Source organism: Trifolium pratense, linkage group LG2, assembly GCF_020283565.1.
Source record: "Trifolium pratense cultivar HEN17-A07 linkage group LG2, ARS_RC_1.1, whole genome shotgun sequence".
Taxonomy (NCBI): domain Eukaryota; kingdom Viridiplantae; phylum Streptophyta; class Magnoliopsida; order Fabales; family Fabaceae; genus Trifolium; species Trifolium pratense.
In genome coordinates this window covers 61,752,549-61,816,616 of record NC_060060.1, presented here as the reverse complement: position 1 = coordinate 61,816,616, position 64,068 = coordinate 61,752,549, and the positions used below count along the sequence as shown (strand labels likewise).

The window sequence follows — 64,068 nt, the reverse complement described above, 5'->3', positions numbered from 1 at the left end:
TCTTGAAATCTGCAGGGTTATTGAGAAACAAAAGGTAACCATCAATGAGTTAAAAGCAGAAAAATTTGAGAATATCTCAAAGATGGAGGAACTTCAAAAGAAGGTAAATTATCTATCCTCTGATCTTGAAGAAGCTAAGGAAGTCATTGAAAAATTAAATGCTGACATTTGGCGGCTGAGAAAATTCTCTGACATGTTGTATAAAGATGATGAGCATCTTGACAAACTTCATAAGGCTGATGGACAACTGGAGGAAATCTTAGAGAAAAATGTTCGAAAGCCTAGGAATATTGGGCTTAGCTATGAGAATGTCAACAAATTCAAAAAACACAGTCCTGACCTCATGTACATGGAGCCTAGAGAAACTCAAAAGCAAAGGATGCCTTATCAGAAGCCGCAGCATCATCAGCAGCATCCCATGTCAAGAAATAGAAGAAAGCACCATGCTTGGAGATGTCATTACTGTGGTAGAAAAGGGCACATAAGGCCTTACTGCTACAAACTATATGGGTACCCTAACAGACGTCCTCAGCACAAACCTGTTTCCACAACTGCCCCTACTCAACAAGAATGGAAACCTAAAGGTGAAAATGAGAAGAAAAGTGATACAACTCAACCTGAAGAAGAGATTACTGCTCTGATTGCTCACACCTCACTTAGAGCTTCATCAAGGGAAGACTGGTACTTCGATAGTGGCTGTTCAAGACACATGACCGGAATAAGTAAATTTCTTGTCGGTATAAAGTCTTATTCAACCAGCTTTGTTACCTTTGGTGATGGTGCAAAAGGAGAAATTGTTGGGATAGGGGAGCTCAGAAGTAATAGCTTGCCTAAACTAAACAATGTGCTGTTAGTAAGAGGATTGACTGCAAATTTGATAAGTATTAGTCAACTATGCGACCAAGGAATGAAAGTAAACTTCACCAAGTCTGAATGTTTGGTTACAAATAACGAAGGTGAGATTTTGATGAAAGGTGTCAGATCAAAAAACAACTGCTATCTATGGGTTCCCCAAGAAGAAGCAAATATGTCAACATGCTTAATCACTAAAGAAGATGAAGTAAAACTATGGCACCAAAAGCTTGGTCATCTTAATCTAAGAAGCATGAAGAAAGCAATATCTAAAGAAGCCATCAGAGGACTGCCAAATCTCAAAATTGAAGAAGGTAGCATATGTGGAGATTGTCAGATTGGAAAACAAACCAAGATGCCACATCCAAAGCTGCAGCATCTTACCACTACCAGAGTTCTTGAACTTCTACACATGGACTTGATGGGTCCTATGCAAACTGAAAGCTTGGGAGGTAAAAGGTACGCATATGTTGTTGTTGATGACTTTTCTAGATACACCTGGATAAATTTTATTAGAAAGAAATCAGAAACCTTTGATGTTTTCAAAGATCTATGTATTCAACTTCAAAGGGAGAAAAACAATGTTGTATTAAGGATCAGAAGTGATCATGGTAAGGAGTTTGAGAACTCCAGTTTCTCTGACTTCTGTGCCTCTGAAGGCATCATACATGAATTCTCATCTCCCATTACACCACAACAAAATGGTGTAGTAGAAAGGAAAAATAGAACTATACAAGAGTCTGCAAGGGTAATGTTACATGCAAAGAAGCTTTCACATGGTTTTTGGGCAGAAGCTATGAATACTGCCTGCTATATTCATAATCGTGTCACCCTGAGATCTGGAACTACAACTACTCTGTACGAACTATGGAAAGAGAGGAAACCTACTGTTAAGCACTTCCATGTGTTTGGGAGTAAATGCTACATCTTGTCTGATAGAGAACCAAGAACCAAAATGGACCCTAAAAGTGATGAGGGCATATTCTTGGGATACTCAACAAATAGTAAAGCCTACAGAGTATATAATAATAGAACCAAAACCATGATGGAGTCTATAAATGTGGTAATAGATGACACCTCAAGTGAAACTGCTGAAGATGATACAGAAGATGCTACAGCATCTATAACAGGTGGTGAAGATTGTGAAACTACTAATGAATCCAAAAATGATACAGAGGTTACTGCATCTGAACAAATCTCTGCTACTCCAAAGAAAGGACCTTCTACGCGTACTCAAAAGAATCACCCTACAGACCTAATTATTGGTAATCCCAATCAAGGAATTACTACTAGAAGGACACTTGACTTAGTTTCTAATGCTTGTTTTGTGTCTAAATTTGAGCCAAAAAATGTCAAGGAAGCTCTTACTGATGAGTTCTGGATAAATGCTATGCAAGAAGAGCTAAATCAGTTCAAGAGGAATGAAGTTTGGGACTTGGTTCCTAGACCTGAAAATGCAAATGTAATTGGTACCAAATGGGTCTACAAGAACAAGTCTGATGAAAGTGGAACTGTGACCAGAAACAAGGCAAGGCTGGTTGCACAAGGATACTCACAGATTGAAGGAATAGATTTTGATGAGACTTTTGCTCCGGTTGCTCGTCTTGAATCCATTAGATTACTTCTAGGAGTGGCATGCATTCTAAAATTCAAGTTATTTCAAATGGATGTGAAAAGTGCCTTCCTCAATGGGTACTTAAATGAAGAAGTGTATGTGGAACAACCAAAGGGGTTTGTTGATTCAAGCTTTCCAAATCATGTTTACAAATTAAAGAAAGCTCTTTATGGATTAAAACAAGCACCTCGAGCATGGTATGAAAGATTGACTGAGTTCCTTATTAGTCAAGGCTACAGGAAAGGAGGAAATGACAAGACTCTATTTGTGAAAGAGGATCAAGGCAAATTTCTTATAGCACAAATCTATGTTGATGACATTGTCTTTGGAGGAATGTCTAGTGAGATGGTACAGCATTTCGTGCAGCAAATGCAGTCTGAATTTGAGATGAGTCTTGTAGGTGAACTAACCTACTTTCTTGGGCTCCAAGTAAAGCAGATGGAAGACACTATCTTTATTTCCCAAAGCAAGTATGCAAGAAATATAGTGAAGAAGTTTGGTATGGAAAGTGCTGCTCATAAAAGAACACCTGCAGCAACCCATTTAAAGCTTACCAAAGATGAAAAGGGAGTTGATGTAGATCAAAGTCTTTATAGAAGCATGATAGGAAGCTTATTATACCTTACAGCCAGCAGGCCTGATATTACTTTTGCTGTAGGAGTATGTGCTAGGTACCAAGCTGAGCCAAAGATGAGTCATCTTGCGCAAGTAAAAAGAATTTTGAAGTATGTGAATGGTACATGTGACTATGGAATCATGTATACTCATGGTGAGAATTCTATGCTAGTAGGATATTGTGATGCTGATTGGGCAGGTTGTGCAGATGATAGAAAAAGCACCTCAGGAGCTTGTTTCTTTTTGGGCAACAATCTTATATCTTGGTTCAGCAAGAAACAAAATTGTGTATCCTTATCTACAGCTGAAGCAGAGTACATAGCTGCTGGTAGTAGCTGCTCCCAGCTATTATGGATGAAACAAATGTTGCTGGAGTACAATGTGGTACAAGATGCTATGGCATTGTACTGTGACAATCTTAGTGCCATCAATATTTCAAAGAATCCTATCCAACATAGCAGGACAAAGCATATTGATATTAGGCACCATTTTATTAGAGATCTAGTTGAAGAAGGTATTGTAACTCTTGAGCATATTTCAACTGAAGAACAACTGGCTGATATATTTACTAAGGCTCTAGACGCAGTTCAATTTGAAAAATTACGAGGCAAACTTGGTATTTGCCTGTTTGAAGAATTGTAGCAGTTACAGCACAAAAGGCGTGCAGTTGAAGTGTTTCTCCTCAATTCATTCATTGGTGCACGCAAATTAAGGGAAGTAATCAAAAACTTCCATAACTTCTTTTTTCACGCGCTACAACCTCATTATTCTCTCTATCACACTATCTCTCTCCATTCTCTCTTTTCAACAACCTCTCAACTTCTTCCATTAATCACCATCACCAAAAACCTCCATCAAAATCCAACAAACATCATGTCGAGTTCTCAAACTTCTTCTCCTGCAAAGAACGACGACACCACACCTTCATATAACTCTCTTCCTCAACAAATCACCATCGCCTATCCACTTTCAACGGTGTTTCCTGATGATATAGTGAAGACGAAGAAGACCACACCGAAGAAAAGCTCTAAACGAAGTCAATCGACTTCTCATGTGCCATCTGAATCGAAGAAAGGCGGTAAGTGTTCTAAATCTAAATCTACTCTTAAAGCGGTTCATACAATGCGTGAATTGTACCTTGACAATCCTGCTACTGCAAATGTTGATGTTAATGTTGAAGCATCTAATTCTAGTAAGAAGAATTTAAGTTTGGAATTGGATTTAACTGAAACCCTAGGATTAGAAAAACCTAGGTCTGCTGAGAAATTGGGGGAAACCTCCTTGGAAAACCCTGATGTTGCTGTTGATGATATTGGCGCTAACTCTAAGGCCAATCTTGTGTCTGAGATGACAGTTGATGAGAATGCAGGTTCTGGGCTAGATGCTGCAAATGATGCTACAGCATCTGCAGCACATGTTGATATTAGTGCTTCTGTAGTCCCTGAGTCACCAAACTCTCCTGTGGCTCCTGTTCATGAAGAAGGGACTAAAACCACCATCCCTGCTGATGTCATTACTCAGGATAAGGGTGAAACTGCAAGTATGCCTGATACAAGTGAGGCAAATGTAATCGATGTTGAAAGCCTCCAATTCAAGAGTACTCCTAGGGCTGGTATATCTAGGAGGCTGAGAAGTAATACATGAAAGGATATAGCCACTCCTTCTGAAGCCACCAAAACTAAAATTGGGCCTAAGAAACAGTGGAGCAATGTCACTATACCCTCTGGAAGTAAGAAGAAGAAGAGAAAAACTATCTCCTCTAGTGACTCTGACTATGAGGAAGATCAAGATGCTGAAGCATCTCCTGCAGCATCTCCTCAGAAGTCTGCCAAGAGAAAAAGAATGGCTCCTAATGTCCCATCTGTACCAATTGATAATGTCTCCTTTCATTGTGTTGAGTATGTTGACAGGTGGAAATTCGTGGTCAAGAGAAGGATGGCCATTGAAAGGAATCTAACTGAAGAATTCTTGAAATGTCAAGACATTATGAATCTGATAGAGGAGGCAGGGCTGATGAAAACTGTATCTGAGTTGGGTAAGTGCTATGATAAGTTGACTAGAGAATTTTTAGTAAACATCCCAGCTGACTGTGATGACCCCTTAAGTCCTGAATACTTAAAGGTATATGTGAGGGGCAAATGTGTTGATTTCTCACCAGCCATCATCAATCAACATCTGGGAAGATGTGATGTTCCTGCACCTGAATTGGAGATATCTATGAATGAGGTATGCAAGACTATAACTGGTGACAAAGTGAGAATATGGCCAAGAGCTGGAAAACTATCTGCTGCAAAATTAACTACAAAATATGCTCTGCTAAACAAAATTGGTGCAGCAAACTGGGTCCCCACTACACACTCCAACAGTGTAGCTACAGGTTTGGCTCGGTTTATAAATGTTGTAGGGACCAAATCACCTCTTGACCTTGGTTTCCATATTCTTGATGAAACTGTTCTGCATGAATGTTTGAGGGTACACATGCTGCAGACTGTGCTGCATCATCTGTCAATCAGTCAACTGATGTTTTGCCTAGGAAGCAAATGATTGTTGACCTCAAGGTGTTTTTTCAATGTCAATCCTGGTGTTCTTAATGATATTGCAGGTGGTGATACTGAGGTAGAGGAGGAGGACTCTGACGCAAGTCCTTCTATGTGACCTGCTTATGCTTTATTTGCATGTCCTTTTGGATTTTAATTTGTTGGACTACGCCCTGATGCTCTCTGGATTGTAACATGCATAATACATGTCTTTGGGTCCGATACTCCAGGTTTTCTATGCCCTGATGGTTTGTATATGCACTTTATGAGTTCCTATGCTCTGATTATCTCTGCACTCTATGTTCTCTATGATCTGATAACTCTGTGGAAATATGTATTTTGCTCCTACTGTGTGATACTGACTTTATTTGTCAGAATTTATGGCTAAAAAGGGGGAGTAATATCTGTTGTGCATGGTGTGATGAAGAATGCTATAGCATCTAGTATAGCATGTTGTTTTATGATGCATATGTTGAGGGGGAGTGAAGTTTATGCATGTTTTGAGGAGGAGTGAATTTACGCATGTATTGAGGGGGAGTAGAATTTATTTTTCTACTACTTATGATATGCATGTCTGAAGTATTCATATAGGAATTTATTTTTCCTATTCTCTGTGGCGTTGCTTAAATTTTAAGGAGTTTATTTCTCCGATCTTGAATCCACTATGTGAGAGTTTATTTCTCTCTGTCTGTACTTTGAGGCTAAGATTTGTTATGTTCCGCTGTTGCATGCCTCTGATGCTTACGTGCTAGCTATCTATTCATCTGATGAATTTCTTTACTCTCTTTCCTAGTTGTGTGCGTATGTTGACTCGAAGGAAAGTTTAAATAGCTTAGCATCGTTCTACTTTCTTTCCTAGTTGTGTGCTTATGTTGACTCGAAGGAAAGTTTAGACTGTATCTCTCTATGCACTGGCCTAAGGTTGTTTTAGCCAAAATTTGCCAAAGGGGGAGATTGTTGGGTTTTTGAGATTGGCTAAAATTTTGCAAAAGCCAACCAGCCAGATGCTGGATCGCGATGCTGTAGCATCATCGTACAGCATCCTGATACTCTGTTTTGCGCAGAATTTCTTTTTCAAATCAAAGGAAGATTTAAGTCGTTTTTATATTTAAGCATGTGCGACTATTCAAGACGTGGCTTGTTCTACAAGTTTTCCTGAAGGCGGTTTGAGAATTATTATTGAAAACAAAAATATAACTTGTTATATTTTTGAAAATAATAATTTATATTTTTTTTTTGTTTGGCCACACATGAAACAAAACAAATTATATTTCTGGAAATAATATAGGGTTGGCCGCAATTTTTACAGCTGTGTTTGTCTGAAGACCTAGCTTGCACATCAAGACAATTGAAGACTATAAATATGTGAAGCCTCAAGCCTTTACAACTCGTGTATTCTAAACCGTGTTTTTTACAAAGTGTGAGTTTTTAAGGTTTAGAGTTTGTGTCTTTTGTCAGCCTTTCTTGTGTCAATTTGATGCAAGTTTAGGACTGTGTTTTGGTTGTTAATTGTAAGCTACTCCTAAGCTTTTAAGCACGGAGTTAGTTTGTGTGATTCACTCATAAGCTTTTAAGCAAGAGTGTTGTCTAGTTTCTAGGAGAGTGTCTCCATCCTTACAATCATTATTGACAGCAACATAGTATGTGTTGTTAGAGGGAATTTGGGACAGGGTCTCATTATCTAAGAGGTTCTTAGGTAGGATTGCACGGGTAGTGTCTAGGTGATAAGTCAAGTACCGGGTGTTGGTCGAGGGCTTTGAACTAGAGCTATTATAGTGGATTCATTCCTGGATTGGTATCCCCCAGAGTAGGTGACGTTGCACTGAACTGGGTTAACAATTACCTGTCTTATTTATTGTTCTGCAATTTATTTATTTATTTACTGTGTTCTGCGACTGTCTTGCTGCAACGTGTGCTATAGCATCTTGTGCAGCATTGTGTTCACTGCGTGCCAGATTTCATTCCACAAATATAATCAACAACTATCATCACAATACAATTAATCATGGTTATAAACACCTAATTGCATGTTAGGATACCTTAAATCCATGTTACAAGTGCCTAATTGCACTTAAAACAATTATCAAAAAGTTGCAGGTCCAGTACTGTTCGCTAAGCGAAGGCTTAGCGAAGGCTTAGCGAAGCTCACCAGAGGATCACCTGCTCGTGGCGAAGCTGCAGCGAGCTGTGGCGAGCTGTTCGCCACACGTTCGCTGAGCTAACGCCTCCTGTCAGGACAGTTCAAAACTTGCGATTTCTACACCAAATCACCCAAAAATCCCATTTTTCATGTTATAAACCCCAAATAAGTTTATATTCAAGTGCAACAAGCATATCTAAACACAAAAGGACGGTTCATTTCACTGATCTACCATTTTTACTACGAAAAAGTAAAGATTTATCACTTTTACTCAAAACACTCAAGAACACAAAGTTCTTGAGTTTAATCTTCATAAACTTCGTTTTTAACCATTAAATTCGTTCATACATCATGTTAAAAGCATATTAAGCATGTTATGAACCTTAGAATCGATTTCCATTAAGAAAATCCATCCAAAACTAAAACGAAAATGGGGTGGAGGAAGTTCGGGTGAGGAGAAATCGACATTCTCCCCTTCCTCGTATCACCCACGAATATGAAATCTACTCTCTTACCTGGATTCGAAAAAAACTCGAAGATTTGCTCTTGATCTCTTCACTTTCCCCTTGCCCTAGCTCTTGAGCTCTCCCTTCTCTCTTCATCCTTCACAAATGTTGAGTAAATGAGTTTCTCTCTCTATCAAGGCCATAAGTAGCGCCCCCCACTCATGAGACAAGGCCCATTGGGCCTCAAGCCCAATAGCTTGGCCCAACTCGCGCGTTAACTAAAACTCTCGATAAATAACATAAAGTTATTATCTTACTTAAAAGCCACGTCACCAAATAAATAAACACTTACATAGTGAATAATAAATTTGGGTCGTTACAACTCTCCCCTACTTAAAAAGATTTTCGCCGTCGAAAATTACGCGTCTAAAACAACTCCGGATAACTCCTGTATCCGACCCTCCAACGAAACGCTCAAAACACTACACATTACCAAGTTTGACAAAATTAGTTTATCCCATCCAACACAATTTTTGTCCATTTATCAACAAGAGATCAAGGACGGCCAGTTCCTCAATTTGTCGATAAATATTCAACAATCATGATATCGGCATAAACCATTCTTATCAAACCGCTAAAACGTCCACTCCGCACGAAACATCCATAGATTCACATTCTACGGTAACATAATGCTACCCACAACAAGTACAACTAATCGAACACACTCCGAAAAGATACTCCCGTGGAATACTCCATAACTCCACCAATCCTATAAGTCTCTGATTCCCTCATGGATCACTTAACCGTGTTACACCACTTATTCATATTCGAATCTTATTCCAACATATCACTCGATGACCAACATTCTCAAATCTTCCTCGATACATCCTAGAAATTATCGTTTCCAACCGTCAAATTCCTTTTCTCACATTGAGTCGAATTCAATATGACTACTCTGTTTCCAAGTAATCTCTCAACCAATATTTGCATTCCTTAACGCAAACATTTTCCAATACCACTTCTCCTTAATCCCTTAGCAATTCGCCACTTCAAAATTAGGCTACCGCCTAAAATTGGTTCTCCGAACAATCATAACCTCTATCTCGTTGATTCCAAACGACATCTTCAGTTTGCCCATAATCCATCTATCGATGTTCCTCATCATCTTGCATTGCAACAAGTATACTCTTCTTCATTTATTCACTCTTCGAATTCTTATTCACTTACGACCTCTACCAATCATCATCTCTCTTTGGATAGCTATCTTTAAACTCCTCCTTAGTACATTCGATACCAAAATCAAACTCTTGAATTAAATCTACAAAGCTCCAAATATTCGCCATACGATCTAATTCTATCCATTAAATTCTAATCAACCTTTGTCTTAGTATTCTTACTCATGACTCCTTGTCTAATCCCAATATGACATCTAGAAAATTTCCAAAATCCTCGTCCATAATACATTTTAAGTTATACACCAAATCACTACCGTTCCATCATCCATGATGAAACAACTTAAAATCTTTTACTTCATTGTCACCGATTGTGACCATACCACATCAACATCCACGATGCATCTAACAAAACTAGTCTCTACCGACTCTTCCATTCCATGAATCCAAATTCCTTAGCAAAAACTTACTCACTCTTATCTTGTGGGCACTACAAAATGCTCTCCGACCCTTACCTTAGGCATCGCCTTTAACTCCTTACTATATGTGCTCCAACACAACATCTACTCACATGTGCGGTAATCCTTTTCGCAACTCTCACCTAGCACAAGTCACTTTCAACATGACCTCATATACTCATTCTCAACACTTTCTCCAACGGATAACTTTCTTATTTCAAATCATTCTAAGACGTTACTACTCACTTAGCTTCATCTCAACCTCCAAGACTCTACGTTCTCGTTCAACATGTGACACCCATTGTCCGGTCATTATCCAAATCCAATTATTCTTTCTTCGACAAGCCTCTCACAAAATCCTTTGAATCGTTATCCTACTACCATCTTCGAATAAACTCGATTAATCATACAATCCTTACTTCCAACGATTCAACAAGCATATCAATCCTATTATGATATTTCTCAATTCCATTCTCATCTACTTTAAAACCTACTTCCCTTCCTTGATTAATTAACACCAACGGTTCAATAATCTTCACATCTCTTTCTCTAAGCTTCTCAAATCTCTTCTGAAAATCACTTCACACACTAGACTTAGAATTCCAAATTGTTCAACCAATTCAACATACTACCATATGCACGACTCACGTAAAACTTCTTACTCCAACATCCGCTACAACATCCTATCCACTTTGATGACAACTTACTTCAATTCATCATCCTCTCAAAAATCCTAATCACTTCTTCTTCTACGTATTCGACTCCTTCTAATCGAATAGGTACTTCAACTTTGGTCCACACAAACAACGCCTCCATACTTTTAGTGCAACACACGATCTCCAATCATTCCGAATACTCTTCATCTCACTTAATCAATCTCACTAATGCCCCTACGGCGAAACATTTGGTCCGACAACTTCTCTTCTAGTAGTTTCTCACAACTCGTTGCTCCCATTCATTCCACTTCGAACAACGTCGCCAATTCCTGAGTATTCCGCTTCAAAAACATCTATACTCATCACATTTTTCTCACGTTCGAAACATCTCGGAGGGATATGACTTCTCCCCCACTTATCTCAAACCCACCTACACACTTCCACTAGAACTTCTGGTGCTCACACCTAACGGTTCTATCGTCTCTAAACATATTCGTCCCAAAAGAAGAAACTAGTATCGACATCGTTTACACGCATGCCGCATACAGGGCAAAACCTAACCCACGATACCTAAACACTAACACAAATTCATGCAAGCATTCAAGTAACCTATACTTCCCTCACTTCTCAAAGTTAGGAAATCAAAACAACACAAGAAAAATGAACATTGCATAGCAATAATTCATACTCACATTCAATCAACTCAGAACAAGACGTCAACAAAATAAATTTCTTGTCTGGCTCCCTCGCTTAGTAAAAGCTAGCGAGCTCCCGGCGAGACAAGTCAAAAACATTCACAGGACTTAGCAAGACTTAGCGAGACTCGGCGAGGTTCATTCTTCGCCTAGCGAGCACATCCAAAAATCTGGGTGCTCTGCTACGGTTTTGTACTTACGCTCACTAAACTCTCGTTTTCTCGACTCACTAATCCACAAAATCCAAAACATCAAGCATATAACATCATTATAGACTTGAAAGCACAATTAGAATCATGCATCAACAATCACGACATAGAATTATGAGATCTTCATGTTTTTACTCATAAAACGCATAGCAATTCAAATGCCTAGTAATCATCTAGCACATGTTATAAACAAACATATAACAAACACATACCAGGACACATTAATATCCTACTCTTCTCACCATTTTGAAAATTTAATTTTCACTCACCCAAAAGAAAATAACTCTATATTTTCACCAAAATCTTCAAGAAATAATATTAGTTTTTAAAATTATTTCAAATCATTACCACATGCAGTTTTACATCATGTCGGATCATCACATGCAGTTTTACATCATGCCGGATCATCAACAATTAGCAATAAGCATCAATCCATCAAGTTTAAACTACAAAAAGGTTAAACTCTAAGCATATACAACTATTATAAACATAGAAGTTTAGCACTCACACTACTACTCAACAAAAGAATGGATAATCTAATACAATTCACACCACTCATAGTTCCTAAATGAACAACATGAATAATTTCACAAAACAAACACAACAAAATTTTTAGACAAACACGACTGACACACAACACTCACTTGGTCTGACTGCACAGACCTGCTCTGATCGACACATAACCCACACAGTCCGAAGACAACGGGGCTCTGATACCAATTGTAACACCCAAACCCATTATTTATATATTTCTACCTTAGTAAAATCTTTTTCAAAATACGCAACGGAAAATCACATTTAATTTATTGAATATCGGTTCGAGTATTACACTCCTCTACCAAAATAATACTAATGTAGTTAATTAGTAAAAATACTTGTTTATACAAATGTTAAATCAACTAATGTATTTATTAGCTATACAAAACAACCTAGATAAGGAGACTCTATATACATATAAAACCCCTTTTCCCGTGTCGCAATCAGAGCGGAGCTTCACCGACGACTCGACATCGAATACCACAAAATCCTGTAAAATCTGGACCCCCAACGGTCCAGCACATAACACATAAAAGAGAGTTAGATAACATACTCAAAATATAAGTGTAAGTAAATGGTACTTAAACACTTCTTCATAAAAACATGCATAATCATACATTATACATATACATCACCATCATTCATGCATATTCATATATCATGCATATACTTCATTTATCACATAATCAATCATCCACAATTATACACCAAACATATAGTTTCACGTCGTCTCGGACAATACCAAAACATCCACAAATATCACATAACTCAGTTACAAATAGGAATATACATAAAGTTCCTAATGTAATCTAACACCACAAATACATTGTTCAGATTATGGTCATGACGGACCCTGTAACACCCTAACCCATACTACCCTTAAAAACGTAATTTTAAAAACTTTTCAACAAGTGTAAAGGCAGAGTGCCACGCGGTAATTAAAACACAAGCATACACACAGAGCGTCATGAAGTTTAACATGAAAAGCAACAGCGGATTCAATCAAACCAAGCATGCATATATATACATATATATACATAAGCCATATTCATCCCTAAGGATGTCACTTATACAAGAACTAGCATATCAAAAAGGTAACACCGATATACGATGAAAGCCAAGCGTAATCCCCGACTCGATGTTACATTACCAGAGCATTTACTATTTACAAACTCTAACCAAAAGCTAGTACTAAAAGGAGAAATCTATGCTAAGTCTCCTCACCAAAAGATACTTCAACACCAAGCTAAAACAGCAGTCTAAACGTCGGCACAGTCCTCAGCCTGAATATCTGAACCCCCAAAGGTCCAGCAAATAACACAAAGCAGAGAGTTAGAAAACATAATCGCATAACATACGAGCATAAGAAAGGCCTTACACTTTCGAACTATCATACATATTCTAACTCACGCCATACAATTACAGTATTAAATACATAGGAATTTACCTAGTATGCTACTTACAGCAAACACGTCAAAACCAGTCAAGTAATGTCACATAACGATTACCAAGTAAATGTGCATATACCCTAATGCAATCTAATGACAATCAATTCACTGTCATGCCATCCCTAGACATGACTACATGCATGTGGTACCAAGGTGTCTCACCAACGGTGGACCAAGAACAGTTTTATATCTTGCTGGATATGTCGGAACTTACCGAACCATCTTATCTCCCTTGGATAAGCCAACACAGTTTTATATCCTGTTGGATAGCAACTCTGGACTCATGGATTCATCTAATCCGATCCTCGGCTTCATTATGGACACATAATCCATTTTCGTTATTGGAACCCAAGTTTCCAATGTTCACATACAATCATGAATGCATGTATGTATGCACATATCAACCATATGATATTCTTTAGCTCGAAGCTACTCTTTTATGAATGCGGGAGCACAATCCTAACACATTCACTTTATCATTACAAATTAATGCCAAAACATCACATTACTCACTTTAAACTACAACTTATTGCATACACGTTCATCAATCATATAACGATTAACAATAAGCATTAACAGTATCAACATGTATCAACAATCATGTAAGGATACCCTTAAACCATGTTACAAGTGCCTAATTGCACTTAAAACAATTATCAAAAAGTTGCTGTCACAGTGCTGTTCGCTATAGCGAGCAGGTAGCGAACAGACACAGAGCCAAAATCCAATTAGCGAGCAGGTAGCGAGCAACTGGCGAGCATGTTCGCTATAGCGAGCAAGTAGCGAGCAACTGGCGAACATGTTCGCTATAGCGAGCAGGTAGCGAACAGAAACAGAGCCAACACCTCAACTGGCGAGCTGTTTGCGAGCGTGTTCGCTGTAGCGAGCAGGTAGCGAACCACACCAGAAAACATCTGTTCTTGAGTTTTCTAAGGCGGTTTAACATTGAATCAGCTCAAAAATTCATTCAAACATGTTATAAATTCTTATAAACAGCAATTTCAAACATATATGGTATCAAGGAACATTAATCATCCCTTACAAACCTCCAAATACCTCACAAAATCATGATCATGCCCTTTTCTTGGATTTTAAGCAACTTTCATAAACTTTTCAAACATGATTCAAACACATACATATTTTTCATGAAATCAAGCTAGTGATTAACACATACAAAGTGATGATGAAGAACATCACACTCACATACAAAAGCTTAATCAAAAGTCTAAAAGAAATTGAGTGGGAGAGTTCGGGAATGGAGACATAGACAATCTCCCCTCTCCTTGCCACTCAAGAATCATGAATTCTAATCTCTTACCTTAGCAAAGATGATGATCCAAGCCTTTCCTCTTCTCTCTTTCTCGTGAATCTCCTAGCCAAAACCCTAGCTTAGCTTGTTCTTGCTCTTGCTCACTCAAAGAAATTAAGTTATGATACTATTCATGGGTTTGACTTGCTACTTATACTACTTTCTATTGTCATGAACCAAGCCCAATTGGCTTAGGCCCAAATGGCCTCTCACGCCCATTAAGCCCAAAACAAAGGTTCTCGCGTCTAATAACCTACGCTCGGCTAAATAATTATTCGTCGCTCACTAAAAATAATAAAAGCCAATTAATAAATAAAATAACATTTAATAAAATATACGAATATGAAAAATGGGTCGTTACAATCCTACCCCCCTTAAAAGAATTTCGCCCTCGAAATTACCTAGAAACAGATCGGGATAAGAATCTCTCATCTTGCTTTCCAGCTCCCACGTTGCATTCTCACCAGCCGGTCCTCCCCACACGACTTTCACGGATGCAATCTCTTTGTTTCTCAACCTCTTCACTTCTCTTCCTTCTATCCTCAAGGGTACGGTCTCAATGGTCAAGTCATCCCTCACTTGAACATCGTCTGATTCAATCACGTGTGTCGGATCAGACACATACTTGCGCAACTGTGATACATGGAAAACATCGTGCAAATTCGCCAATGATGGCGGTAATGCAATCCTATACGCAACTTTCCCAACTCGCTTCAAAATCTCAAACGGCCCAATAAACCTCGATGTTAACTTTCGCGACTTCAACGCACGTCCTACTCCAGTAGTCGATGTAACTCGTAGGAACACATGATCCCCCTCTTGGAATTCAATGTCCTTCCTCCTCTTATCATGATAACTCTTCAGTCGACTCTGAGACGCTTTCATCTTCTCACGAATCATCCGAATCTTCTCCGTTGTTTCTTGTACAATCTCTGGTCCAAGAATTGCACCTTCTCCAGTTTCATACCAACACAGAGGTGTCCTACACCTTCTCCCATACAAAGCCTCAAACGGTGCCATTCCGATACTAGAATGGTAACTGTTGTTGTATGTAAACTTTACCAACGGCAAACAAAAATCCCAATTCACGTTTTGCTCCAAAACACAAGCTCTCAACAAATCCTCTAAGGATTGTATCGTCCTCTCTGACTGACCATCTGTCTGAGGGTGATACGCTGAACTCAACCTCAACTTCGTTCCTAAAGCTTCTTGCAAGCTTTCCCAAAATCTGGAAGTAAATCTCGGATCTCTATCCGAAATAATACTTGTTGGAATACCATGTAGCTTCACAATCTGCTCCACATAAATCTCGGCCAACTTAGGCACCAAAGTACCTTTCCTGATAGCAATGAAGTGAGCACACTTCGTTAGACGATCCACCACTACCCAAATCACCTCGTTACCTTTCTTGGTCTTCGGTAAACCTCCCACAAAATCCATTGCAATGCTATCCCATTTCCATTCTGGTGTAAACATTGGTTGCAACAAACCAAACGGCTTCTGATGCTCAATCTTCGATTTCTGACAAGTTAAGCATGAATAAACAAATTCAGAAATTTGCCTCTTCATTCCCGGCCACCAAAATAACTCCCTCAAATCCTGATACATCTTGGTTACTCCAGGATGAATACTCAAACCACTTCTGTGACCTTCTTCCATGATCATTCTTTTTAATTCGGGTACATCCGGTACACAAACTCTTCCTTGAAATCTCATGACTCCACTTTCGTCAATCTTGATATTGGTCTCCTTGCCTTCATTGATGAGTACCATCTTCTCCATCAATTTCTTATCCGATTTCTGACGTTCTTTAATATCCTCGAGAAAAGGATTCGTCAATTTTAACATTCCAAGCTTCACACTTGAAGAAGTAACCTCACACACAAGACTCAAGTCTCGGAATTCTTCAATCAACTCTAACTCTTTCACCATCAACGATGACATATGCAAAGTTTTCCTACTTAATGCATCGGCCACCACATTGGCTTTTCTGGGGTGATAACTCAATCCAAAATCATAGTCCTTTAAGAATTCGAGCCATCTTCGTTGCCTCATATTCAACTCCTTCTGGTCGAATAAGTATTTCAGACTCTTGTGATCACTAAACACTTCAAACCTCGATCCATACAAGTAGTGTCTCCACACTTTCAAAGCAAACACCACTGCGGCTAACTCCAAATCATGCGTTGGATAGTTCCTCTCGTGAACCTTCAGTTGCCTTGAAGCATATGCTACCACATTACCCCCTTGCATAAGCACTCCGCCAAGTCCTAACTTCGAAGCATCGCAATACACGACGAACGACTCTTTGGCATCAGGTAAAATCAACACGGGTGCAGTAGTCAATCTTCTCTTGAGCTCTTGGAAGCTCTTCTCACAATTACCATCCCAAACAAACGCTTGATCTTTCCTCGTCAACTTGGTTAACGGTAAAGCCAACTTCGAAAAACCTTCGATGAATCTTCTATAATAACCGGCTAAACCAAGGAATCTTCTAATCTCTGAAACAGATTCCGGCGTTCCCCACTGTGACACAGCGTCAACCTTCGCAGGATCTACTGCGATTCCTCCACTTGAAATTATATGCCCTAGGAAACTCACCTCTTTCATCCAAAATTCACACTTCGACAACTTGGCATACAACTTCTTCTCCTTCAAGACTTGCAAAACAATCCTCAAGTGCTCTTCGTGCTCTTCCTCGGATTTCGAGTAAATCAAAATGTCGTCGATGAACACCACCACGAATCTATCCAAAAATGAATGGAAAATTCGGTTCATATATTCCATGAAAACTCCGGGTGCATTGGTCACACCAAACGGCATAACTGAGTACTCGTAGTGCCCATACCTCGTCCTGAATGCAGTCTTAGGTATGTCTTCCGTCTTCACTCTAATCTGATGGTATCCGGATCTCAAATCGATCTTACTAAACACGCAAAGCTCCAACTAGTTGATCCATCAAATCATCTATCCTCGGAAGTGGATATTTATTCTTGATCGTCACTTTGTTCAACTGACGATAGTCTATACATAATCTCATGCTTCCATCTTTCTTCTTTACAAGCAATACCGGCGCTCCCCATGGCGAAACACTCGGCCGAACAAACCTCTTCTCAAGCAGCTCTTCAAGTTGCTTCTTCAACTCATTCAACTCAGACGCTGACATTCGATACGGCGCCCTCGATATCGGACTAGTTCCAGGTACTAGGTCGATAGAAAACTCTACCTCTCGCTTTAGAGGCACGTCAGATATATCATCCGGAAACACATCTGGGAATTCACAAACGATCGGTAACTCTTCTACCTTAACTCCTCCTTCGAGTTTCAATGATGCAAACATCATGAACATCTCGGCATGTTCTTTCAATGATTCCGATACTTCCTTCCCGCTCATCAATTGCAAGTTCTCCTCCGGCTTCGGAAAAACAACGGCCTTCTCACGACAGTTGATATGAATTCGGTTGAAAATTAACCAATTCATACCAAAAATTACATCCAAACCACTAAGTGGAATACACACTAAATCCATACCAAAGTGCCTATCAAAAATGGTTACGGGGCAATTACGACATACTTGTCGAGTAATCACTAAACCATTAGCAGGAGTTTCTATTTCCATCCTACCCGTCATATCCGTTACTGGAATACCCAAACGCTTTACACAATCCAAAGAAATAAAAGAATGTGTCGCTCCCGTATCTATAATCGCAATTAAAGGAGTGTTATAGATGAAACACGTACCTCTAATGAGATTGTCCTCTTGGCTAGCATCCTCTCCACTCAAAGCAAACACCTTGCCCATCACCTTCTTGGGCTTCTTACAAGTCGGACTCTTGTGGCCTTCCTCACCACAGTTGAAACACACCACTTTTCCTCTGCAAGCTTCGGTCTTGTGGCCCAGCTTTCCACAATTCTTACACCTATCCCCTCTCTTTGGGCAATCATAAGACATATGACCCCGTTCTCCACAGTTGTAACAATTTCCATTTACCGGCTTCTTACCACCACTTGTATTCCCCTTACCGCGGTTGTCATAAGGTTTTCCGCGTTCTTGTCCTTTCCCTTTTCGGTCGTTCACAGCTTTGTAGTAGTTCACCTTAGCTCTACCATCCTCATCACAAATCCTACTCTTGTTCACAAGGGTCGCAAAATCCCTTATCTGTGAAAATCCAATCATATGTTTAATGTCCGGGCGTAAGCCACTCTCGAACTTCACGCACTTGTCGTCCTCCGCTTCCAAAGTGTTGTAATGCGGACTAAACGCACACAAAGTCTCAAACTTGACGGCATAGTCAGCTACCGTCATATTCCCCTGTTTCAGTTCCATGAATTCCACCACTTTCTTGTTCTTCACATCAACAGGAAAATACTTAACCAAAAATTCTCTTTTAAACATTGCCCATGGTATAGCCATACCACCGGGTCCTAGCCTCAACTTGGCGTTCTTCCACCACGCATTCGCTTCCTCGCGCAACACATATGTTCCAAGGGTTGTCTTCCCTTCCTCGGAACAATCCATTGCTTCAAAAATTATTTCAAGTTCCTCCAGCCACTTGTAAGCTCCATCCGGGTTGTAACCTCCGGTAAATGTTGGCGGTTTCTGCTTCATGAACCGTTCCAACCTCATCTCTACCTCTCTTCCAGGTTGATGATCTCTAACCACTATGTTGGTGAGTGCGTCCAAAGCCTCCGCAATCTGGGCATTCGTTCTCGCAGCAGCCATGATTCCTGAACGAATCACAACTAGACGTTAGAAAGTACTAATAGTGTTCCCTACACATGCTCATACGGGGAAAAGAAAAGTCCTAATTGATTCACACGAACCGACATGCTCTGATACCACTATTGTAACACCCTAACCCATACTACCCTTAAAAACGTAATTTTAAAAACTTTTCAACAAGTGTAAAGGCAGAGTGCCACGCGGTAATTAAAACACAAGCATACACACAGAGCGTCATGAAGTTTAACATGAAAAGCAACAGCGGATTCAATCAAACCAAGCATGCATATATATACATATATATACATAAGCCATATTCATCCCTATGGATGTCACTTATACAAGAACTAGCATATCAAAAAGGTAACACCGATATACGATGAAAGCCAAGCGTAATCCCCGACTCGATGTTACATTACCAGAGCATTTACTATTTACAAACTCTAACCAAAAGCTAGTACTAAAAGGAGAAATCTATGCTAAGTCTCCTCACCAAAAGATACTTCAACACCAAGCTAAAACAGCAGTCTAAACGTCAGCACAGTCCTCAGCCTGAATATCTGAACCCCCAAAGGTCCAGCAAATAACACAAAGCAGAGAGTTAGAAAACATAATCGCATAACATACGAGCATAAGAAAGGCCTTACACTTTCGAACTACCATACATATTCTAACTCACGCCATACAATTACAGTATTAAATACATAGGAATTTACCTAGTATGCTACTTACAGCAAACACGTCAAAACCAGTCAAGTAATGTCACATAACGATTACCAAGTAAATGTGCATATACCCTAATGCAATCTAATGACAATCAATTCACTGTCATGCCATCCCTAGACATGACTAAATGCATGTGGTACCAAGGTGTCTCACCAACGGTGGACCAAGAACAGTTTTATATCTTGCTGGATATGTCGGAACTTACGGAACCATCTTATCTCCCTTGGATAAGCCAACACAGTTTTATATCCTGCTGGATAGCAACTCTGGACTCATGGATTCATCTAATCCGATCCTCGGCTTCATTATGGACACATAATCCATTTTCGTTATTGGAACCCAAGTTTCCAATGTTCACATACAATCATGAATGCATGTATGTATGCACATATCAACCATATGATATTCTTTACCTCAAAGCTACTCTTTTATGAATGCGGGAGCACAATCCTAACACATTCACTTTATCATTACAAATTAATGCCAAAACATCACATTACTCACTTTAAACTACAACTTATTGCATACACGTTCATCAATCATATAACGATTAACAATAAGCATTAACAGTATCAACATGTATCAACAATCATGTAAGGATACCCTTAAACCATGTTACAAGTGCCTAATTGCACTTAAAACAATTATCAAAAAGTTGCTGTCACAGTGCTGTTCGCTATAGCGAGCAGGTAGCGAACAGACACAGAGCCAAAATCCAATTAGCGAGCAGGTAGCGAGCAACTGGCGAGCATGTTCGCTATAGCGAGCAGGTAGCGAGCAACTGGCGACCATGTTCGCTATAGCGAGCAGGTAGCGAACGGAAACAGAGCCAACACCTCAACTGGCGAGCTGTTAGCGAGCTGTTAGCGAGCGTGTTCGCTGTAGCGAGCAGGTAGCGAACCACACCAGAAGAACATCTATTCTTGAGTTTTCTAAGGCGGTTTAACATTGAATCAGCTCAAAAATTCATTCAAACATGTTATAAATTCTTATAAACAGCAATTTCAAACATATATGGTATCAAGGAACATTAATCATCCCTTACAAACCTCCAAATACCTCACAAAATCATGATCATGCCCTTTTCTTGGATTTTAAGCAACTTTCATAAACTTTTCAAACATGATTCAAACACATACATATTTTTCATGAAATCAAGCTAGTGATTAACACATACAAAGTGATGATGAAGAACATCACACTCACATACAAAAGCTTAATCAAAAGTCTAAAAGAAATTGAGTGGGAGAGTTCGGGAATGGAGACATAGACAATCTCCCCTCTCCTTGCCACTCATGAATCATGAATTCTAATCTCTTACCTTAGCAAAGATGACGATCCAAGCCTTTCCTCTTCTCTCTTTCTCGTGAATCTCCTAGCCAAAACCCTAGCTTAGCTTGTTCTTGCTCTTGCTCACTCAAAGAAATTAAGTTATGATACTATTCATGGGTTTGACTTGCTACTTATACTACTTTCTATTGTCATGAACCAAGCCCAATTGGCTTAGGCCCAAATGGCCTCTCACGCCCATTAAGCCCAAAACAAAGGTTCTCGCGTCTAATAACTTACGCTCGGCTAAATAATTATTCGTCGCTCACTAAAAATAATAAAAGCCAATTAATAAATAAAATAACATTTAATAAAATATACGAATATGAAAAATGGGTCGTTACAGACCCTGCGTTGTTCATTTTATAGTCATGACGGACTGTGCTCCTCACATACGGATTAACAATCAACATTTACCAAATATGTGTCAAACATCATTTATCATAAAATGCACACATAATCCCTAATGCAATCTAATGCTTCACATTCATGCTATGTCCTCTAGACACCTCTAATGCATGTGGTACCATCGTCTTTATTAGAGTATCTCACCTCTAATATTCGTCTTTATCGAACAAATATAGTTCGATATCCGTCTTTATTGGACAAGCCAATATACAACAACAATTCATGAATGCATGTATATGTTTTTCATGAATTCACTCACAATCATTTTAATTAGCATTAAGCTCGTCATTTATAAATGTGGAACACTATCCAACATTCCGTCTTTATTAAGATAACACTATACCTTAATATACGTCTTTATCGAATAACATAATTCGATATCCTTCTTTATTAAGTTGATTAACACCTTAATATACTTCTTTTGACATTTAAACAAACATCATCAACACAATCATATTCCACAAATATAATCAACAACTATCATCACAATACAATTAATCATGGTTATAAACACCTAATTGCATGTTAGGATACCTTAAATCCATGTTACAAGTGCCTAATTGCACTTAAAACAATTATCAAAAAGTTGCAGGTCCAGTAATGTTCGCTAAGCGAAGGCTTAGCGAAGGCTTAGCGAAGCTCACCAGAGGATCACCTGCTCGTGGCGAAGCTGCAGCGAGCTGTGGCGAGCTGTTCGCCACACGTTCGCTGAGCGAACGCCTCCTGTCAGGACAGTTCAAAACTTGCGATTTCTACACCAAATCACCCAAAAATCCCATTTTTCATGTTATAAACCCCAAATAAGTTTATATTCAAGTGCAACAAGCATATCTAAACACAAAAGGACTGTTCATTTCACCGATCTACCATTTTTACTACGAAAAAGTAAAGATTTATCACTTTTACTCAAAACACTCAAGAACACAAAGTTCTTGAGTTTAATCTTCATAAACTTCATTTTTAACCATTAAATTCGTTCATACATCCAAAACTAAAACGAAAATGGGGTGGAGGAAGTTCGGGTGAGGAGAAATCGACATTCTCCCCTTCCTCGTATCACCCACGAATATGAAATCTACTCTCTTACCTGGATTCGAAGAAAACTCGAAGATTTGCTCTTGATCTCTTCACTTTCCCCTTGCCCTAGCTCTTGAGCTCTCCCTTCTCTCTTCATCCTTCACAAATGTTGAGAAAATGAGTTTCTCTCTCTATCAAGGCCATAAGTAGCGCCCCCCACTCATGAGACAAGGCCCATTGGGCCTCAAGCCCAATAGCTTGGCCCAACTCGCGTGTTAACTAAAACTCTCGATAAATAACATAAAGTTATTATCTTACTTAAAAGCCACGTCACCAAATAAATAAACACTTACATAGTGAATAATAAATTTGGGTCGTTACACAAACGAACAACAATCATAGTCAATGAGTTATGAACTCCTCCTAGGATTGACGGGGAAAACAACTCCCCGACATGCGGGCCTGAACCTTAAGTCATTACTCCTATTCCTAGGAGCAACGACTTGGGGGGCTCCTGTTCTGGACTGGGCCAAGAGCTGGCCCAATCACTTCTGCTCGACATTTGGGGCACAGCCCAATAACGGGAGACTTCCCCGACACGTCAGCCAATGACGTGTCCTGCTCGACATAACGGATAGGCAGCACGTTAAACACGTGCTCATCTATCCATGCATGTTGATCCACTCCGTCATAGCTTAACAGCTAAGCAGCACGTTTAGCACGTGCTCATTCACCCAACCATACCCGTCACGGAGCTTATCCCTTACCCGCGAATAGCGGAACGGCTCCAACCAAGATAGAGGCAAAATAACGGCCTCCCCTACGATACAGGGACTATCTTGGCAGTTGAGTCTATTGGGCCGGTTATCCCGGCCCAGTAGACCAACCTTTGGCCCAGCGCTGGGGGCACTATATAAGCTCTCCTAGACAGAAGAGCCAGGGATTCTAAATCATTCTATACCTTACTTTCTCTCTCTTCTTTGTATCTCTCGTTCTTTTGCTGACTTAGGCATCGGAGCACCTGCAGGTACAAACCCCCCCTTCGGTGTGAAAGCTTGCTCAACGGACCGGCCTCAACCTTTCTGATCATCAGGTTAGATCAAGAGGGGATGTGGACGGATGAGGGCAGATGGAGAGAGTCGGCGCCGCTGGTAGGGGTGTGGTGGAGGAAGATGGTGGTGGAAGAGAGGGGTTTATAATTTGAGTTAGATACAAGGGGTTGGTAGAGAGAGAGAGAATTTGTTTCTTTCTTTTTTTCGATTAAGTTAAAGAAGTTTGTTTGATATATTCCAAATATAAAAAAGTTTGTTTCTATTTTTAAGGAATAATGTGTAACTTACTATTAAATTTCTTTGTAAGCAAGTTATTATTAAATATAAGTCTAGTTTATCTTATACACAAAAAAAAAAAGTCTAGTTTATCTCACCTTTTTTATATAACAAATGTATTATAAATTTTAGGTAAATTGTCTTCCACTATTACCCCTGTTTTTTTTTAAACATGGTGTCTAATATTATAACATAACTATTTTACATCTAATTTTTTTCACCTTTTTTATATAACAAGTGTATTATAAATTTTAGGTGACTAATCTTTTACTATTACACCTATTTTCTTTAAATATGGTGTGCGTAATATTACAACATAACTCTTTTACACCTATTTTCAATAAAACGAGTGTAATATCTCTAGTTATATTCTTATTTTTGCACCAGTGACCGATAGTATTTTGACAAAATTGACGAAATCAAATGTAAGCATACATGCACTACTGTCAGACATACGTTAGAAACCAGACAAACTTTCGATCTGTAATGTGGGAGCTACACACATCATAATTAATAGTTAACTAACATAAAATAAAGAAGAAAAAATGAATGGTGTGTTAGGGTGTTACCTTGGGACTGCTTAATTGTTGTGTCAAATCATTTAGCTCCAAAATAGAAAGTTTGAGAGAAGATATAGTTTCAAGAAACAACATTAGACAATTTCTTGACCGAATTCCCTAATCTACGAAAAGCCTTTGTAACAAACAAAAACAACAATTAGTTGAAGATTAGATTAACAATTCGACAAATCAATTCAAAATTGCAACATACAAACCTACAATTAATGTTGGAATGGGAATTAAAGCCACAGAGAAAAATGCACCAAAGTCCTGCAAAACAAAAAAACTGTTAAGTGATGCTTCCAGATCAAGCGTAAGCAGAAGTATCAATTGTACAGCTAACTATTGTAACTAACTTGTAGCACAAGCTATTGTAGAGATAGTTTAGCATAGCTTATGGTAGGCTCGATAGAATGTATATAAGCAGTATTTTGTGTAAGAATCATCATTCAATTCAATAATGAAGAATTATTCTCTTCAATTCTCTCTCTATTCTTAAATCATAACATGGTATCATCCGTCATTAAGATCCTAACCGTTTTTCCACCACCATAACCGTTTTCTTCCGCCTCCGTAACCGTTTCTTTTCTTCATCTTTTTCATCATGGTTCGTCCTCAACCTGATCTTGTTCTTGACAATTCTTCTCCTTACTTTGTTCATCCCGGCGATGGACCTTCCTCCGTCGTTGTTACTCCTCTTCTCACCGGTTCTAACTACCACTCTTGGTCACGTTCTATGAAACGTGCTCTCGGTGCGAAGATGAAGCTTGATTTCATCACCGGTGCTCTTCCAATGCCGGACGATGACTTTGATCCTGCGCATCGTGCTTGGCATCGTTGTAATCAGTTGATTTCATCTTGGCATCGTTGTAATCAGTTGTAATCAGTTGATTTCATCATGGAGAACGCAATTGACATATGGAATGATCTTCATGAACGTTTCTCACAAGGTGATTTGATTCGAATCTCTGAGCTTCAACAAGAAATTTACGCTTTGAAACAAGATAACCGTTCTGTAACTGATTTCTACTCTGAACTCAAGACTCTTTGGGAGGAATTAGAATTGTATCTTCCAATTCCTTCTTGTACTTGTCGTCAGCGTTGTGCTTGCGAAGCTATGCGTTCTGCGCGTAGAAATCACACATTGCTTCATACAGTTCGTTTTCTCACTGGTTTGAATGAGAATTTCTCCACTGTTAGATCACAAATTTTGATCATGGAGCCTCTTCCTCCAATTAACAAAGTTTTCTCCCTAGTTATCTAGCACGAACGTCAAGGTAATTTTGCTGAAGTTGATGATTCTAAGATCTTGGTTAATGCTGCAAAATCTGCGAAATCTTCTTCTAGTTCCAAAGCTTCTTCACGTAATTGTTCTTACTGTGGAAAGGACAATCATGTGGTTGAAAATTGCTTCAAAAAGAATGGTGTACCACCACACATGAAGAAGTTTTCATCTGCTCATAATGCTGCAGCTGAGGGAGGTAGTACTGATTCTAATGTTGCTCCTACTCCTCCATCACTCTCTCAAGATCAGTATGATAAGCTCATGACTCTCCTTCAGAATTCCAATCTTGCATCCAATTCTGGTTCTGCAAGCTCCAATCAGGTTGGTTCTTCCATCATCACTGATCATTCATCAGTGATTCACAAAGGTATTCAACTTTCTTCTCATAATGCATGTGTTCTTGGTACTTAGATTATTGATTCAGGTGCTAGTCACCACATATGCAATTCATTGTCTTGGTTTCAATCATATATTGAAATCAATCCTATTCATATTAAATTGCCTAATGGAAACTTTGCAATTGCAAAGTATTCTGGTGTTGTTAACTTTTCTTCAAATTTAGTCATCAATGATGTTTTGTATGTGCCTGCTTTTTCAATCAATTTACTTGCTGTGTCAAAATTATGTAGTTCATCTAATTACATTGTTAATTTCACTGGTTCACAATGTGTCATTCAGGACAAGGAGTGCTTGAAGATGATTGGTTCTGGTGATGAGCATGAAGGCCTGTATCACCTTAAACGCACAGATAGATTGGCTCATGTTGCTTCTATTGATGGTTCTAACCATGCAACCATTCCCAAAACTGCTCTGTGGCACTTTAGATTAGGGCACCCTTCCCATCAAAGACTTGTAAGTTTGAAAAATAAATTTCCTTATGTAATAGCAGATCATAAAGGAATTTGTGACATTTGTCACCTTGCTAGGTTTAAGAAACTTCCTTATAGTAGTAGTTTTAATAAAGCAGTCATTGCTTATGATGTAATCCATTTTGACATTTGGGGCCCTATATCAATAAAATCTATTTATGGTCATTCATATTTCTTAACTGCCGTAGATGATTATAGCAGATTTACATGGATTATCTTAATGAATTCCAAAGCTGAAACTAGAAATCATGTAGTAAATTTACTCAAAATGATACAAACTCAGTATAATCATCAAGTTAAAATTGTTAGGTCTGACAATGGACCTGAGTTTTTAATGCATGATTACTATTCTTCTAAAGGTATTGTACATCAAACAAGTTGTGTAGAATCTCCACAACAAAATGGTAGAGTTGAGAGGAAACACCAACATCTTTTGAACATTGCTAGAGCTCTTTTATAACAGTCAAATTTACCTAAACATTTTTGGTCTTATGCTGTCTTGCATGCTACATACATTATCAACAGGATTACTACACCTGTGCTTGAAAATAAATCACCCTATGAAATGTTACATCAATCTTTACCTGACTTAAATGATTTAAAAGTTTTTGGTTCCCTTGCATATGCATCTACTTTGACTGTTAATAGATCAAAACTATCACCAAAGGGCAGAAAATGTATTTTCTTAGGCTACAAGCAAGGTGTCAAAGGCACAATTCTTTTTGATCTTGAGTCTAGAGACTTTTTCATTTCAAGAAATGTCAAACATTTTGATCATGTTTTGCCTTATACCACCAATAATTCAAAAATCCATTGGCATTATCATTCCACCCTTGACTGTGATTCAATCACCCCACCACCAGATAACTCACCTCAATCATCTGACACTTCTACCATTCCACCACCAGATAACTCACCTTCTGACATTTCTAACCAACAAGATAATTTACCTAACAATACACCCATTACTACATCACCATTGGTTAGGCCTGACAGGAAAAAGCATAAACCTTCCTATCTGTCTGATTATGTGCGCAGCTCTTCTAACACATCAACACAATCATCATCTCCAGGTATTCTCTATCCTATCTCCTAATTTAATTCTTTAGATCATTTGTCTTCTTCACATAGTGTCTACAAAATGTCTCTCACACAACACACAGAACCTAAAACCTATAATGAAGCTTGTAAATCAGAACATTGGATTCAATCTATGAATTCTGAACTTGAGGCATTGCCTCGTACTGGTACTCGGAAGATTGTAGACTTACCACCTCATGTTAAGCAAATTGGTAACAAGTGGGTTTACAAAATTAAACACAAGTCTGATGGCACCATAGAGAGATACAAAGCCAGACTTGTAGCTAAAGGCTATAATCAGGTAGAAGGTCTTGATTTCTTTGACACTTTCTCACCTGTTGCTAAACTCACTACAGTTAGAATGTTACTTGCCATTGCATCTATTAAAGGGTGGTTCTTACATCAGTTAGATGTAAATAATGCCTTCTTACTGGAGATTTACAGGAGAATGTTTACATGAAAATACCAGATGGTGTTCAGTGCAATAAGCCTAACCAAGTTTGTAAGCTACTCAAGAGTTTGTATGGTTTGAAACAAGCCAGTAGAAAGTGGTATGAGAAGTTTACATCTTTGTTAGTCAGGGAGAGATATAAACAATCCACCTCTGATTATTCATTATTCACACTCAATCAACAAAAAAAAAAGAGAAAAAAAAAAGAAAAAAAAAACAAAACAATTTCACTGCTTTACTTATATATGTTGATGATGTGATATTGGCTGGTACTGACATGCAAGAAATAGATAGAATCAAAACTATTCTGGATCATAACTTCAAAATCAAGGATTTGGGAGTTGTGAAATACTTTCTTGGATTGGAAGTTGCACATTCCAAAGAAGGCATTAGTATATCTCAGAGGAAGTACTGTCTTGATCTGCTCAATGACTCAGGTTTACTTGGTTCCAAACCTGCATCTACACCTCTGGATCCCTCTATTAAGCTACATTAAGACAATGGGAAACCATTTGAAGATATAAGCTTGTACAGGAGACTTGTAGGGAAACTATTGTATCTCACAAACACTAGGCCTGACATAACATATGCAACACAACAGCTAAGCCAGTTCTTGCATAGCCCTACTGTGAAACACTACAAAGTAACTTGTAGAGTTATTAGATATCTCAAGCATAATCCTGGTAGAGGTCTTATGTTCCACAGAAACACAGATATCCAACTCCTTGGATACTCAAATGCTGACTGGGCAGGGTGCTTAGATACAAGGAAATCAACAACTGGGTATTGCTTCTTCTTAGGCTCGTCATTAGTTTCATGGAAAGCTAAGAAGCAGTCAACTATATCCAAATCATCATCTGAAGCAGAATATCGAGCACTATCTTCAGCAACTTGTGAGTTAACCTGGCTGCTATACTTGCTGAAGGACTTACACATTGAAAGTTCCAAACAGCCAGTATTATTCTGTGATAACCAGAGTGCATTACACATAACTTCCAATCCTGTCTTCCATGAAAGGACTAAGCATATAGAGATAGACTGTCACCTTGTTAGAGAGAAGGTACAAGAAGGCTTAATGAGACTGCTCCCTATTTCAACACAAGATCAATTAGCAGACTTTCTGACAAAAGCATTGCCTGCGCCAAAATTCAACAATTTCTTATCCAAGCTTGGATTGCTTGACATATACCAAGCATCAGCTTGTGGGAGGATGTTAAGTGATGCTTCCAGATCAAGCACAAGCAGAAGTATCAATTGTACAGCTAACTATTGTAACTAACTTGTAGCACAAGCTATTGTATAGATAGTGTAGCATAGCTTATGGTAGGCTCGATAGAATGTATATAAGCAGTATTTTGTGTAAGAATCATCATTCAATTCAATAATGAAAAATTAATCTCTTCAATTCTCTCTCTATTCTTAAATCATAACAAAAACCACAAACTTAATTGGAGAGAATGAACAAAAATTGGTTAAAAGATGAAATTTTTGTTGTACCATTGAGAGAAGCCCCATTTCAGGGGTGGAACGAAACCCTACATTTCCGACTGGCGAGAAGGGCGATGTGGTTGTGGACGGTGACGATGACGGTGAAGAAGGCGGTGAATTGGATGTCAACTGGAATGAGATTGATGGCGGCTGATAGGTGGTTGAGAATAGAGTGTGTGAAGTTGAAGAGGGATTGAGATTGAGTGCATTCGTTTTCCTATGCATTCATGCATTCAACAAAATATCCACCCCACATAATCGATCTTTATAAATAATTTAAAATTCAAGCTATATTTCCTAAAAATAAAATAAAAAGAATTGAAAATACAACCTACATGTTAAGTTGAATGCATGAAAATTGAATGCACTCGATCCAAATCCGTTGAAGAGGGTGTATTTGGTACGAAAATTGACCAAGAGGAGTTGAAAATCAACACAAGTGACATTCAAAGGGAAGTTAATGGCGTGGGGACTGTTTGGAATCCTCATCAAGGGCTGAGTTTAATTACTTGGCTATTTTAAGCATTTTCATCAATTAAGACAAATAAAATTCAGCCATTTAAAGCCTTTCCAAGATGGTTACAAAAGAAGCATAAATGGGACATTCAAGTCCTTAAATAGGCGTGTGACTAATCATGGAAAAGGAGTATCATGAGCTGATTACATTAAGTCATTTTATTCCTAGTTAATTGTATTTTATTACTAGTTTTATTGTGTTTAATTAGGCCTTACTGTTTTTCGGCCATATATGCATGTAATTTGATCATTTGCAATTCATTCAATAAACAAGAACATTCCAGTCCAATTAGAAATTGTGTCTACAATTTTCGCCTGATTATTTGCAAGCGTCGTCTTGAAAATAGTCCGATTAGCTCAATTGGTGTTGAGTGCTAATCTCGTGTTAGGCTATTGGTGTAGTTTAACATTGCTTATTTCCTTGCTGTTTTCACTAAAACCCAACAAACAAACACCTAAAACACTTAATAGAATTCGACTAATAAGGGTGGTACCTAGTACCTTCGTTATTGGTTGTTTGCTTCCGTTACCACACCCTGATTCGTATCATTAGTGGCATCAGAGCACGGTTCTGATTCCGTGTTACGTGACAACAATGGATTTCAACAGTGATGATTTCATGGACAAATTGCGTGAAGCTTTAAGGAACGTTGACATGAGAGATGAACGATGGAGGCCTAGAAGGAGTGAACCACGTCCAAACGTGGATGAGTTCAAAATCACCGAACTACCTGAATTTAATGGTAGTGCAGACCCGGAGGTTTATTTAGAATGGGAGCGCAAGATTGATAGAATGTTTGATTTCAAGGATCTTGATGATGAGAAACGTTGCAAATATGCGATTCTGAAACTTAGCAAAAGTGCATCGTTGTGGTATGAGGGATTGAAGGCTAGAAGGACACGAGATGGGAAGGAGAAAATCCACTCTTGGGAGTCCTTGAAGAGGAAGTTGCGCAAAAGATATGTACCATCAAACCACCGACTGAATTTGTATAAAAAGATTGCAGATTTGGTGCAAGGCAAAATGAGTGTCACCGAATACATTGATGAGTTTGAGAACCTATGCCTAATGGGTGAAGTGGAGGAAAATGAAGAGCAAAGAATGAGCCGTTTCCTTCGTGGGCTGAATAAGAACATGGCTTTTGCTGTTGAGCTATGTAATTACACAGATTTCACCACTTTGTGCACCTTGTGTTTGAAGATTGAAAATCAAAACAAGAGTAGATATAATGCTGGGAGTTCTAGTGGTTGGTCCAAGGGAGGTGTGTCAGGTAGTGCAAATCCAGCCCCTAACACTAAACCAATGGTGAATCAACCGAAACAAAGTGAGGCCGCTCCTAAACAACCCATTGCCACGGCCAAAGAGACTAATCTGTCAAAGGTTAGGTGTTTCAAGTGTCAAGGCTTTGGACACTTTGCTAGGGCTTGTCCTAATCAACGAGTTGTGACCCTCCGAGAAGCAATTAGCATGCGTGATGAGTTGATGAAGGAAGAAGAAGAATCTGGTGGCAATATTGAAAGTGATGGAGTTGAAATTGTTGAAGATGATGATGAGGTAGAAGTATATGGACCTCCCATATATGATACCTTGATGCTAAGAACTTTGCAAGTCAAGGCTGTACCCGTGGAAGGAGATCAAAGAAATCAAATCTTCTACACTAAGGGTCAAGTGAAAGATAAGTGGTGTAGTATCATTGTGGATGGAGGTAGTTGTACCAATGCGGCTTCAACTGAAATGGTGTCTAAATTAGGATTGCTCACAACAAAACATCCTAAGCCTTATGCGCTACATTGGTTGGACAATGGAAGTAGCATAAATGTTACAAGGCAGACGCGTGTGGGACTAACCATGGGATCTTATGTTGATGAAATCTTGTGTGATGTGGTACCTATGGATGCAAGTCACATACTTTTGGGACGCCCTTGGCAATTTGATAGGGATGTCACGCATAGAGGAAGGTCCAATGAGCATGAATTGAACTTCAATGGCAAGAGGATTGTGTTGAAACCAATGGCGTCAAATGAAGTCCGTTCCATGATTACAAAAAAAGGTAAAAAGCCTAGCCTCACTATGTTTGCTACTGAAAATGAAGTGAAGGATGCTATTGATAATGGTGAATTAGTCTACATGTTGGTTGCAAAGAATGCTAAGCAAGACGATGTAGAGACTCCTCTTAAACAACAATTGGAGGCTGTTTTGGGTGAGTATGAAGATGTGTTTCCAAGTGAACTACCAAATGGTTTGCCACCTATTCGTGGGATTGAGCATCAAATTGATCTAATTCCGGGAGTTCCATTACCAAACAAGGCTGCATATAGGTGTAATCCAGAGGAGACAAAGGAGTTGCAACGGCAAATTGAAGAATTGATAAGCATGGGTTATGTGCGTGAATCAATGAGCCCATGTGCTGTTCCGACATTGTTGGTTCCTAAGAAGGATGGATCATGGAGAATGTGTATTGATAGTAGGGCGGTGAACAACATAACCATCAAATATCGTTTTCCCATTCCAAGACTAGATGATATGCTTGATGAGTTACATGGATCGGTTATCTTCTCAAAAATTGATCTAAGGAGTGGATATCACCAAATCAGAATGCGTGAAGGTGATGAATGGAAGACGGCATTCAAGACTAAGCATGGTCTATATGAATGGCTAGTTATGCCATTTGGGCTCACAAATGCACCTAGCACCTTTATGAGGCTCATGAACGAAGTACTCAAGCCTTTTTTGGGTAAGTTTGTTGTTGTTTATCTTGATGACATATTGGTGTATAGCAAATCTATTGAGGAGCATTTCACTCATTTGAAACAAATCTTTGAGACCCTAAGAGCACAAAAACTATATGGGAAGAAGGAAAAGTGTGATTTCTTGGTTGAAAGTGTGGTGTTTCTTGGATATGTGGTGTCTAAAGATGGAGTATCCGTTGATCAAACAAAAGTGGATGCTATCAAGACTTGGCCGAGCCCTACAACAGTTTCGGAGGTGAGATCTTTCCTTGGTCTTGCATCATTTTATCGGCGCTTTATCCAGAATTTTAGCACTATAGCAAGTCCTATGACCGAATGTTTGAAGAAGGGTGCGTTTGGGTGGAATGAACAAGCACAAAAGGCTTTTGAATTGATCAAGTTAAAGCTTTGTGAAGCTCCTATTTTAGCTTTACCCGATTTCACTCAACCATTTGAAGTTGAATGTGATGCTAGTGGAGTTGGCATTGGGGCTGTTTTGATACAAAACAAAAGGCCTATAGCTTATTTCTCGGAGAAATTGGGAGGAGCCAGATTGAACTATTGCACATATGACAAAGAGTTCTATGCCATTGTGAGAGCTCTTGATCATTGGAATCATTATTTGCGTTCTAATCACTTTATATTACATTCAGATCATGAGTCTTTGAAGTATATCAATGGGCAACAAAAGTTGAGTCCAAGGCATGCTAAATGGGTTGAATTTCTTCAATCTTTTAATTTCTCTTCAAAATACAAAGATGGTAAGAGTAATGTAGTGGCTGATGCACTTTCAAGGAGGTATGCTTTAATTTCAATTCTTGAAACTCGCTTACTTGGTTTTGAGACTTTGAAAGATTATTATAAAGAAGATGTGGATTTTGGTGAAATATACTCTAATTGTGAGAATGGAGCATTTGGAAAGTACATAGTGCAGGATGGATTTTTATTCAAGGAGAATCGGCTTTGCATCCCAAGGCATTCAATTCGTGAGTTACTAGTTCGTGAAGCTCATGGTGGAGGTTTGGCTGGTCATTTTGGCATTACAAAGACCTTGGAGATTTTAAAAGAACACTTTCATTGGCCAAAGATGTTAGGAGATGTGCAAAAAGTCATTAGCAAGTGTGTTACTTGTCATATGGCAAAGAGTTCTTTCAAACCAGGGGCGTATACTCCCTTGCCAACGCCTAGTGGTCCTTGGATGGATGTGAGCATGGATTTCATTGTGGCTTTGCCCCGTACACAGCGAGGTAAAGATGCTATTATGGTTGTTGTTGATAGGTTTTCAAAGATGGCACATTTTGTAGCTTGTCACAAAACAGATGATGCTAGTAATGTTGCTGATTTGTACTTTCGTGAGATTGTGCGTTTACATGGAGTTCCTAAAACTATTGTTTCCGATCGTGATTCAAAGTTTTTGAGTTATTTTTGGAACACATTATGGAGGAAATTAGGTACTAAGTTGCTGTTTAGTACTTCCCATCACCCTCAAACCGATGGACAAACCGAGGTGACTAATAGAACTCTTGGTACTTTGCTGCGTGGTTTGGTTAGTAAAACTCAAAAGGATTGGGACTTGAAGCTAGCTCATGCTGAATTTGCCTACAACCGGTCCCCTACATATGCTACTAATCATTCTCCTTTTGAAGTTGTTTATGGTGTGAATCCTTACTTGCCATTGGATTTGATAGTTATGCCAAAAGAGGAGTTAGTTCATCCAGATGCCGAGGCTAAACTCAAAGCAATGATCAAGCTACATAAGCAAGTGCAAGAAAGAATCAAGGCCGTGAATGAAGTTTACAAGCAAAGGTCCAAGAATAAGAAGCCTAAGTTATTCAATGAAGGTGATCTTGTGTGGGTCCATTTGAGAAAAGAAAGATTCCCAAGCAAGAGAAAGAATAAGCTCATGCCTAGAGCTGATGGTCCTTTCAAAGTTATATCAAAGATCAATGACAATGCATACAAGATTGATTTGCCCGGAGAATATGGAGTACATGCTACTTTCAATGTTGGAGATCTCTCACCGTATTTAGATGATGATGGTATTCAAGAATTGAGGTCAATTCCTTTCAAAGGGGGAGGGGATGGTACGAAAATTGACCAAGAGGAGTTGAAAATCAACACAAGTGACATTCAAAGGGAAGTTAATGGCGTGGGGACTGTTTGGAATCCTCATCAAGGGCTGAGTTTAATTACTTGGCTATTTTAAGCATTTTCATCAATTAAGACAAATAAAATTCAGCCATTTAAAGCCTTTCCAAGATGGTTACAAAAGAAGCATAAATGGGACATTCAAGTCCTTAAATAGGCGTGTGACTAATCATGGAAAAGGAGTATCATGAGCTGATTACATTAAGTCATTTTATTCCTAGTTAATTGCATTTTATTACTAGTTTTATTGTGTTTAATTAGGCCTTACTGTTTTTCGGCCATATATGCATGTAATTTGATCATTTGCAATTCATTCAATAAACAAGAACATTCCAGTCCAATTAGAAATTGTGTCTACAATTTTCGCCTGATTATTTGCAAGCGTCGTCTTGAAAATAGTCCGATTAGCTCAATTGGTGTTGAGTGCTAATCTCGTGTTAGGCTATTGGTGTAGTTTAACATTGCTTATTTCCTTGCTGTTTTCACTAAAACCCAACAAACAAACACCTAAAACACTTAATAGAATTCGACTAATAAGGGTGGTACCTAGTACCTTCGTTATTGGTTGTTTGCTTCCGTTACCACACCCTGATTCGTATCAGTATTGTTGGTGAGAGTTGGAGTTTTTTTAAAAAAAAAAATTAGATAATTGATCACTTAACTTATATATTTATTGGTTTTATATTAATCTTTTAACTAATTAAAATTACAAATTGATCCCTTAACTAATTAACGTTACAAATTGATCCTTTAACTTTAATTATGTTTATCATATTGGTCCTTTCAATTATTTTTTTTCTTCCAAAAGAACATTAACTTTGCTTACTCGGTAACTGCCGAAATGAGTAGGTACTCTGTTAATTATAGCATCAAATAATTTTTTGTAAATGGGTACTTTATTAATTATAGAAAAATCATTACAAAGGATAAACATGAAAAATCAATATAATTTCTCAATCAATTTAATTCAAACCCACTTTCCTAATACCCGTGTTTTATCAGAGTATGTCTTATAAAAAGAAACGGGTGAGTATTAATTGACATTACTTATACAACTTTTATTTTAAACTGAAAAATACATTAATCATGTATTAGTCTTTAGAACATGGAAAACTAAGGTTATTAATTAATAAGTTGTAAAAAAGAAAAAAGGTTTTTAGTTCATAAAGTCATAGATAAATCCGGTATAAAAGATCTAATTGGATCACCTCCTTCACTTATTCTTTCAATTTCTCTCCTAAGACTCTATCTTTCTCGGAATTAGATCTGGTGCAGTCATTTTTCCATCCAGTCGTTTTATGGTCGTCCGATCACGATCGGATGGTTTAAACAAATGCAGTCAATATATACACTATATATTATGTGTTGTTTTTATTTTTTAAAAATGAAAGACGCAACATATTTGTTTTTTTTAAATAAGACAGAAAAAATAATGTCATACTACTGTCATAATTTGATCGAAAAATATAGAAATTTTGTTAATATTTGATATCCGTCGATCTCCGCGGGATCCGTGGGGATGGGGATGGAGGCAAAATCTCCCCCGCATGCACTTCGGGGCGGGGAACGGGGAAGCTTCCCCCCCACATTCCTTGTCCCGTTGACATCCCTAACGACTGCACCGAAAAGACAACTCCACGGAATCTGGGTCCATCTTTCTCTTAATTTTACTCTGTCTCTCATATGTCTCTTTTGATTATTTTATTAATTTTTAGGCTTAAATGCAGTTTTGATCCCCCTATTTTGAATTTTTTGAAGTTTTGGCCCCCTATTTCAAAAACCAACTTTTTAGTCCCCTATTTTAGATTTTTTGTACTTTTGGTCCCCCACTTCATTTTGAATCAATTTTCATGATGTGACAGATGACACATGGAAACTACAATTACACGTGACATTATTGTTTATTTTATTTCAATAAATCATTTTATTAAAATTTATTTTGATTAATAAAATATTAAATAAATAAATAAATTAAAAGAGATTAATCCCAAATATCCCTAATTTTTCCAGATTTCTTCATATACGATCATCATCTCATCTCAAATCTAGATTTCTTTCTCATCCCATCTTCAAAATTAGGGAATGCTTTGTTGAGTTGGTTTCCCTTCAGGTCTGGAGTTTTATGCTATGAGGAAAGTTATAGAACAAATAAACTTGGACGGTAAATAGGTAATTTTATTGATATTGGGAAACAATGAACGATTTCCTGATTGGAAAACATGGAAAAATTTCTTGTTCACATTAGTGAGATTTTTGGTTACGAGGAGTTAAGTGGAAGAAACGGAGAAAGGTTTTGGTGTGGTTGGTGATGAAGTTGAATAAATTTAGATTTTTTTTTGTTGATAGACGAATAAATTTGGATTTGAAGATGAGAGGATGAACACAACTATGATGGTGAAGAATTCTAGGAAAATTAGGGATTTTTGGGATTAATCTCTCTTAATTTATTTATTTAATATTTTATTAATCAAAATAATTATTTTTTACTGTAATCAAAATAATTTTTAATAATATGATTTATTGAAATAAAATAAATAATAATGTCACGTGTAATTGTAGTGTCCATGTGTCATCTGCCGCATCATGAAAATTGACTCAAAATGAAGTGGAGGACCAAAAGTACAAAAAATCTAAAATAGGGGGACTGAAAAGTTGGTTTTTGAAATAGGGGGACCAAAACTTCAAAAAATTCAAAATAGGGGGATCAAAACTGCATTTAAACCTAATTTTTAATGAAAAGAGATGATGCAATTAAGAGAGAGATAAAGAGTTAAGAGAGAGCTGAAGTGAATAGATGAAGAAGAGGATCTAAATCCAACAAAGATAACACATCAATAAAATACTACTCATATTAATTAAGACATGCATCAATAAAATACTACTAGTATTATAATTTTGTTGTGAGTCGTTAATCAATTGAAGTAAGAGAAAAATCAGAAGTGTATGAATATTATGACATATAAAGTTGTAGGCTTAGGTCTAACATAAAAACTAGTAATTTTCAACTTAGATTTGGTCCAAAAAAAAAAACTTAGCTATTAATGATATTTTGATTTTGATAGTTGGTAGGGGAAGAAAGAAAATATGATATGCCTGAATTGAGACCATAGCGATATATATCTCGAAATTAAAATAGAATATATATATATAGGGGTTTTCTAACTTAGACCCTAGTTAGGTCTAAGTTAGCAAGGTGCACCTTTTGAGTTGGACAAAAATACCCATTTTTTTTTTTTTGAAACAATAGAGCAACTGGGGCATGTATGTAATTTGCATCATAAAATAGCGCGCCCCCATGTCTTCTCGCGCCCCCCATGCAACAACAACAACTATTACATTTTTTAAATTTCTTCCAAATTTCGACCTCATTTTACGTGCGAATCGAACACCAATTTCAAAAACTAATACCGGAAACCTTTGTAAAATTGAAAAACGATCAAAATCCATATAAGGAACGTTGTAACACCCAACCCCTTAACGCGTATTTATTAAATATAAATAAATAAAACACTTAAGAAAATCTAGGCGTCACATGTTAATAATACAAACCACGGCATAATTAAAAAATCATGCTAGCACAGCGGAATTAAAAGCGAATAATTATCATAATGTATATCATACAATGATCATAATTGTTCACACAATATCCCTAGGCTCTAGGCCATATCAACAAAGGATATTATGTTTACAATTCAAAAGATAGGAATAGCAAAGTTAAATATGCCATCACGGGCTTAATACAATTCAAACGAATAACCCGACCCGGTAAGACCTAATCAGAGCAATTCTATACAACCCATCAAAAAGATATATAACATATATCTAAGGAGTAGTCTACGCTAACTCCTCACCAAAAAGCGCACTACACGAGCACGAGCAGCCTCTAACTCTGATCGGGATCCTCAACCTGAGAACCTGAACCCCCAACGGTCCAGCACATAACACAAAACATGAGAGTTAGATCACATAATCAAAATACAAGTGCAAGTAAAAGGTACTTAAACACTCCTTCAACAACAACAACAACAACAACAAGCATATTCATAATTTATAAACATGCATCACCATTAACTACTCAATTACAAGTTCTAAACATGTATAATCAAGTACCAAATAATCAATCTACAATTCATTACACTTAGCCAAATTATATGTCACATATCACTTATCAAGTAATGCACACACATATAACCTAATGCAACTCTAATGCTTCAACTTCATGAATGTCAATCCTAGACATTACTAATGCATGTGGTACCATCTTCTTTATTAGAGTATCTCACCTCTAATATCCTTCTTTATCGGATAAATATAATCCGATATACTTCTTTATTGGAATATCCAATATCCTATTTAATTCATGAATGCATGTTTATGTTTCATGAATCCACTCACAATTAATAGCATTAAGCTTCTTCCTTTACAATGTGGAATAATATCCAACATTCTTCATTATTAGAATAAACAATTATCCTAATATTCTTCATTAATCACTTCCTTTATCATATCTCATCATCATACAATTAATCATAGCTAAAAGCACCTAATTGTATGTTAGAATATCACAATTACATGTTATAAGTGCATAATTCCACTAACAAAACATCAGCAAAATAATCCTGTTACAGAGCTGTTCGCTGTAGCGAACAGGTAGCGAACAGGTAGCGAACAGGTAGCGAACAGACACAGAGCCAAAATCCAATTAGCGAGCAGGTAGCGAACAGGTGGCGAACACGTTCGCTGTAGCGAGCATCTGGCGAACACATTCGCTGTAGCGAACAGGTAGCGAACCACACCAGAAGAACATCTGTTCTTGAGTTCCAGAATACGATTTTCCACTCAAAATCACCCAAAAATCCCATTTTCATGTTATAAATCCCAAATGAGTTCACATACAAGTGCAACAAACATGTTTAAGTATAAAAGGACGGCTAGTTTTCCCGATATACATCATTATCATCGAAAAAGTAAGGATTTGTCACTTTTATACAAAACTCTCATAAAACACAAGTTCTTGAGTAAAACACTCACAAATTTGTTTTTACTCATTTAAATTGTTCATACATCATGGTAAAAGCATATACAACATGTTATGAACCTACGAATCGATTTCCATTACGAAAATCCATTCAAACTAAAACGAAAAATGGGGTGGAGGAAGTTCGGGTAAGGAGAAATCGACATTCTCCCCTTCCTCGAGTCACCCACGACTATGGAACCTACTCTCATACCTGGATTCGAAGAAAACTCGACGAAGATCTTGAATCTCTAGCTTTTCTTCTTGCCCTAGCTCTCAACTCTTCTCTTCAACTCTAAACACAAGAACTATGAGAAAAATGAATTTCTCTCCCTTGCTTCATGCCATAAGGGCGCCACACACACACCTCACAAGGCCCATTGGGCCTCAAGCCCATTGGCTTGGCCCAATAACACGATAACTCTCACTATCGCTTAACAACTAAAGTACTCGATAAATAACTCTAGTTATTAACTTATTTAAAATGCCACGTCAATAAAACATTTTAACACATAAAAACGAATAAATGAAAATTGGGTCGTTACAACTCTACCCTCCTTAAAGAATTTTCGCCCTCGAAAATTACCTGAGAATAACTCCGGATACGAGCTCCTCATCTTGCTCTCCAATTCCCAAGTTGCATTCTCACCAGCGGGTCCTCCCCATACTACCTTCACCGAGGCGATATCCTTGTTTCTCAACCTCTTCACTTCTCTACCTTCAATCCTCAAAGGCACAGTCTCGACCGTTAAGTCATCCCTCACTTGAACATCATCTGACTCAATCACATGTGACGGGTCTCTAACATACTTCCTCAATTGTGACACGTGAAACACATCATGCAAATTCGCCAATGATGGCGGTAAAGCAATCCTATACGCCACTTTCCCCACTCTTTTCAAAATCTGATAAGGACCAATAAACTTCGACGTCAACTTCCTCGACTTCAAAGCACGTCCAATTCCGGTAGTCGATGTAACTCTTAAGAAAACATGATCACCTTCTTGAAATTCGATGTCTTTCCTTCTCTTGTCATGATAACTCTTTTGACGACTCTGAGACGCTTTCATCTTTTCTCGAATCATTCTAATCTTTTCCGTAGTCTCTTGCACAATCTCCGGACCAAGAATCACACTCTCTCCGGATTCAAACCAACAAAGCGGTGTTCTACACCTCCTTCCATACAAAGCCTCAAAAGGTGCCATTCCAATACTCGAATGAAAACTATTGTTGTACGTGAACTCGATCAACGGTAAACACGAATCCCAACTTACTCCTTGCTCCAAAACACAAGCTCTCAACAAATCTTCCAAAGATTGTATCGTCCTTTCCGATTGGCCATCCGTTTGAGGATGATAAGCCGAACTCAACCTCAACTTAGTCCCTAATGCCTCTTGTAAACTTTCCCAAAATCTCGAAGTAAACCTCGGATCTCGATCCGAAACAATACTCGACGGAATACCATGCAACTTCACGATTTGCTCCACATAAATCTCGGCCAACTTAGGCACCAAGGTACCTTTCTTAATAGCAATAAAATGCGCACACTTCGTCAAACGGTCTACTACCACCCAAATCACTTCATAACCTTTAGTAGTCTTGGGTAAACCTCCTACAAAATCCATCGCAATACTATCCCACTTCCATTCCGGGATAAACAAAGGTTGCAACAAACCAGACGGTTTCTGATGCTCAATCTTCGACTTCTGACAAACTAGGCAAGCATAAACAAACTCAGAAATTTGCCTCTTCATTCCTGGCCACCAAAATAACTTCTTCAAATCTTGATACATCTTGGTTACTCCAGGATGAATACTCATTCCACTCCTATGACCTTCTTCCAAAATCATCTTCTTCATCTCGGGCACATCGGGCACGCACACTCTTCCATGAAATCTCACAACTCCGTTCTCGTCAACTTTGAAATTAGCTTCTTTTCCTTCCTCAACCACTATTGCCAACTTCTCCATTAACTTCTTATCCGTCTTTTGACATTCTTTGATATTCTCTAGAAAAGGATTCATCAACTTCAACATTCCCAACTTCACACTATTAGGAGTCACTTCACACACTAGACTCAAATCTCGGAATTCTTCAATCAACTCTAACTCTTTCACCATTAGTGATGACATGTGCAACGATTTCCTACTCAACGCATCGGCCACCACATTAGCTTTTCCGGGGTGATAACTCAAATCAAAGTCATAATCCTTCAAAAATTCGAGCCATCTTCTTTGTCTCATATTCAACTCCTTCTGATCGAATAGATACTTCAAACTCTTGTGATCACTAAAGACTTCAAACTTCGATCCATACAAGTAATGCCTCCATACTTTTAATGAAAACACAACTGCGGCTAATTCAAGATCGTGTGTCGGATAGTTCCTCTCGTGAACCTTCAGTTGTCTCGACGCATACGCTACCACTTGACCTTTTTGCATAAGCACACCTCCTAGTCCCATCTTCGAAGCATCACAATACACGACGAAAGATTCCTTAGCATCCGGTAAAATCAACACAGGCGCGGTAGTCAACCTCTTCTTAAGCTCTTGAAAACTTTCTTCACACTTCACATCCCAAACAAACGCTTGATCCTTCCGAGTCAACTGCGTCAAAGGCAAAGCCAACTTCGAAAATCCCTCAATGAACCTCCTATAATAACCAGCCAATCCAAGAAAACTTCTTATCTCAGAAACAGACTCCGGCGTTCCCCATTGCAATACGGCATCAACTTTCGCTGGGTCAACCGCTATTCCTCCACTTGAAATCACATGACCAAGAAAACTTACTTCTTTCAACCAAAACTCACACTTCGACAACTTGGCATACAACTTCTTCTCCTTCAAAACTTGTAAAACAATCCGCAAATGCTCCTTATGTTCCTCTTCGGACTTTGAGTAAACCAAAATATCATCGATGAATACCACTACAAACTTATCCAAGAATGAATGAAAAATCCTATTCATGTACTCCATAAAAACACCAGGTGCATTGGTCACACCAAAAGGCATCACCGAATACTCGTAATGACCATACCTCGTCCTAAAAGCAGTCTTTGGTATATCCTCCGTTTTCACTCTAATCTGATGGTATCCAGATCTCAGATCAATCTTACTAAACACGCAAGCTCGAACCAATTGATCCATCAAATCATCTATCCTCGGAAGTGGATACTTATTCTTGATCGTCACTTTGTTCAACTGTCGGTAGTCAATACACAACCGCATACTCCCTTCTTTCTTCTTAACCAACAACACAGGTGCCGGCGATACACTAGGTCGAATAAACTTCTTCTCAAGTAGTTCCTCTAGTTGCTTCTTCAACTCATTCAACTCTGACGCTGACATTCGATACGGTGCCATAGATATCGGACTGGTACCAGGTACCAAATCAATCGTAAACTCAACTTCTCTTTTCGGCGGTACATCTGACACGTCTTCCGGAAATACATCGGGAAATTCACAAACAACCGGTAACTCTTCCACCTTAACTTCACCTTCCATCTTCAAGGATGCAAACAACGCATACACCTCTACAGGTTCCTTCAACGACTCTACTACTTCCTTCTTACTCATCAAATGCAAACTCTCCTCCGGTTTAGGAAACACAACGGTCTTCTCGCAACAGTTGATATGGACTTGATTAAATATCAACCAATTCATACCAAAGATAACATCTATACCACTAAGTTGGATACACACTAGGTCCATTCCAAAGTGTCTACCAAACACGGTTACGGGACAGTCACGACATACGAGACGGGTAGTTACAGAACCATTAGCAGGAGTTTCTATTTCCATACGACCAGACATTTCAGACACAGGTATACTAAGACGCTTCATGCAATCAACGGATATAAAAGAATGTGTAGCTCCCGTATCAATAATCGCAATTAAAGGAGTGTTATAGATGAAACACGTACCTCTAATGAGATTATCCCCCTGATCCGCATCATCTCCACTCAAAGCGAACACCTTCCCTATAGTCTTCTTCGGCTTCTTGCACATAGGACTCTTGTGACCCTCTTCACCACAATTGAAGCAAGTCACCTTCACTTGACACACATCCGACTTGTGTCCTAGCCTCCCACAATTGAAACACTTGTCCACCTTCTTTGGGCACTCATAAGACTTATGACCCAACTCACCACACTTGTAGCATTGTCCACCACCTCTCTTCTTTCCACCACTAGACTCAACAACTTTCTTCCCCTTGTCACCATAGGGCTTCCCACGGTCTTGACCTTTTCCTCTCTTGTCACTCATGGCCTTGTAGTAATTAGTCTTGGCCTTTCCATCATCATCACAGATACGGCACTTATCCACAAAAGTTGCAAAGTCTCGGATTTGAGAAAATCCGATAAGATGCTTGATGTCCGGGCGCAACCCACTTTCAAACTTGACACACTTGTCATTCTCAGCTTCCACGGTGTTGTAGTGTGGACTAAACGCACACAACTCCTCAAACTTCACGGAATATTCCGCTACAGACATGTTCCCTTGCTTGAGCTCCATGAACTCCACCACTTTCTTGTTCCTAATATCAGCCGGAAAGTACTTCCTCAAGAACTCTCCCTTGAACATCTCCCAAGTGATTACCACTCCACCAATTCCCATCCTCAGCTTAGCATTCTTCCACCACTTGTTAGCTTCTTCACGAAGTACATAAGTACCCAAGGTCAACTTACTCTCCTCGGTACACCTCATAGCCTCAAAGACAATCTCAACTTCCTCTATCCACTTGACAGCAGCCTCCTGAGCATAGCCTCCAATGAAAAGCTTCGGATTATGCTTCATGAACCTCTCTAACCTCATCTCATCTTCCCTCCCGGGTTGATGATCTCTAGCCACGATGTTGGTCAAAGTAGCTATCGCATCTGCCATCTGATTGTTAGCCCTAGCCGCCATGATCCTGAACAACCAACCAATCCAAGAACAAACTTAGAAAGGTAATATCAACAGTGTTATCTCTACACAAGTTGAATATATGGGCAACTATTCCTAATTGGTTCCACATGAACCGACCTTGCTCTGATACCACTATTGTAACACCCAACCCCTTAACGCGTATTTATTAAATATAAATAAATAAAACACTTAAGAAAATCTAGGCGTCACATGTTAATAATACAAACCACGGCATAATTAAAAAATCATGCTAGCACAGCGGAATTAAAAGCGAATAATTATCATAATGTATATCATACAATGATCATAATTGTTCACACAATATCCCTAGGCTCTAGGCCATATCAACAAAGGATATTATGTTTACAATTCAAAAGATAGGAATAGCAAAGTTAAATATGCCATCACGGGCTTAATACAATTCAAACGAATAACCCGACCCGGTAAGACCTAATCAGAGCAATTCTATACAACCCATCAAAAAGATATATAACATATATCTAAGGAGTAGTCTACGCTAACTCCTCACCAAAAAGCGCACTACACGAGCACGAGCAGCCTCTAACTCTGATCGGGATCCTCAACCTGAGAACCTGAACCCCCAACGGTCCAGCACATAACACAAAACATGAGAGTTAGATCACATAATCAAAATACAAGTGCAAGTAAAAGGTACTTAAACACTCCTTCAACAACAACAACAACAACAACAAGCATATTCATAATTTATAAACATGCATCACCATTAACTACTCAATTACAAGTTCTAAACATGTATAATCAAGTACCAAATAATCAATCTACAATTCATTACACGTAGCCAAATTATATGTCACATATCACTTATCAAGTAATGCACACACATATAACCTAATGCAACTCTAATGCTTCAACTTCATGAATGTCAATCCTAGACATTACTAATGCATGTGGTACCATCTTCTTTATTAGAGTATCTCACCTCTAATATCCTTCTTTATCGGATAAATATAATCCGATATACTTCTTTATTGGAATATCCAATATCCTATTTAATTCATGAATGCATGTTTATGTTTCATGAATCCACTCACAATTAATAGCATTAAGCTTCTTCCTTTACAATGTGGAATAATATCCAACATTCTTCATTATTAGAATAAACAATTATCCTAATATTCTTCATTAATCACTTCCTTTATCATATCTCATCATCATACAATTAATCATAGCTAAAAGCACCTAATTGTATGTTAGAATATCACAATTACATGTTATAAGTGCATAATTCCACTAACAAAACATCAGCAAAATAATCCTGTTACAGAGCTGTTCGCTGTAGCGAACAGGTAGCGAACAGGTAGCGAACAGGTAGCGAACAGACACAGAGCCAAAATCCAATTAGCGAGCAGGTAGCGAACAGGTGGCGAACACGTTCGCTGTAGCGAGCATCTGGCGAACACATTCGCTGTAGCGAACAGGTAGCGAACCACACCAGAAGAACATCTGTTCTTGAGTTCCAGAATACGATTTTCCACTCAAAATCACCCAAAAATCCCATTTTCATGTTATAAATCCCAAATGAGTTCACATACAAGTGCAACAAACATGTTTAAGTATAAAAGGACGGCTAGTTTTCCCGATCTACATCATTATCATCGAAAAAGTAAGGATTTGTCACTTTTATACAAAACTCTCATAAAACACAAGTTCTTGAGTAAAACACTCACAAATTTGTTTTTACTCATTTAAATTGTTCATACATCATGGTAAAAGCATATACAACATGTTATGAACCTACGAATCGATTTCCATTACGAAAATCCATTCAAACTAAAACGAAAAATGGGGTGGAGGAAGTTCGGGTAAGGAGAAATCGACATTCTCCCCTTCCTCGAGTCACCCACGACTATGGAACCTACTCTCATACCTGGATTCGAAGAAAACTCGACGAAGATCTTGAATCTCTAGCTTTTCTTCTTGCCCTAGCTCTCAACTCTTCTCTTCAACTCTAAACACAAGAACTATGAGAAAAATGAATTTCTCTCCCTTGCTTCATGCCATAAGGGCGCCACACACACACCTCACAAGGCCCATTGGCTTGGCCCAATAACACGATAACTCTCACTATCGCTTAACAACTAAAGTACTCGATAAATAACTCTAGTTATTAACTTATTTAAAATGCCACGTCAATAAAACATTTTAACACATAAAAACGAATAAATGAAAATTGGGTCGTTACAAACGTCGAGTTTCGTTGAGTATTGAGGGAGATCGAACCGGGTAAAAAACCGGGTCGCACGACCCGTTTCTGCGTAAAACGGGTGGAGGGGACGATGAACAGTGCGCGTCACCCACGCCCACTCTCACCGGAGGTGCGTGGGGGCGCGTGCGGCCTCAGGGAGGCTCTATTTGTTTTTTAGTTTTTCATAATAAAATAGTAGATAATATTCTGGAAATTTTGGTATATTTTATGAAATTTTTGGAGACCTGAAACTATTTTTAGTTAATTAAATGAGTAAACAGGTAATTAAAAATATTATAATTCTGTAAAAAATTTCCAAAATTTTATGTAAAGTACTATGAATTATTTAGAACCTTCTTGTGTACCTCACTCTCCCTAGTTCAAGTCATGAAATTATTTTCACAAATCCCGCTGATTAAACCATTTAACAATAATAATGATTTTACAGAGTTGTACTCTGAAACCAATTTTTTTTTATTTGTTTCTAATAAAATAGTAGATAATATTCTGAACCTTTTGGTATATTTTATTAAATTTTTGGAGACCTGAAACTATTTTTAGTTAATTAAATGAGATAAAACGGTAATTAAAAACTATTGTTTGCTTCTGAAACCATTTTACTGGTAGAATGGTTGCACATAGTTGTATTCTGAAACCATTTTACTGGTAGAATGGTTTCGGTGAGTAATTTATTAATTGTGTTTGCTTCTGAAACCATTTAGCTGGTACAATGGTTTCAGAGAGTTGTACTCTGAAACCATTTTGCTGGTAGAATGGTTTCAGTAAGTTGATTCTTAGTTATTTGCTTCTGAAACCATTTAGCTTGTAGAATGGTTTCAGAGAGTTGTACTCTGAAACCATTTTCCTGGTAGAATGGTTTCAGTGAGTTGATGTAAGGTAGTGAAAAATGAGATTAAGGTAGTGAAAAATTGGGTTTTTTTTTTCTGTGTCCAAATCAAACGAACCAAGTCTCTATTTGTAGACAAAAAAAAATTATGAATTTTGGTATAAAAATAAAAAAATAAAAAATTAATTTACAACGAAATAATTGAGTTTAAAGTATTAAATTGGAAAAAAACAGGCGAGCCACCAGGAACTGACACGTGTCCCTGCAATTGTCAAAAAATTTTCTCTCTCCCCCCGCGCGTGTGTTGCACGCGCCTGTTTTTTGTGGCTTACAGCTTGCCACGTGTCCTGGGGGTGGGAAAAGAAATGGGGGCGCGTGTGAAATAGGGGAAAATTACAGAAATGCCTCTGTTGCTCTATTCTTTCAAAAATTAAAAAAATTGGTATTTTTGTCCAACTCAAAAGGTGCACCTTGCTAACTTAGACCCAACTGGGTCTAAGTTAGCAGCCCCCTATATATATATAGTTAATATCCTTTTGTTTTATAAGCAAATAATGGATTATAAAGAGGACAAGGAGTATATATAGTTAAAATTGCTCATGAAATATTCTAGCGGTGCATTTGTTTATTCTCTTAGGTTTGACACTCCTACGTATAATCTATGGAGCTTTATAATTATTAACACATGCATACACTTTTACGACACCTCCTTTTTATAGGATAAATGCATAATGGACAATCACTATCACGAACACATGGTTTAGAAACTGCAATGTAAGAAGAGAAAAAGGAATGTTACTAAAATGGGATAATAAAATATTGTGGACAAAGTAAAATTGAAATTTGAAAAGGAGATAAAAATGGCTTATACTATAAGATATAAATTGCGCTGAAACAAGAAATTTGCAAAGAAGGATAATCATAACACAAACAAACTTCAAAATTTTATCCATATTTTTTATCACTTTTTGATTTATAGAGCTTATGTTCTCCTTCCATCAATTAAATAGTTTTAGCACACTTATAAGAGTTATAAAAAAGACTTCCTAAATCTTTTATGATTATTATATGTCTCTTAAGTAGAAGAATACCTTCATTTGCCCCTTTAGTGCCTCTAGTAAGGAGGTCACATAACAATTTATTAGAATTTTGCATCTCATTTATGTCAAAAGCTAATGAATTCTTGGATTAGGTTCATATATTGGAAATAAATACACAAAATATCTACATCCTACTTTTATTTCTTTGCGATTAATTATTAAATGCCCAATCATATTTTCCTTTGATGGTAATGCCAAACAAATCGTATTGGATTCACCACCTTTGTGATGCACTTAAGATGTATCCCTTCGAGCAATAAAAAAAGCAATATTATTATTTATTTTGTTAAAGACAAGGGCACAATCCTTTGGGGTGAATTTGTTTTAATGAATTAAGAGTGCGTTAAATATCAAGGGAAAATTTAAACATATCAATTAGGTTGATACCTCAAAAAACACTTATCTTCCATCTTTATAAAAACTCAACCTACTAAGCCTAATTCTAACCCTAATTGCTACTAACCCCTAACCCTAATTATTTCTATCCAATTGTGGTTTGCCATTTTGACCAATCACTAATTGACAACTTGACAAGTGCATGTAGTGAGAAATAGCAAGGTGCATGAGGGACACTTGGTGTTTTGCATGGAAGGCAAATGACAAGTGTTGTCATGCATGTAAGGCAAGACTTGCTTCTCCTATAACTACACCACTCACACACCCACTCTCTTGAAACCCATAATTTTCACTTTCTCTCCTTCAACTCACACGCTCCCTCGTCCTATCATGACTTTCCATAATTCTTTCCACCAAAATCAATGTCTCATGGCTTCAAGCAATTCTTTCCACCAAGGTGAATGCATGCTTCATCTCAAAGTTGCAAGTGACCTTGATGCAGAGCCGGCCTGCACACATGTGCGGCAAGTGCGACGGCATCGGGCCTCAAAATTTTGAGGGCCTCAACTCAAAATTTTGATGTCCTATAATATTACTTATATATTATTTATACCCATAAAATATCAGATGTAAATTAATAGGTTAAATTTTAGGTCCTAAAATAATAGTTATATATTATTAATATTCATAAAATATCATATGAGTATCAATAGATTAGTTATCTATACTCGGAAATATAGTTCTAGTCCATTTTAATCTTTGCATAAAATTTAATCTTGGATTAAGATGTTCCTTTTTGACGTTATATACAAAGATAATTATTTTGTATTTCTTGTTCTATTTGATTTAATGCAATTGGTTTAATATTGATAATTTATATGATTACAAGAATAAAAATGATTTTTTTTATATTATATACAATTTAAATCGATAACTTTTTTAAAAAAAAAAAATTTTTTATTAAGTGACCACTTTTAAATTTTGCACAGAGTCTCCTAAAACTCAGAGACGCCCCTGCCTTGATGAGCAATGCCCACATAGCTAATCTTCTTACAAGAATGAGGATTTGTGAAGATTTGATTTGACATATGCTTGAGAAATTGAAAAAAAGTTGTAATTTTTTACTAGCAAGCCTTTGGTTGTTGAATTTCACATATATATTATACTTAGTTTGCTTAAAATTTATTTGTTTGTAGAAGTTTTGTTTGTGTTTGATTAAATAACAATGTTTCTATTTGTATGTCTTGAAGAGGCTGAAATGTGATAATAAACTAAGTGTTACTTTAGCAAGCAATCATAAAAATTTATGAACTCTTATAAAACAAGAGGTTCACATCTCTTGAGTTTCGATCCAAAGTTATAAACACAGTATATATTTTTAAAAATGAAATTGAGTTCATATTTGGAATCATCTAGGGGGTTAAAAAAAATTAGTCATCTATTCATGAAATGAATCTTTTCGACGAATAATTTATGTTCATGTGTTCATGAAATTAATTTTTTCTACAAATAATTTATAGTTATCGCTTTGCTTTCTTATTTCAACCCATGTTATAAAGAAAGTATACATTTTTACCATGGCATTTCATTACCCCCAAGAGCTCACATTTGATTAGATAGTCCCCATGCAATAATCCAAAAGCAAGGCAAGAGAAAGAATAAGATACTTGCGTATTGAGAATGAATCATGATGAACAAAGGGAAAAGGGAAGAGATCAAACTCAAGGTTACTTCCAATTATTTCGTGATGGGTATGCATGGGTTAACTCTTTGATGATGGGAAATCAATGAAATGAGGTTGATATTTATGATGCTTGAGGTGAGAGAGAGAAAGACAAGTTGAAGGGTGGTTTCATAAGAATCTGATTTTTTGTAGTTTAAGTCCCTTTTTTTATTTTGTGACAATAGTAATTAAGTCCCTTTTATATATATATTACTAAAAAAATGCATATCATGTATAAGTACCATCTTGCCCTTCCACTTATCACCATACAAGCAAACAATTAATGACCAATATATTGAATGTTCTTTCGTGACTAATGTTTAAATTATCGAAGAAATTATCAACTTCTAACTAGAATTTTGATAATTCAAATCGGTTTTTTAAATAGTGTCATCGTTCTACATATTTTTCTTTCATTTGTTATTAAGAGATTCTTGATATGTTTTGCGAGTTTCATGGCACATGCTTGAAGTACATTTTGAATACTCTTTTTAGTGCTTAATTGTATAAAATCATTTTAACTACTAAAATCTTTTGAATAAAAACGTATTCTCTTTCATTGGTTAAAAAATGTGTTTGGTGATTCAAAATTTTGATAATTTATATCATTTTATTTGAATGCTTGATTTAACGCGTAATTAGATGCAAAATAGAGATGATAATTATTTTGCTAAAGTATAAAGTACATGTTGAACACTTTATTTGGTGCTTAATTGTATCAAAGCATTTTAACTACTAAAACTTTATGAAAATAAATAAATAGCATTATATGTTTGCCCTTTCAATACTAATTAATATAATACTAATTAGTGCTTAGCTCACTTAATTGTGTTTAATTTATATCATTTCCTTAATTTAAATCAACATCCATGATTAACATATATATGGCGTTCCGTCGAACCCGTGCAACGCACAGGACATAGACTAGTCTATGTAAAATTAGGACTCTAAAACGAACCCTAGAAAAAGTCATCCTTAATGAAAAGTTGGGCGGCCTTGATTTTGAACTAGTTTTTATTTTGATATTGATATTGATTGATTAAAGTTGGATTATGGTTGTTGAGTTTCAACCTAGGTACGAAAAAGAACACCTTCCTTCAACGACCTATGTTCTAAATTTTGTAATTATCAACCGGGTACTATTGCATAATCATAAATATTGTTCAATGTTTCTAAGCAACATTACCGGTACTCGAACTTTTAATCTTAGCTTGTGATTCGGAATTCCAGAAGAAATGGTGGTGTTCAAGACTTCAGGGGTATGAGTATCACCTTGTGTGTCAACATTTAAGTTGGGATGACACAGAGAATCATAACTAAAATAAGTTTTTTCATCTGCATGAATTAAATCCAACATATAATCATTTATTGCATTAACAATCTCGCCCTTTGATCTTAATGCTGCAGACATAGCTCTCCAAATGTATGTTTTTCCAATTCCTCCATATCCATAAAGAAAAAAAAGACCCGGTCTATTTTCTCATATATACTTCTCTGTTCAGCAGTCATTGTTGACATCAATTTAAGGTGCTCATTTGCCAGAGATTGTCTGTCATAGTTCAACTCATCATAAATCAACCTATTTTTTATCTCAGGTACCATTCTCTCCAGACTTTTCTTATTACTATTCAACAAAATCTCAATTTCAGACAAAATATATCTCTTCAATCAATATCAGTTAAATGTCCAATTGCAAACACAAAACCCCACTTTATTTGTTACTTCTCCCACTTTTTTTTTATCTACAAACTCCCACGTTTTTTTTCTTCTTTTTTTTATCTACAAATCCAATTTTTACTATGTAACCCAAATTCATTTGTTACTTCTCCCAACTTTTTTTTTTCTTCTTTTGATCTACAAAACCTTTTAGTATCATTTCTTATTACATTTACCACTAAGTCATCTTTATCTTTATCTTTATCTTTATCTTTATATATATAAAAGTTATTACTTCTCCAAGTAAGTCTAATTTAATTCAGATAAAATGCAAAAAAATATCTCATCAAGATTTGAACCCGTATCACTTAGAAAAAACAGAGTCTTAAGAGAATATTCATTTTCTTTGTGATTCAAAATGCAAGAAATTAATGCATTGAATGTCAATTAAGGATTATTAGTAAAGGTTTATCTTCAGACTGAACTAAAACATATTCCCTCCGATTCTTATTATAAAAAAAATAAATTAATTTTTAAATTTATTAAAAAATTGATATATCTGACCTATATTATGGGCATATACATCAATTTTCTAATAAATCTAAAAAGTAATTTTTTATTTATAATAACGATCGGAGGTTGTAATTATTTTAAAGAGCCATCACACCTTAAGGTGTAAGATAGTGCCTCTTTATTGGTATTGGTAATGCAAGAGGTAATTATACCAAAAACAAATAGTTAAGATTGTGACAATTTTTTTTTTGTTATAATTTAAGGAAATTTTGTTTAGTAGTATCAACTTTTATTGCACACAATTTTTTCTTAATATCTTTTTTTTTTTTTACAAATCTTAATATCTTAGAGAAACATTTATTAATAAATATTAAGAAAGTGTATTTTTGCACCTTATTTTCCAATTATATCTTTATTTTAATTCACCAATATGGAGTATTATAAGTTTGTCAAGGTAGTTTATGATAAAATAACTTATAAAATACAATTTTCACTAGTGTGAACTTATAAAATAGCATAAAACCTAATTTATATTGTATAAGCTGTTTGAATAAGGTTAAAAATAAGCTAATCCAAACGGAGCCTTAATATTGCACAAACTAATAACAAGTGACCATTAAGGCACTAAAAAGTTGTTAATAATATAACTTGTCTTACATAAAAAAAAATTGTTTTTTTTTTTTTTTATTTTTAAAATTATAAAACGTTAAAGTAAAAACAATTTTTTTGGTTTTTTTTTTTTAATTTTAGTAATTTTAAACTTTATTTTTTGGTTTTGCTCCTTCAATAATAACTTCTTTTTTTTTTTGTTTTGGTCCTTCATTTGCCACATCAGCATGTCACATGTCATGTCATTAGTCACATCAGCATTTTTGAGAGGGGAGAGACGAAAACCAAAAGGAATTGGACATGCAGGGACTATCTAAAAAAAAATACAAGGACTAAAACCAAAAAACCGGGAAGATACAGGGACTAATGTGATATTTAAGCCAAATAAATATTATTTGGAGAATTAAATTTGCTAATGTACCTAATTACCTTATATATATATATATATATATATATATATATATATATATATATATATATATATATATATATATATATATATATATATATATATATATATATATATATATATATATATATCCAATAAATTCGGAGTCACGTCTTATATAATCGATTTAAGAATGATGACAAGTAATAATATAATCAATTTGATATTTATATATCGAACTCTAAAAAACCGTGCATCGCACGGGTTAGAGTCTAGTATATATATAAAGATAAAGATTTAAGAGTGATTTGTATAACCATCACAAACTTCTTATTTTTTTTAATATAATAATTTTGCTCTTTAAAAAAATAATTTTTTTTAATACTCGTAATTTTTAATAGATATTCCTATACTAAGGGAGAGAGTGAGAATATCATATTGTATACAAATTTAAATCAGTTACATTATGCAAATTATTCATTTTTTTAATTATTTTTTAAGATTTTATATGCACTATACTCTTTTTTTCTTCGTAGATTTATAAAAGTTGTTTTTTTTTCTTTCTAAACTACCCCTTAATAATTTGGATGTATTATTTATTTATCCAACAATCAATGAAAACAAATCATATATATAAAATATGTCAAATACATTTAGGGGTCCTTTAACTTTCACGTTTGTAATAATTATGTCATTTTAAGTTTTTTAAGTAACAAATAGTTCTAAGTTGCTAACTTGTTGCACCGTTATCCTTCCAATTATTCTACATTTACAAAAACGCTGACGAGATCGTTAATTCGGATGTTAACCATGATGATTTTGAAGCTAAATCTAATGTGAACCATGAGAGCCAAACAGTTGAGGCCCAAACTGGAAGTATAATTGGAAGAAGGGTAATGATGTAATAAATTAGAAACTTAAAGAACCGATTTGTTAGCTAAATCTTAAAGGACCTATTTGTTATCTAAAAAGCATAAAAGATATAACTGTTTCAAACGTGAAATTTAAAAAATAAAATGGATACATTTGGCCTATAGAATAAACGTTTATACAAATCTATTTATATGACTTTTTCTCGTTAATCGTAAGATAGATACTCCAAATTATAAGAGATAGAGCAAGTCTCACAAAAAACAATTGTTTTAAAAACCAATCAAGCATTATCCAATCCATTGTGATAAGTTGTTCGAAACTTATCAAGAACAAGAATTTGTCAAGACATTGTGATAAGTTGTTCGAAACTTATCCAATCCATTGTGATAAGAACGCATGAATCCATGCGTTTCGTGACTCACGAACGTCTCACGATGTCGAGTAAAACATACTCTACCTACCTTTTTGGTGAACATGATGTCCATAACTAATAACTATACGATAAGTATTGTTCAATAAATAATAAAATATTAACTACGATAAGATTTGTATCCCATATATGGCCAATGTAATGATGAGTCATATTTGAATCCACATTCATGTACTTTTTGACCATTTATCCCATTTGCCCATATTTTTTTAATGAGAATAACATTTACATACATATGGTACAATTTTTTTTTTTTTTGTAGACAAAATGATCAAGTAAATGAAAATTTATACTCATACAAAGTGGAGTGATTGATGTTCGAAAATCGGTCATTACATTCGACACTAACAATTTCGATATTTCTGTTAGTTGAATTAAGATTTGGAGATTAAGATATAATTTATTTTATACATGCATGAATCTAATTCTTGCTGGCACGATAGAATCATGATCTAATGTGTTTTTACTTTTTTATTTCTTCAATTATTGATGGGACCACATTCATTTCTCATTGTTACATCTTTCTTCGTCGCATCATCAACGAATCTATATATAGCACAATAAGTTTGCTAGTTGACATATATTTGTATTCACATAAGAAGCACAAGCAAGTTTTTGAATTTTAATTTAAAAAGAAGTAAGTTATCGAATTGGGTATTTTATTATCTTTTTATTTTTTATTTTGTTAGTAACATATCAACTTTTAGTGATGAAATTAAGAAATAAGACTCTAGTTATCAAAAAAAAAAATTAGCTAGACTATATTATTAGCATTTTGGCCTTGAGTCACAATTGTGTAATTTTAGTCTCCATTTTTTATTTCAATTTTCGCCTTTTACATTTTTTCCATTAGTAATTTACTAGTTGAATTTCCTCCCTTTTTATTCAAAAATTTACGTTAAAATGATATATTTTTATTGATTTGATATCAAACTCTCATAGTCAATATAATATTTTATTTTTAAAATAAATGGAAGACGCCAAAAATCAGCTCATACATGTGAGAGTGAATGAAATTACTAACACGAGATTCCAATACAACTTCAATTAATTTCCACTACAAATATTAGCTTATGGTGGATTGCTGCATTATTGAAATTCAGTAAAACTGGATGTTCTGTTTTTATTTCAAAATTGTCTTTTATTTATGATTTATCTGGTGTTTGATCATCCTAGTGGTGCAAACTAAGGATGGAACTCTTGCAGTAGCTTCTGCTTTTGCTGGCCATAAGAAAGGTATTGTTTCTTGAAAGATTTGCTTTCATCTTGCACTTTCACTGTTCCATTGATTATGTGGGGTTGATGTAATGGTACATTGAGATCCTCTTGTGGTGGTTCTTTTTTTAGGCTTCACTAAGAGAATGCTTATATATAATATAGCCATGGTTTTGAGTTGTGGTTGCAATAGCGGTTGCAGTTATTGCGATTGTAGTCATTTCAGTTGCTAGCTTGCTGCAACGCGCATTGTGACTATTGTTGCCTGAAATAATTTTATGTTTTTACACACTCTATTAAGTGACACTACCATGCCACTATATTATATTTACCACTATAGTAGTTCCTCATTTTATTCCGTACATATTTATTGAAAGATGTTTAAAATACACGGTTGAGAGACTGATTACTCATTGCATTTGACACGTAAGGAATTTGGGGTTCATAAATATTAATTTTTTGTGAAAAGATTTGAACAAATATGACCGAAATCATCTGATGCGGTTCTGGATGCGCTTATGATGCGACGGTATATGTGATTACTGATTAAAAATCACACTTCAATTGTGTTGCGATGCGGTTGCAATAGCTACCACATCAGCAATAGTGTGACCACAATTGCGGATGCGAACTGCAATTTAAAACCATGATATAGGTTTAAGTCTTAGCGTATGTTTGGATTTTTCTTAAATTTCATGAAATTATGATACAACTGTGATTTTGTTGATAACTTATACATATTACTTTGGTTTTTCTGCTGATTGGATAATTAGCTATAAAGGAAAGAGACCACAAATTTTTAAGAAAAGCAGTTGAAGAAGCATATAAAGGTGTAGATTGTGAAGATGGAGGTCCTTTTGGTGCTGTTATCGTTTACAATGATGAAATTGTTGCCAGTTGCCACAACATGGTTCTTAGGAACAAAGACCCTACTGCTCATGCTGAAGTCACAGCAATAAGAGAGGTTTGATTATAATTTCCTTAAATTGTATTAAAATGCATATTTTTTTTCAATTAATTTTTTTTTTACATGATCAAATAGTTAGTTGGTCCAATTGTGATTGACCCTAAACTTAATAGGAAATATCATGGTTCGATCCCCGCAATTGCGATTAGGCGGCCCAGTGGACATATACTAGTGGTGAAAAAAAAAATTGACAACCAATGATTGATTTCATTTTGCAGGCTTGTAAGAAACTGAAGCAGATAGAACTTTCAGATTGTGAAATATATGCTTCTTGTGAGCCATGCCCAATGTGCTTTGGTGCTATCCACCTTTCACGAGTTAAGGTTGTAAATTCTTAATTCCTCTGTTTTTATGTTCTTTTATTTTATTTTTGTTTTTATTTTATTAAGTTTAATTATTCTATTGGAGTCATCATTCACTCAAACACACTTACATCAGATGATAAAAAAAATTATTAAAAAATTTGTGTATGAATTCAAAACCATAACAATGCATCAGTGTTAAAATATATAATTGCAAAACAAAATATTCGTAGATGAATTGAGCTTTTGAACTAGTTTGAAAATAATTGAGTCGTGTTAAACCGTTTGCGAGACTTTCGATCCACAATATTTAGCTTTTGACATAGGTCTTGATGGACGCTTCATTAGATTTAGAAATGTGAATGTTGTTTATAAATTATTATTTAACCTTAATTTTTGAGTAGTGTGAAAATATTTTGATGCAATGAACCACCATTGACATCGATGACTATTCAATTAAGATCGAAGGATCCTAATTTTAACATGACATTTTAAATTATTAAATAAAAATAAAATATGCTATTTCTAAACCGCCTGATCTTGGCTAACCGCATGTAATCCATTTCCGGCATACATTTCTCATATTATAAACCTTTTTTTTTTTTTTTTTAATTTTTATGTAGAGGTTGGTTTATGGAGCAAAAGCTGAGGCTGCAATTGCAATTGGTTTTGATGATTTTATAGCTGATGCATTGCGAGGAACTGGAGTTTATCAGAAAGCACAATTGGAAATTAAAAGAGCTGATGGTAATGAGGCCATCATTGCTGAAGAAGTGTTTGAGAAAACAAAGGAAAAATTTCGAATGTATTAATTAAATCTCTCATTTTTCCTAAGTCATTATTAATAACTGATTATAACTGGCTTCATATATAAATAAGCTCGTTATCATCATATGTATTTTACGAAATCTTGTGTTAAAAAAACCATGTATCGAATATTTGTAAGAGCTTAATCATACAAGTTAAACTTTTTCTATATAAGTTGAAGATGGATTTTATTTTTTTTTAATATTTTTCTTCAATTGGTAGTAATTTTATTTAAGGTTCTTCCGTGTCTTATAAATCATATTCTTGCTCTCGGCTTAATTTGTCATGTTATTAAAGTCGAGATCATGAATGAGTCATAAGATATGCAGGAACAAACTTAAAAGTTGATTAGAGGGGGAAGATATAAATTTCGGTTAAAATGACAATTAAAGATCACATTATTTTTTTTGAAAATACGGTATCCGGCCTTAGGATCGACTAATCCAATGAGATCAATCTCACCGTCCACTTGTGGGGGTCTCATTTAAAGTCACAATATTTTTAGACCGCCGAAATTGGCACTAGGGAGAATCGAACCTGAAATATTGAGAGGAGCATACTCTAAGAACCCAAGCCAACACCACTAAACCAACCCCAAGTGAGTTTCAATCAAAGATCACATTATACAAGATAGGTCAAACAAATCTCTATAACAAAATTATTCCCTTTTATGATTCTCTCTCTATATTTGTTTTGACAAACATTCTCTCTATTTTTTAAAAAAATAAAAATGGGACTTAGGCTTAGCCCCTCTTTACTATCAAAAAATAAAAATGAAAGTATTCATTTTCGTATATAAATGTTTAATTAATGTCTTTGCTATCAAGATTATAAACATAAGCCCACTACATAAGTAGCGGAAAAATGTGTTTTAATAATTTTATAAGACAAAAAAAATAAAAAATAGGATGACAAAAGAAATGATGTTTTCTCTTCCCACTCCCCATGAATCTTTTATCCCCTTTGAATTTCCAATTTTGTCCTTGAAAAAACTTCGGTTCGTAGAAACCGAAGTTTTTTTTTGCTTTGAAAACAAATTTCGGTTTCTAAAAATCGAAATTTACTCTGAATTTGCACTAGTAAAAATTCGGTTTCTGCGAACTGAATTTTTCTGTAAGGGCAAAATTGGAATTTTGGGAAGTATAAAAGATTCATCGGAGGTGGGAAGAGAAAACATCAAAAGAAATTATATTTTCTACCACTTTGGGGTCCGGCCTCAACACCCAAAATCTCATATGATCATAACTGCGCTAACTATTTGGGATTTTGGGCCCCATGAGGGATCAGAAGTTCAGAACCAAGCCCATTAGGAAGTCATAGTTTATTTGCACACTCATTCTTCCAAAGTTTATTTTAATTTATTTTTGCAGGACTTCATAATTTTATGTTAAAAATGTTGTACACTTGTACTTTTAGCTTTCTATTTTCACTTATTCACAATTTTAGTTTCGACAATTCTTTTTCTTTTTTTGAATAATAATGTTCCGCTATTTCTACTTTTGAAAATATAGTCCGTCCATTATTCAAAATTCAAAAACTTTTACCACCATTGAATATGAGGATTATTTTTGTTGATGTATCAAGTTGAATATGAACTAACAAATCACTTAATGATGTTACAATAGTTTTGTGGATCAAATCACTTTCTAATATTGTTCATGTCATTAAAATATATATATATATATTTTTTTAAAAAGAATTAAACTTAAAATAAGAAAATTCAAAGTTCTTATATTTTTTTTTTCAAAAGAGAGTAGCAAAGTGCTACTGCCTCAAAAAAAAAAATATATATATATATATAGAGAGAGAGAGAAAAAAAAATAAAAGAAGGAGGGGGACTAGGTCAAAACCTCCTTACACACGGATAAGCCTGAAACTAGGCTTACCCAAACTATTATCAACAAAAAAACCACTAATTTACTGAGGAAGCTCATTCCATATAGTAAACCTATCAATAGTAAGGCCAATGTTTGTCAAACCATCTGCACATTGGTTACCCTCCCTATACACATGGGAGACCACAAAATTCATGCTTCTAGTGATTCTGAGACAATTCCTCCATCTATTACTTAGCTCCCAAGGAACTAATACATATGAATTAAAAGCCTTGACAACAAGAGTAGAATCTGACTCAAGCCAAAGATTTTTCCAATTCCTACAATTAGCTAGTTCTATAGCTCTCATAGCACCACAGATCTCCGCCATGAATGCTGATTTCAAACCTGTATTCTCTGCAAAACAACATAAAAAATCTGCATTGTTGTTTCTAAAAATGCCACCACAATATGAGGTAAAAGAGTTAGAGGCCACATCTGTGTTACACTTCACCCAATGCTCCAATGGAGGCTGTCAAAAGACTTCTTTAAGAATAGTGGGCTTAGGAGGATGCAAATTAACATTTAAATTTTTTAGAACCATGAATTCTGTCATAGATGGAAAGGCAACACCAATAGTTTTGTTACCTGTGAGAGAAGTGTTAGACAAAATCCAAGCAAGTGCAGTCTTCCAATGAGTTGTTTTGTTATTAAATCTAGCAATGTTTCTAGCATGCCAAATAGAGTTCAGGAGATTAACAATAGCAGCTTTAATTGTTATCTTGCATTGAGGAGACCAAAAACCATCACACAAAAGCCAAATATCTTCGATGGGTTGAAAATGCAAAGTAGTGTTCAGAATTGAAGCCATCCAGCACCAAAGAGAAAAAGCAAAATTACACTCAAAGTTCTTATAGATAGGAGTTTTGTCGAAATATATGCATTGTACACATTACTCAATGATTTGCAAACTCATTATTCAATACAACACATCATCAAAAGTATATTTAAATTCAATATTAGGATAATTTATTAAATTTTGAAAACTAAAAGGTTGTTTACTTTATGAAAATATTTCAATTTTCATTATCTAAAATATATGTTCATTTTAACTTACTAATTAATAAGAAGATGTGAGACTGATAAACGAACAAAGAAAGTTTAATTGCAGATTATATATTTTTGAAAATCACATTTAAACATTTTCATTATTTTTTAAAAATGCACACAATTGTTCCGTTTTAAGAATCTAACATATCCTTATCAGCAAGTAAAATTAACACTAACTTTGTGATCTTTTTCCTGATTTGTATGCTATAGAAGCGATCAAGAGTGTTAAGGTTTCTGAACGTCTTCGAGGAAATAGTTTATTGCCATTATGGAGGTGGAATTGGTCTGAATCGTTGAGTGTGAACGAATCTCAGCAGCTTACAGAATTACAATGTTTGTTCGATGGTTTTTCCCTTCACAACAATAATCACGATTAGTGACGCTGAATTCCGGATTCGAATGGATTGTTCACGGTTAAATCCTGTTATACGTATTTATTAGACCTGCGGCATGTAAAGCTTCAAGATGCTCATGTGCTCGAGGCCATTCAGCGCCTTTGAAAGTCGGATATTCATTCGAAAGTAAATGTTTTCGGTTGGAGGTTATTATTAAACATATTACCAACTAGAGCAACTCTTCATCACTGTGGTATTTTGACTAATCATCATGAATTATCATGCGTCTTTTGTTTTCAACAAGCTTAGGACGAAAAACATCTTTTCTTTTCATGTCCTTTTAGTAAGGGAGTATGGAACAAAATTTTATTTTGGTTAGGGACATCGTTACAAACCGGAGTCGAAGGTAGAGATCATTTTCTTTTATTTGGTGATTTGTTCAAAATGAAAGACAAATGTCGTGTCCGGCACTTGGTATGGTTGACAACCACTTGAAATATTTGGAATCTTCGCAATAAAGTATTTTTTAAGGGCAATATTCCGGATGTTTCGTCGTTATTAGAGACAATCAAACTTCATTCTTGGTTGTGGTTCACTAATCGGTATGGGCGTAGGATTTGTACTCCTTTTTCTTTTTGGTGTTTAAATCCTATGTCTTGTATTCTGAGCACTTAGTTTAGTGCTCTTTGTTGTAAGAGTTTGAGTACAAAAAAACACTAACTTTGTGAAATAAAAATAGAAAATATTTTTACAAAGAAACTGGGGCCTAAGAGACGATATATTAATATCGGTAGTGTTATATATTGGTTTGATTGGTAATTCAAGCTCTGAAGCATTATAACCTCTGAACCAGCGCTTCAGCCTCTGAAGCAATGTAACCTCTGGACCCTCACAACCTCTGAAGCTGACATAAGCTCTGAAGCTCTGTTTTGCTTGATTCTGATACGCGTTTCTGTTTTACTTAGCTTTTTAGAGGCAGTTAGTTAGTTAGTTTTGTACAGTTGTAATTCAGTTACGTTTTGTTTGTCCTAGGTAGTTATGCAGTTACTTGCATTTGAAGTAACCACCTATTGTATATAAACAATTAAGGCCCTTTGTGGAAGAATAAGATTTTTACTTTTCCTTTATTCAATTTCTGCTTATTCTAAATTCATTCTTCATTCATCTTTCATCCTTCAGTGCTCTTTGTTTTGGGTTAATCCCCAACAAAGTGGTATCTAGAGCTTTCACGATCCAAGGGATCTTGATTCGGATCTTTCACCAAGAAAGAGCATCAAAGGTTGCAGTGATTCAATCATGGCTGGGAAGAGTAATTTCCATGCTAATTTGCCAATTCTTGATGGAAAGAACTGGGATACATGGGTCAAACAGATGAATGTGATATTCATTGTTCAAGAAGTGGATGAACAAGTGAAGACAGTTCTTGATCCATTACCAGCAAATGCAGCAGCAGAACAGAGAGCAACGTTCAGAGAAGCACTGAAGAAAGATAGCAAAGCTCTATTTCTCATTCATCAATGTGTTGATGCCAAGGTATTTGAGAAG

The 64,068-nt window shown here is 36.3% G+C and overlaps 3 protein-coding genes across 3 annotated transcripts; all 3 read left to right on the top strand.

Moving 5' to 3' along the window:
* Window positions 1-3,955: 3,955 nt before the first annotated feature.
* On the top strand, window positions 3,956-6,133 carry LOC123905170. The gene is made up of 3 exons (XM_045954803.1): window positions 3,956-4,694; window positions 4,737-5,459; window positions 6,012-6,133. Exons 1-3 carry the CDS (start codon window positions 3,956-3,958, stop codon window positions 6,131-6,133), a joined length of 1,584 nt encoding a protein of 527 aa, XP_045810759.1.
* A 22,609-nt stretch (window positions 6,134-28,742) lies between these two features.
* On the top strand, window positions 28,743-30,107 carry LOC123905169 (uncharacterized mitochondrial protein AtMg00810-like). The gene is made up of 3 exons (XM_045954802.1): window positions 28,743-28,902; window positions 28,984-29,712; window positions 29,986-30,107. The coding sequence occupies exons 1-3, from the start codon at window positions 28,743-28,745 to the stop codon at window positions 30,105-30,107; spliced, it is 1,011 nt and encodes a 336-aa protein (XP_045810758.1).
* A 26,452-nt stretch (window positions 30,108-56,559) lies between these two features.
* LOC123909399 (guanosine deaminase-like) lies at window positions 56,560-59,433 on the top strand. Its single transcript, XM_045960230.1, has 5 exons — window positions 56,560-56,610; window positions 57,150-57,209; window positions 57,962-58,152; window positions 58,374-58,478; window positions 59,081-59,433. Coding segments are annotated over exons 1-5 (546 nt in total). The 5' UTR covers window positions 56,560-56,609; the 3' UTR covers window positions 59,270-59,433.
* The last annotated feature ends 4,635 nt before the right edge of the window (window positions 59,434-64,068 follow it).

Coding starts and splice junctions, on each gene's coding strand:
- LOC123905170 (XM_045954803.1), top strand. CDS start 3,956: ATGTCGAGTTCTCAAACTTCTTCTCCTGCAAAGAACGACGACACCACA. Junction 4,695..4,736: donor CAAGAGTACTCCTAGGGCTG/GTATATCTAGGA, acceptor GAAAGGATATAG/CCACTCCTTCTGAAGCCACC. Junction 5,460..6,011: donor CTCCAACAGTGTAGCTACAG/GTTTGGCTCGGT, acceptor ATGGCTAAAAAG/GGGGAGTAATATCTGTTGTG.
- LOC123905169 (XM_045954802.1), top strand. CDS start 28,743: ATGCAAGAAATAGATAGAATCAAAACTATTCTGGATCATAACTTCAAA. Junction 28,903..28,983: donor TGATCTGCTCAATGACTCAG/GTTTACTTGGTT, acceptor AACCATTTGAAG/ATATAAGCTTGTACAGGAGA. Junction 29,713..29,985: donor CAGATCAAGCACAAGCAGAA/GTATCAATTGTA, acceptor GCCCCATTTCAG/GGGTGGAACGAAACCCTACA.
- LOC123909399 (XM_045960230.1), top strand. Junction 57,210..57,961: donor TTTTGCTGGCCATAAGAAAG/GTATTGTTTCTT, acceptor TTGGATAATTAG/CTATAAAGGAAAGAGACCAC. Junction 58,153..58,373: donor AAGTCACAGCAATAAGAGAG/GTTTGATTATAA, acceptor TTCATTTTGCAG/GCTTGTAAGAAACTGAAGCA.